We start from the raw sequence: 72089 nt of genomic DNA, 5'->3' as shown, positions 1-72089 counted from the left end.
TCCTTGCGAACGCGAGGCCGTATCGCGATGGCGACCAAAAACCAGGCCCAGACCTACGCAAACGCGATGGATCAGCCGACCCGGCCTAGACCCCCTTTTCTCTACGCGAATGTGGGCCCATGCATGCGAACGCTACCTATCTGGTCCCCACCTCTTGCGAACACGAAGAAGGAAACCAGATCACTGGAAAACTAGAAAAAATTAGTTTTCGCTCTTTCAGCCCGAAATCCTGAGACTTGTCCGGAACCTTCCGGATACAAACCAAATATGCATCTTAGCTATAAAACATGCTACGAACTCACTCGCGCACTCGAAATTCCCAAAAGATGTCATCTTGACCGAGTCAACTCCAAACGCCTTAAAACTAGTTTTCCAACCAAATGACCAAAATTACCCCCGAGTCCCTTTGGAACCGAACCAATTACTCTACCAAGTCATAACGACATCCTGGACCTAATGGAATCGACAAAATTCCCCAAAAGACCCATTTACCCCGATGTTGACTTTGGTCAACCAATCACTTAAGAACTTTCAAAATTTTCATTTTCTCACGCAAGTCCCATCCGAATGCCTCGGAAATAGCGTCAACCATCCCCACAAGTCAAATATATGCTAATGAAGCTAGGGAAAGGGTGAACAGGGGTAAAAATATCAAAATTGCCAAAACGATCTAACGGATCGTTACAGTTCAGAATCAAATTATCCAAAAAAAATTACAATTTGTTTGATGGAAAGACAATAATAACATAAAACTTTGTATTACTAATAGAAAATATGATTTTTAGTCTAGAACTATGTTACTGATAATAATGTAATTCACATTTTATTAATTCAATGTTTGTCGATCTATATATAAATGAGATCCACAAGAAAATGTAATTTTTAACGTAGAAATTCACGGGGAGTGTGCAAAAAATAGTAGTACCGTTTGATTCCATAAAAGGTTTTGTATTACTAAGTAATATCATCTCCGTCTCAATTTACGTAATATTAATTAATGATGCATCGAGGTTAGGTAAAAATGAAAGACTTCTGAAGCTTTTAGTCTCGAACGAGCCTTAAACATTTTGTGTGACTATAAACCATCTCATTAAATATACATAAACAGTTTTAACATTAAATTATTTCTAAATATCGATATATAATATATTTTGTGAATGGACTAAAAAAGAGTGTTTGACACATAATTAGATATAGAAAGAGTACGTGATTTGGCTTTACCTCATGGAGTATGCATTATTGATTTGTTTATGTACTGTTAATCGAATTTAATTATTGGCATAAGGTTCCTCATAAGCAATATTTGTATAAATGTGTAACAATGTTCATCTTATTTTGTGAAATTAAACTATATATACTATTAAATTCCAACAATATTTGTGTTTTACGGACTAACAAGTTTTTCTTATCATCATTCGTCTCTGCAAGCAGTGTATATAGGTCGGTTTACTTCGATTTTTTCAATTACTAAATCAAACTACCTAATATTGATTTTCGAAATCTATAACCAAATCAAACCAATATAAAATAACCCCCTGTCCCCCGTCCCCCGTTCATAACACAAAATATGTAAATTAGTGCTTTCAAAATATATCTTCCATCCTGGTAGGATGCAATAATTATATGACATTTCCCAAGAAGATAACACAAAAAGTAGATATGAGTCATAACATTCTGCTAAATTATAGTGTCACCAACATTTCTGGAAGTGGATGAACTTTTTGTACTTAATAAGGAGCCTGTTTGGATGGGCTTATGCGCTATAAAAATTTTCAGTTATAAGCTAAAAAAAAAATAAGTTAGAGTAGTCTAACTTACTTTTTTTGGCTTATAAGTTGTTTTCGAACATTAAGTTTCTTTTTAGATAAGCTAAGTCAAATGGGCCCAATTATTTTTTTGAGGCTTATTTTAAGCACAAAATGACTTTTAAATTTGGTAAAAATTAAACACTCAAAAAAGCTGAAAACAGCTTATAAGCAACTTATAAGCCAATCCAAACGGGCTCAAGAACTATTATATTATTAATGTTTGATTAAATCGTAGAACCCCAATTACTCTGCAATGCAGAAAGAAGTTGGTGAAACAAAGATAATAAAAACCCATAAATTAAGAACTATTAGTAAGAGATAATGATGAACATAGTTTGATTTGGGCATTGTTTGAGTTACTAGACATCTATAGACTATATAATTCTATAACAAACTTACCATCCACAATTGTTGTAAGCTCAAACCTGAAATAATACGTTAAGAAACATAAACTACGAAAAAGCATAAGAGATACTAACAAATTTCATTATAATAAATACTTTAACTATAAAATATTTTAAAAATTATATATATATATATATATATATATATATATAATATCAGTTTGGTTTAGTTCCAGTTTGAACTTTTTTTCAATACCAAATCAAATCAAATCATTAGTCGTTCTTTATTTCGGTTTAACTCGATTTATTGATTTGGTGTAGTTTTTCGTGAATTTTTTTTTTTGCACACCTATCTGTAAGTTATTAATTTTAATGCTAAGTGATATTTTTCGTGATCCGGTAAAGTACGACTTATTGATTAGGCTAGTAAATAAAATTAAGCTCTTATTTTATATAAGATAGAAGAGAGATTTTTTTTTAAAATAGTCCATTCAAGTAAAAGGAAAAGTTATTTTGGTCCCTAGTATGTAAATGTAGGGGCGGCCCACTATAAGGCCAGTAAAGCAATTGCTTGGGATCCCAATTTTTTGGGGTCCAAATTTATATGTGTGTGTGTATTATTAAAAAAAAATGTGTGTACTGTTAAATTTGAAGAAATTTTCCGGAGGAAAAGCAGAATAACTTTTTACATTTTAATTGGTGATCGTTGCAATAATTGGGAATGGAATAACTTTACGTGGTAATTGGGTTGCTATTTTATTGTCTCATTTATATCGTAAAAACTGATGTGGGCCCACATTATTATTCCTATATTTACCTTTTCCACTCTCCCTTTTACAACTCTGCCCTCCCCAGACCCCACCATGTGAGAATATAGTGGGTATGTTATTGTTTGTTTGTTGTTATTCTCCCTTTTATTATTTTTATTCTCAATATTGAAAAGTCTCTCAAAAGCCAACTTACTGAGGCTTACAAGTTACAAATAAAAAGACTTGATTATTTTAAAATACATCTATTTCTTACAGAATAATATTAATAGTTTCTATAATTGTTGCCTCAACTAAAAGAAGTTTTCCGAAATTAAAATTGATAAAATCTTATTTACATTGAATGAATTAGTTGTATTATCAATTGAAAAGAGTTTGTTAAAACAAATCGATTAAAAACAGTAATTAATGACATTGGATCTACAAAAGCTAGAAATTTAAGCAAAAATATATATGACGATCTTTCCTTTAAAAAAATTAGGTCTCTCCATGAAGTTTGGTTTTAAATCCCTAATCTTGTTGAGACGGCTCTGTGTAAATGGACGTTAACTTGAAAATTTCAATTGCTTTTAGTCCATGGTCATAGAACCTGATAAGCTCAAAACAAAGTGGAAATACAGTACCTTGATCTTACCTTTCTGTAACAATTATTCATTATAACAATTTTTTATCATCAAGGTCAATTTTTTTTTTAAAACTATTTTAAGTTATTATATTTATTACATATGTTCTCAATAACGACATTTCACCGTAACAAGTAAGGAAATTTCTGACAATTGATACCGTTACTGAGAGGTTTCATTGCACTCCTAAACAAAATAAGAAGTGAAATTCTTCTTCTCAAAGACAGAAAGGAATCTTTCGACTAAATGTAAAGGGTAAAAGGCCCAGAGGCGGATTCAGAATTTAAATTCTATGGGTTTAATCTTAAGATTTTTAACATTAGACTAATTATATTTTTAAAATTATGGATTCATTTCTACTATTTATTATAATTTTAATAATTTTTACATATAAATTTATATTCCGCATTGAAAATTAGGGATTCAATTGAACCCCCATTTAACATGGTAGATACGCCTAAAAGGCAGTGTAAAGGATGGATAAAAAGGTAGAAAGTGGTTGCATGTCTGTTTAGCTTTCACACTCTGTCCGTCCCGCTCCCCCTCCCCCCAACCCCACCTTTTTTAAATTGTATTTTGTGTTTCATATATTTTATACATATTCATTTTTCATGTTAAAATAAGTTTGGTGTTTCGCACTCGTGTTTTTTGCATTGTGAAACTAACCAAGAACGAAATGTGGGTTTTGTTGATTCATGAATTTCTCATTCATCTTTTAGGATCTCATATATTTTGTGCGATTTTTTGTTATTGTTTTCCGGTGAAAACGGATTTAATCAGAAAATCAGTTAGAGATTTATTTTTATAGGGTTTGAAAATAAGTGGACCGTATTCAATCCCCAGAGCTCTATTATGAGCCCGGTTTAGAGCAATGGTGTGTACGGGTAAAGCACAATAAAGAACAAAAATACAAGAATTTAAGACAATGATTCAAGAAGTTAAATAAGTAATGAATAGACTCGAGTATATTGCCTTTCAAGAGAAAAAAGGGTAGGGTTACAAGAGCATGAGCAAGATGGATGCCTTTCCATCTCCCTTAAGCTATCCTTATATAAGCCAAAGTTAGACTTTTCAAACCCTAATTAAAGTATGGGTGATATTGTCACGACCCAACCCCGTGGGCCGTGACTGGTGCCCTACTTAGGCACCCAAACAAACTTACGAACCAAAAATGTCACATTAGGACATATCCAGATTTAACAGACATTATTCGTACCGATAATTGAAAGCTGACATCATACAAATGCTATCCTAAGCGGTCGCCCGTGTCAAAACATCACATCAGAGTCAAAGTTGGCGGAATGTACATCGCCCAGACACACTCATGCAAACATGGGGGCCATATCGGCCATAGTAGCATACGGGGCGACAAGAACAAATCGAAATCATATACGGACAAACGAAACCACACACAACCAAACGGACCCACGACCCACAAACATGACTACGGTGCCTCTGCAAATAGAACGGACATACGAACATATGACGGGGACGGGGGCCCGCCGTGCCGAACGATCCTGAAATGTATAGAATATGCATAGCAAACCATATGTATACCAAATGTGGGCTCCAGAGTGAGGGGAGCACTTCAAGGTAGCAGAATGGGTAGCCTAAACCGGGGAATTACCCAACCGGCGCACAGCCTGCCGCGGCGCACGAAACGCGACCCCCCGAAGAAGGGGGTCGGTGCGGGAAAAGTGCGGTATGTAAGCGGGAGGTACGCGAAATCCAAATCATAGCGGGAGTCGGAGGATACGACGGATACGTAACGGATCAAACTTTGTGCGGAATGCGAATGTACGAGGGTGCAAACAAAAATCATGCATAGTGGCTCGAGAACGTGGTCACCCCCGACGCCGGTGCCACGACACATCATACTCCGGGCTTTCAAATCTCCGTACGACTCACGAACAAATCGTAATATCACACACGTCACATCATCAAAACATAACGAGAAGCCATATCACATCATAACACCATAGAACGGTAGCCAAGCCTATGGCGAGGCCTCGGAAACCGTAACACGTCATGCGCCGAACATGTCATAGGGCGCGCGATCACACAAAGCGGCGGTGCCGCGAACGAAATCATAATAGTCGGCACGAGCAGAGTAGTGCAGAAACTATATGCATATCAAAAATAAATCCCAAGACTCGACACATGATCTCATATACAAATATACATTAACATCGGGAGGCTCAAAATGAGTATCGAGCCAATCGGAATTAATATATCAAAATTACGGACTTTTAGTTATCAATTTTCGAAAAACATATCGTAGGTTATTCTCGGAAAATGTAGCGTCATTCATAGATGATGAGCGTTCAAATAACATTATAAGACATTTCAAACGGACCATAGAGTCATAGGCAAACATTTCTTTTCATATCGTACGGAAAGGAGTCAGACAAACCAAATAAGGGAAGCCTCGGGACTTGCGGGCCCACCTCGGATCAAGCCGAGGCGGCGAACACAAATTACAAACATTAGGCTCCATAGAGTTATCTACGAAAGTTTCGGAGCCATTTGGATTCATTTACGAAAGATACGAAGGTTTATGCATTCTTATATTCAAAGGTAAGCATTATGGTTCAATAGCGCTGAATGAATAGTAACCAAAATCGAACTCAGATTTCTAGAAGCAAAATTAGTCCCGAGGTTCCGTTTTCGGCCTAGTAGGTCTAGGACATGCCATATGAAGAACATGTAAGCTTTACATACCTTGCGGATGACTTGCGCTCGCTTAAACTCAAATCCCGTTTCGCCAGAAATCTGCAAATGGTCACTTTTGCCAATTACTATTCGTAAGACTTAGAAATTCTATTCTTGACCAATACTTGTCTATAAAAATTTGGGCAGCACCTCCCTTATAAATACGACACCCCGAGAATTAAACTCGGCTTAAAACAATCAACAACAACACCAACGACAACAACAATCGCTACAAATCGCAATATAACACAATTAGTCTACTTTCCGACATAATGCACCGGTTTCCATTCCGACTTCACATTTTCAAATCAATATCAATATTTCCCTATTCACACACTAATTTGAGATCCTTTAAACACAACCCAAAAGTACTTCAAACCTTACATCCAATATTCAACAATTCCATATTCTATCCAGAATTCTTATTTATGCAACAAAATCATCCCAACACATTTTCTACTCACTAATTCATCACCAACAACAATAATCTATACTTAAACAACTTCGTTATCTTAATATCATAAAATCACATTAATGCGACGTAATTCTCTACATTCCATTTTCATGCCAACTTAACCCATATATGCTTCATTTACATAATAATGATCACAACAACGCGACTAACATGTTAAACAAAATAAATTCCACATGTTTCCACCTACCATATACCACACGGCCATAGGCCAAATTTCCCTTTCATCAAATTTTCATCCATCTTTCCCTTCCAATGCAAATTCTACAATGACCACAATTATAATACAACATAAAATTCAATTCGTTCTAACTATTCCATATTACATGCATTCGGCCACATGCACACATGCACCTCCGCCATGCAAACTTCTATATTTCTATCTATTCTACTCATTCCCATATGCTACAACACAAACCAACCTTCATAACATAATAACAAGAGATTAATTCTTACCTTTTTCTTCTATCTTCTTCACTTGTCCAAAGTGTTGAATCGATAAAACGAACGACTTATCCTTCGAAATAATTTCACCACGTTGTAGAGGACCCTCAACTTAGTAGGAATATCACAAGAAAATAATTTTAGAAGCAAGGTTTCAAGGAGCTAAAATTCCATGGTCATGGCCGAAACTTGGGGTGGTCTTTTTCTTCTTCAAGTTTCTTGATTTTTCCTTTGTTTTCTTGAGATTTCTAATAGATAAGGCCCTTATATATATATATAGCACATGGAAAATATTCATTAAAACCATGGGTTGGGCCAAGTGCTTTGGCCGGCCACCCCCTTCCTTTTTGGGCCCTAATTTTTATTCAATTATTTGGGCCCAATAAATTATAATTCTCGTTTGTAATCCCCGAAACTAATTTCAAAAAAAATTCCAATTTTGCCCTTAGGCTTTCTCCGGTGTTTTCGCATTCAAGCTTCCATAACCGGCGTACACATACTAAGAAAAATTCAAATATGACCTCCTTTCTTATAAGTCAAAATTATTTCGAACTTTCCGATTATACAAAAAGGCGGGATATAACAGATATGACCTCTCTGCAGCTCCAGCTCCAACGTATGCAGGAATTAAAGAGGAAGGTTGATGCCTTGAAAGGATCCATGGAAGGAGTAGTGGACACTGTCACAGAAGTGCAGAAATCTATTGATGCTAAGGTTGCGCAAGCAATGGAGGAGATTAAAAGGTTGTTAGTAGGAACTTTGAACCCTCTAAATGCCCCTATACCTATACCTTATGTGAACTTGGAGGATAATGGAGCACCAGTGGAGGAAGTTGTTAGAGAGCAGGGAAGAGCTGTTAACAATCAGTATGTTCCTCACAATTATCAACTGCAGTTTCCTAGTTTTGATAGTACTGGACTGAAGGATTGGTTGTATACATGTGAACAATACTTTGATGTTGAGGAAGTTTCTGATGATTCAAGGGTCAAACTAGCATCATGTAGGTTGGAGGGTAAGGCATTGCAATGGCACCAAGCCTTTATGAAGCAAAGGATGACCAGAGATTATGTTAGATGCCTCTATTCTAGGTTTGGATCTGAACTGTTTGATGATCCAATGGGGGACTTTAAGGAACTCAGACAGGTAAACTCTGTTCAGGAGTATGTTGATATATTTGATGAACTCCTAACTAGAGTAGAATTATCTGAGGAATATGTGGTGAGTTGCTTTGTGAGGGGATTGAAACCTGAGATTGGTTTGACTGTAAAAATGGTGGGACCCAGAACTCTAGCTAAAGCCATTAGTTTGGCTAGAATCCAGGAGCAGACTATATATGTACAACAACAATTTATTCACCCAAACCCCTATCCTAGCCAATCCCAGAAATATGCCAAAGTACACACCCTCCACTTCACACGGCTATAACCAGCCTTATACTAAAACCAGCATGCTTGCAAAATCCTTTAATTCTCAAGCTGGCAGTTCCAAACTAGCTTACAAAAGTCCTAGACTACTTACACCTGCTGAGATGGAGGAAAGGAGGAGTAAATGACTATGTTATAACTGTGATGAGAAGTACACATTTGGCCACAACTGCAAGAAGAAGAGGCAGTTGTTTTGTTTGGAATTAGAGGAGTGTGAAGAGACACTAGATCTAGAAGAGGATTTAATGGTGGATCCTGGTGAATTATTAGCTATTATGGCACAGGGATTGGAGACTGATGCTAAGGGATCTATTTTAGCTAGAGTGTCCATGCATGCTATAACAGGAGTGCATGATTTCAGGACTGTGAGGGTGACTATCTCAGTCAAAGGCAAAGCTGTACAGGTCCTGATAGACACTGGAAGCACACATAACTTCTTGGATCTCAATACTGCCAAGAAGCTAGGATGCAAACTAACAACAATTGCTCCCTTCTCAGTATCTATTGCTGATGGCAATAAGGTCAAGAGCCACTATATATGTAAGAAGTTAGAATGGAAGATGCAAGGGGTGGATTTTGAATCTGACATTTTGATCTTACCCATTGGCGGGTGAAACATGGTATTGGAAATTCAATGGCTGATCACTCTTGGTGATATAATGTGGAACTTCAGGAAACTGAAGATAGAGTTCAAGATGAGAGGGTAGAAGGTTTCACTTAGAGGTGTCCAACCTCTTGTTGTGAAGCTGATTAGAACTAACAAGATGGATAAACTTTTGGCTCAACCTGCTGAGCTGTGTATGATGTCTATGGGACTGCCCTTAGAGGAGGGCCAAGATGAAGGAGCTAGCCTATTTTCTCTAAAAGGGGATGACAGAGATGAGGTGGAAACATCTGAATTAGAAAAGGTGCTAGATCAGTACACTGATTTGTTTGAGACTCCAACAGCACTTCCACCTTCTAGAGATCATGATCATAGAATAGTTCTCAAGGATGGTACTTCACCTGTGAATATCAGGCCTTACAGATATCCTACTATGCAGAAGAATGAGATTGAGAAAATGGTGGATGAGATGCTAGATTCTAGGGTAATCAGGCCTAGTACCAGCCTATACTCTTCACCCATTATCATGGTGAAGAAGAAGGATGTTTCATGGAGGTTATGTGTAGATTATAGAGAGTGGAACAATAGCATAGTCAAAGATAAATTTCCCATCCCAGTTATTGAAGAACTACTAGATGAATTACATGGTGCAAAGTACTTCTCTAAGCTAGATCTCAGGTCTGGATACCACCAAATTAGAATGTGTGAGGATGATATTCCCAAAACTGCCTTTAGGACTCATCATGGTCACTATGAATTCCTAGTGATGCCATTTGGTCTTACTAATGCCCCTTCTACATTTCACAGTTTGATCAACAAAATCTTTTATCCTCATCTTAGAAAGTTTATACTTGTATTCTTTGATGACATCTTAATATACAGTCCTGGATAGACTAAGCACTTGAGTCATTTAAAGGAAACTCTAAAAATCTTAAAGGATAATGTCTTATTTGTGAAGAGGAGTAAATATGATTTTGGGGTCACTAAGATTGATTACTTGGGACATATGACCACCAATGGAGAAGTGTCAATGGACAAGCTGAAAGTTGATGCAGTTATGAGTTGGCCCCAACCTAAGAATCTCAAGGGGTTAAGATGTTTTCTAGGACTGACAGGGTACTATAGGAGATTCATTAAAGGGTATGGTACCATTGCTAAACCTTTAACTGATCTGCTTAAGAAGGATAACTATCATTGGAATCAAGAATCTGTCGCTTTTGACAACCCTAGTTAACCCTTTTGAGCCTTTAGCCTTTTCTTTGATAGCAGTTAATTAGCCTTTACCCCTTCGTTCTATAAAACTTGATTTTTGATCCAAATACTCTATGAGCACTTTAATCATTTACATGTATAATGGGAGTTGGGATGTGAAATAAAAAAGGGGAAATGGTTGTTAATTGTAATCTAGGAAGACAATGGGAGCACCGAATGAAAAGAACTAATTCACTTGTTAGTTGGGAATTGAAAGAAAAAAAAAAAAAAAGAAATTTGAAAAAAAAAATATGTAGCGAAAAAGTTTTCCTTCTAACTTGTGTGACTTTTAAAGAGTGGTGCTTAAACAAAGAAAATGGGTGAATTGGGAGAAATTTAAAGGTTGGTTGGTGTTGAATAAGGGCTAATGAAGAAATTGTGCAAGAATGATAAAAGTGTACGTATTAAAGTGCTTAGGGAGGTTAGTCACTATTATCCAAATAATTTCTACCCGTCCCTTATCCTACATTACAACCCTCGAAGTCCTACTTGATTCTAGGCTCGGCTTACTTGTATTAGTGGAGTGGCTACACTACGGGCAAGCCTATGGTATGTCGTATTTTACATGTGATATTCTTTGTGAGAGTAAGCGTACTTATTGATTTTAAGTCCATTGATTTAAATGTATGTGGTTCTTGAGAGATATGGACTACTTTATTTTGGTGAGGGCACATAATTAGCAATAGAGTGGTGAAGTGCTGATTTCTTGATCATAAGGTTGCTTACATGCTTTAAAGTGGTGTTGTTGGGTCAATTGGTTTTAAAATTGAAGTGTTTTTTAGGAAGGTGGTCTTTGGTGCTGAAAATGAGGTTTTAAATCTTTGGCATGGCTTTCGCAACTTGGCTTATTGTTTTGGTTTTGAAAATTTTCTTTTGAGATAGTCATACTAGCCGAATCCCGTTGCAGTCCTGTTTGAATGAGTTGAGCTAGAAGTGTAGTTTGGTGTTGGTTTGTGTTTGCTCGAGGGCAAGCAAGGTCTAAGTGGGGGGTGGTGATATTTGGCAAAAATATCATGTTTTGTGTAATTTTACATCCTACTCTTATGACTTTTATCGCTTAATTCATGATGAAATCGTCGTATCTGAACTTATGTCGTTATATTTCATGTGTACAGGTACGATGAAGACAAACAATGGAAAACCGGGCTAAAAGTGATTGATTTTGGAGCATATGATGATTACACCAGGTGACGAGTCGAAAACCACAAGTGATGAACTAAAAGGAAAAAAAATTGAACTGAAGGTCTCGCTTTTCATCCGCATAGCGGAACCAGGCTTGCGATGCGGAAGGAAAGCGGGAGGCCTCAGGACATTGCGCTTTTCATCCGCATCGCGGAAGGAAAGCGGGGTTCTGCGCAGCTTTCCCGGTTCGACTAGGATTTGGTTTCCTTATTTTTTGTTTTTACCCTAGACTATATATAGATGTTTTATTAGCTGAAAACGGTGTGCTGGGATTATTCTAAGACTTGTAAGCCACCGTTCTCTTTTCTCTCTCTAGGTTTCTTTTATTTTTCATCTTTTTCAACCCTAGGTTATTCATGAATTCTTTTGTCTATGATCGAATCATGAGTAGCTAAACTTCTTAATTCTAGGGTTGTGGCGACAAAAATTATCTATTGATTTTTCATATTTTGGGTTGCTTATTTATTCTTGATCTTAATTATTTGATTATACGGCCAATAGTTAGACACTATCGCAGGTGCGCGAATTGGACTTGAGAAAGGGAATTCACGTACGTAATAAGAATAAATAGAGTTTGTTCGATTTGATCGTTTCGCTAATGAGGATAGAGATATACCCTTTAGACCTACTTAGTTGAATACGGAGAAATAAATGCGTTCTTGTTACCTCTGACGACCATAGAGATATAGGCGTTATAGTAACATCTACAGGCTTGTGAGTAGTTCGAGAGAATATCACAAAGTACAATTAACCCGTCAACTAGTAACCCAGGAAATAAAATAGGTGGAATTGTCGAAGATCAACCGGATTGTCGAAAGCCATGACCACTAGATCTTTTCTCATCTGATAATTCTTACAATCTTTGTCAAGATATTCCCAGTCACAAAAACACCCATCACAAATTGTTTACTTTTCAGTTTTAGTTTAGTACAATAAACATCTTGATTTTCACTTTCTTGAATAGTTTCATCCGAATTTGAATTAGCTTAACAGTAGAATCTAAGTCTCTGTGGGATCGATATCTGGACTTAACAGTCTATATTACTTGTACGACCACGTATACTTGCGTGTGCGTTTGGGAGCAACATGCTTAGAGGGCTACTTGAGATGCATGACTTTTGACAAACCTAAGGACTGGCCTAGCTGGTTGGGCCTAGCTGAATGGTGGTATAACACCTCTTTCCATTCCTCTATCTAGATGTCACCTTATGAGGTGGTGTATGGTCAGAAACCACCACCTTTACTCCCATACCTTCCTTTTGACTCTCAACTGGACTTGGTAGATAGAAGCTTGCAGGCTAGAGAGGTAACCTTGAGGAAGTTGATGTTTTATTTGGGTCAGGCTCAAAATAGGATAAAGGTACGAGTTGACAAACACTTGACTAAGAGATCCTATGTTGTTAGTGATTGGGTTTTTGTCAAGTTACAGCCATATAGGCAATTGTCACTTAAGGATCATTCCTTTCAAAAGCTTTCTACTAAGTTCTTTGGTCCATTCAAAATCATTCCTAGAGTGGGATCTGTGGCCTACACCTTAGACCTGCCTACTGGCACTAAAGTCCACCCTACATTTCATATCTCTCAGCTCAAGAAGAAGCTTGGTCCTCATAGTGCTTCTGTTACCTTGCCTGTTGTTCACTTAGAGTCTGGTCATATTCTTTTGACCTCTGAAGCTATTGTGGATAGGAGATTGGCAAAGAAGAATGGTCGAGCTATTACTGAGGTCTTGGTTAAATAGTTGAATGCTGCCCCTGAGGACAGTTCATGGGAGGAACTGTATGCTTTCAGTCAGAGATTTCCCCATTTTGACACCAGTGCTTCTCCTTGATCCTTGTGGACAAGGATCATTCTGAAGGGTGGGGTATTGATATGATCCAGATTTAGCTTCAATTTTACTCTTTCCTATTTTTATGTATTAGTTAAATTCAGCTGTGATTAGTAGTTAAGCAAATTCTAGCATCATTAGTCAAGTTAGTTGGGCTATTAGTTACTGCACATGACTAGCACGTGTTTCCCAGATTTTGTTAGGATTTGAATAGTTGGCATAACCAACTTTCCCGCCCATTTGATTAGCATATAATCTGCATTTCATTTCAGTTGTAATAATTCAATTCAAGTAGTGGAATTCCAATATTAATTCTTCTCTCTCAAACTCTCACTATCTCCACAGCTTATCGAGCTTGAGTGCATCTGTTCAGGATTGATTCTTCTCATGCAATCCTTAGGAACACTCGATTACTTTCTATAATTGGTCCTCAATCTCTTAGCTCGTATCATAATCATACCAAATAGATTGACTGGTGATTATTGAATTTCTCTGGATTTTAGGCAACTGCGTCAAGAAAATATAGGAGCATAAAGACGTTGGTTTTTACCGATGAGTTTCAAAGTTAATTGTTGAGCTTTATAGATTGTTCAGAATAATTTATCCTTATATCAAGGCAAAAAGTCATACATCAGGAATAGAATGAAATACCATTGAAGGAACTATTTTTTTTTTTGTTTTTTCGCCTCCTTGATCCGTAGTACAATGTAGAATAAAATAACGTTTATTAGCAACACTCGTATAACAGCTCCTAAGCTAAGACTTAGGGGTTGTTTGGTTGGTGGTTAGGATGTGAATTATTCATGTATTAATACTATCACAGTTGTACTATGTTTGGTAACTTTTTAGTTGTTTAGTATTGTTTGGTTTTCATTCCAATCAACAATAACAATAACCAACTCAGTGTAATCCCACAAGTGGAGTTTGGGGAGGATAGAGTGTACCTAGACCTTACCCCTATCTTTGGAGGTAAGGAGGTTGTTTCCGATAGACCCAGACATGTACTATAAGATAAGTTATGAGTCATTCTATGTCTAATTTTACGCAAGGTAAAAGATGAAACAATGAATGCATAAATATCTAAACCCTGCATAATTAGTCTCTGCATTACTAATATCTGCATAGCCTAACCAGCAACCAAACGACCCTTACAGTTTACGAACTACGAGTACTTGTGGAAGTTTTTCCATCTAATCCTGTGAGCTTAATTTTCACTTTTCTCTTCTCCGAGGGCCGCTCAATAAAACTGGTGGCCTAAAGTCAAATCTTAACAATGCCGTCATGTATATTCAATAAAACTAGCTCACACATGTACACGTGCATCTCGTGTACCGCACGTGCATCCCATGAAATAAACTTAATTGGAATATGGCTAGTATGATTTCTCGTGCGGGAAATGTGCACATTGTTGTTTTTACCAACCGGTATTTGGATAGCACTAATAGTTATTTTTCATTTGCTTCGAATTGTACAGATCTATTTTAAAGTTTCTTTTATTTTTTAATTAAAAAATTATACTTTTTACTTTAAAATACTCATCTTGTTTCAAAAACTAATTTTTTTAAAAAGAAAAAATTCATCCATCTAGGTTTTTTATTTATTAATAATCAAAAGCAATTTCAACATAGTCCAAAAAAGGAAATAAAAGAAAAGAAAAAAGAGAAAAAATATAACATTTGAACAGATATCTCTTGATGCGCTAATATTTCGCATTGTTGTTCCTCTCTCTTTAGCTGCGCCTCTCTCTACTCCGACCTTGCAAAAATGATGAAATGACCAGAAATTGGTGCCCAAAATCGCCTCTTCGTCGGTGGAATTCTGATTTGCAACTCGGATTAGTGAAGAAATCATCATTTTTGGCTCCAAAGAACCTTAGGTAACTCCTCTTCATCATCCTTGCATATTCGTCTTCGATATGCGCACCATACGCTGTTTGTTACTATGTTGTTGCCTTGCATGGACTGAATCGACCTTTATGGAGCTTGAATCCCTTCATTGTTCTCCTTTTCCACCACCTTGACAGCGCTTATGATGCTGGGCCTTTGAATCTATGCTTGAAGATGGGTTTCGCCTCTTCCGACCAGGGTAAATTATGTGTTGCTTGTTGTTTGCCTCTTGCGTGTTGTTTGACTACCCTTGCTTCATCAATGTTGAACTCTGATTCTTAGATAATAGTTTATAAACCTATAATAGTGAAAAATGGGGCCCTAAAATTTTTTGGGCCTAAGGCTTTTTCTTTATCAGCTTCACCGTAAAGCCAGCACTGACTGCACTGGATCATATGAATGTTACCCGAAACCGCTACTAAACCTCGGATACGAGCCATTTGCTATAATAATATGGTTGGAAAGTATAGTTATAGCGATGGTCTTATAGTTATATATCAGTTTTGCATTTGGGTTTCTGGCCGAAAGTGTGACGATTAGTTTTGTAGTGAGGAGGCTGGTGTCGTTTGCGGTGGTAGTGAGGTTGAAATCCGAGACTTTAACCACGAAGGCTAAAAAATAGGAGCGTTGAAGTCAATAAATTAGGTACAAAGCAATGGCTGCCAGGAGGAGAAAACAAGGACGGACCACATGCAGCACCAACAAAAACATCGCCGACAGCTGCAACGGTGGCAGTTACGTCGGTGGTAGACAATTGGTGTCCGACATGGGTTGATGATTTTTACAGGGGCGGCTGCGGGGGCAGCAGTGGTAATGGTGGAGGCGGTGGGGGAGACACTATGGGCCATGTTTGGATTTACGACCGGCGCTGAATTAACGTCAAGCACCTGAGATACCTGGGAAAGAGTGGACTGGAGCATAGTAATGTTACTTGGACCGCTAGTAAACCCTGGAAATGAGCTATTCGCTGTAACAATATGGTTGGACGGTACAGTTATAGCGATTGTCTTATAGTTGTTTACCAGTTTTATATTTGGAATTCTGGCCAAGAGTGTGACGATTAGTTTTGTAGTGAGGAAGGTGGTGTCGTCTACAGTGGTAGTGAGGTTAAATTCAGACACTTTTACCGCGAAGACTAAGAAACGCGAGCGTTGAGGTTGGTAAATAAGGTACAAGGACGGATCAAATGCAACACCGACAGAAACATCGCCAGCAGCTGCAACAGTGGCGTTTGTCGGTGGTAGACAGTTGGTGTCCGACGTTGGTTGATGGTAGAGGGGGAGGGGGAGGCAGTACGGGTGGCGGCTTACCGGTTTACGGCGGAAGCTGGCCAATTTAAAGAAGGTAGTAATGGTACTTTTTTTAAATGAAGACATTTTTGTGGCAATGGGTGTGAGGTAGGTGGCAGTGACAGAGTGACAGTGTGAGTAGATAAAGAAGACACTGTGTGTAAAAATGGTGACAGGAGGAGAAGAAGTTAAGAGAGGCGCAGACGGATAATTTTTGTTAACTGAGATTCAGCAGAGACAGATATACACATACGCTTGAACAACGGCGGCTCAATAAAATTGGTAGCATAAAGCCAAATCTTAACAAGAAGTCTCAAGTATATTCAATAAAACTAGCTCATGCACGCGCATTGCATCCCATGAAATAAACTTAATTGGAATATGATCAGTACAATTTCTTGTGCATGAAATGTACACATCGTTGTTTTTACCAACCGGTTGTTGGATAGCACTAGTAATATTTTTTATATGCTTCGAATTTTTTAAATCTATTTTAAATTTTCTTTTATTTTTGAATTAAAAAATTATACTTGTTACTTTAAAATACTCATTTTGTTTCAAAAACTAGTTTATAAACCTATAATAGTGAAAATTAGGGCCCTAAAAATTTTGGGACCTAAAATCTTTATTTTATTAGCTTCATCCTAAAGCAGACACTGCTCCTCTTTCCCTTCCCTGATCCCTGTGTAATAGAATAATTAAATAAACAAAAAGCTGAGCAACTTATTGAGACGAAACAAAGGAACAAAAATTTGACGCTCACTTTGACGCTACGTGCCCATCGATATCATTTAAAAGGACGCATAGAGGAGCTCCCATACCTTATGATAGTGTAACTATCATATTACCTAAAGTAAAGTTCTTAATTTTTAGTTCATCTTTTAAAATTAAAGCATGTACTGACAAGTTTACTGGAGTAATTACTAGAAAATTATTTCTTGACTTTAGTATATCACAAATACATGCGTAGTAATCCGCCAAGTCCCACCCCACGCATTAACAAGCCAAAACTCGTACAAGTACACTAATCAACGAAGCTAATTCTTAATTTCTCTATCACAAACATCGATTATTTGTCACATACAATTCTGTTATTAGAATCTCACTGTTCATGAACCAAAAACGACTCTTTAACACAACCATAAGCACAACAACTTTCATTCCTCGAGAAAATTAGAAACAATTGATGGAATGAAATAAATCCGAACAACTAATGAAAATATTTGACTGAATGCTTCTTAATTAGATCGCTCTAATTTCATTTGTTAGCAAAAATACTGTCAACATAACGTTATACCGACCCAACCAATGTGAATAACTTGCGCTATGTTTTTTTGATCAATTAAATGTATTTTCATTCATAAACTTGAGCTATGTTAAGTGGAGGCTATTTTGGTAATATCCATATTCACATTTTTTAGGAGGGATGTCATACGACAATTTTTACAATTATCTGCATTTTAAGACATGGAATAAAAGCACTAAAACAACTTTCAGCTAATGTAACATCAGAAAAATTACATGGTACAGATCCTTTATTTTATTTTTTTATTTTTTTGGTTGCATCAATTAGTATTCCCTTTGCTTTGCAAAGGATATGGTCAGTATACCATTATGACAATAGATTGCCATTCTGATCAACAGCCCCATATACCTTTGTCCAAGTAAAACAAAGTAATTACACCCTTCCTATATTGAATGAACAAATGCAAAGAAGACTAACACAGTTAGCAATTAAATTAAAAGTGCGTCAAGGTTCCGCTTCCCTTCTGGCCCTTTCGTGTACCATGATGAGACATAGTCACCATAAATCACCGGGCGATATTTAGGCGGATGGAAGGCTGGAGAGGTTTGCCTTGTTTTTGCAGGGTCATGGAAAGTGGCAACTGAAAGCCGGGCTCTGCCAGCATTCGTCACTGCTCGATGCTGAGCACTTCTGTACTCGCCATTAGTTATGACCTTCAAGAAAAGAGCACTAGGAAGTTTAGATCATAGCATTCAATAAAAGGTACTGACACGAAAATACAACTTCTATTAAGATCTAAAATACTGAACACCCCCTCACTGACTAAAGACTATAGCTTTATCAGCATAACCTCACAAAAGAAGATGCTAGTCAGTTACTGCCCTTGATCAACAGTTGGAGTCACTTGTCACAAAAACCAATATCTCAAACTCCGTTTACATAAATGATTCTAAGAAATATTTGTACGTAAACAAAAAATGTTTAGAAGTAAAATAACACATTTAATTTGAAAAGGAAGAAACAAACTGTCATGACAATTTCATAGAACCCCTAGGTTAAGATCCTTCGATGTCCTGCTTTAAAATGAGAAGCACAACTGACTAGCATCTTCTTTTGTATTTTGTATATTTTTAGGTGTTTAGTTATTTATAATCAGCCCCCATCTCTTTTAATCAGTGTTTAAAGGCGATATTTTGTGTAAAAGAAAAAAGATAAATAGGCCAGTCAATTTGTTCCCCTCCCCCCCCCCCCCTCCCCCCCAACCCAACCCTTTTTTTTTTTTTTTAATTCGGAACTCACGAAGTTAGAGAAAAGTGTGGAGGTCGAGGATTAGGATAGGAGGTTAGTGGTAGCCGAGTATTCTCCTTATTAGCTAGTAATTGCGTAGATTCTTTTCTTCGACGTGTACTACTATCTGTTTCTTCTTTTGCTCTTATCTTGCTACTTTGTTGCCATATTTTTCTTGATATCATGCTTTAAATCCTTTTTCCTCTCGAGCCGAGGGTTTATTAGAAAAAGCCTCCCTACCCCAAAAAGATAGGAGTAAGATCTGCGTACATCCTACCCTCCCCAAACCTCACTTGTGGGAATACACTGGGTATGTTGTTGTTGTACTCGCGAAGTCTTTTCCCCTCAATCTGCTCTAGAAACTTAAGAAGTCCTAAAATTTTCAGGTGAAACAAACAAAATGCATCCACAACGCCCCCCCACCCCAAAACCAAAAAAAGCCCCACAGAAATTAAAACGACCAAAAATATGCTAGCTCAAGTAATAAAAAAGAAAGCAGACTGAGGAATTGTAAATTTTCTAGCTTTTTTCCAAGGCCAAATTCAGCAAATATGACCCCTTGGGATTAGGAAAACATTAGCACAGCTACTAAATGGCATTGGCCTTTATTAGAGGCCTTTTAAGCATCAGATACCCATCCCTTTCCTCAGGAATTTGGTCCAGGACCATGAATTTCTCAATAGAAAAGTCAACTGGAACAGGTTAACAGTTACAACAGACACTTAAAAGAGTATTAGACTACATTGTCCAACAAATGGCATTTTCCTTTATCCTTTAAGCATCAGGTACCCATACGTTTCCTCTGTATTCTTGTCCAGGACCAAGAATTTCTCAATTTGAAAATCAACTGGATTAGGGTTAACCCCACAACCAGCCTGTCACATGCTTGGGGTGGGGCAGGTGGGAGTGGCGGAAACAGAAGCCAAGGTCACAAACAACAATAGCACATGCATTGACAAATTCACTTATACCCGATTGTTTTTTAAAATAATTTCAGCTTCATATGTACAGCTTTTCTTCATTGATCAATAACTTATTCGGATTTTTTCTAGCACGTTACTGAAAAAATGCGCGCTCTCTCTCTCTCATATATATTTGTACATATACACACATATCTTACAGGATATTAGTAGCGCTAATATCAAGGTCCTGCTTAAGAACTTAATAAAAGAGACAATTTCAAGACAAATAATAGAATTGTTTGGTCCAAGACTTTATTACGTGGGATAGCTCGATGGAAAAGTTTATAAGAACTGTTTTCTTGTGAACAAAATTGTCTTCATGTCCAAACAACTCCTTTTCCAAAAGCAAATACTCCATCCGTCACAATTTATGTTATACTCTTTTCTTTTTAGTTTGTCCCAAAAAGAATAATACCTTTCTATACTTGCATCAGGGTAGGCCATCTACATCAAACTCCTTAGGGTGCGGCTCTTTCCTGAACCCTGCTAACGCGGGATGCTTTGTGCACGGGGTTGCCTTTATATTTAGAAACTAACTTTTAACTTCTCATTTTACCCATAATGAGATCATTTAAAGCCTCACAAATATCTATAACTTGTTTTAGATCACAAGTTTCAAAAGTTTTTATTTCATTCTTAAACTACATACCCAGTCAAACAACATCACATAAATTGGAGATCATAACAGTATGATAGTATATTTTTTATGATTGGTGTCCAGGTCAGTTTGTCTGTTGGAAACAAGCACTCTACCCCACAAAGGTAGGGGTAAGGTCTGCATACATCCTACCCTCCCCAGACCCCACTTGTGGGATTACACGGGGCATGTTGTTGTTGCAGTGTCCGGGTCGGTTTGCGTGCGCCTCAACTATTCTTCCGGGTACCTGCTACCTCTCACCAACACTTTTACCAGGTAACTCTACCCGCTAATGTTTAGGCAGATGGAAAGAAATCACCTAGTGTTTTATTGCTTCCGTTGAGATTTGAAGTTTAGACCCCACGGTTCCGTATGATAGTATTATTTTGAATATTTTAAGCAAAACATGGCAAAAATAGTGCAAGAGCAAAAGCATGAATAAATCAGTAACCATAGCGAGAAACAGTACCTCAGTTTGGTCTGCTAAGATCACACAGATAGCATTTGACATTGGATTTACAGTAACCCATTCTCCATTATTGAAAACCTCAAGACCTTCTACATCATCTTGGATGAGAAGAGTAATGGCACCCATGTCAGAATGTGATTGCAGTCCAAGAGTAAGCTCCGGTTGAGGGCAGGGTGGATAGTAACTAATAGTGATATTTTGGTAAAACTCCCCAACAACATTTTCTATGCACTGACATGTCAAGCCTAGACTCTCAGAGATAAAACCAAGAAGTTCCTGTGCAAGGGCTTTCATGTGATCGCTATATTCTGCCACAATTTTTCTGCAACAAATTGACATTGTCAGTGATTAACTTTAGGTGATAATTGGAAAAAAGATGAGTTAGATAATCCATGAACAGATGGACACTCAATGCCGAAGTTTACAAGTACATATCCGATACGCGTGTGTAAATATCCGCTTTAGATATGTGCAGTTTTTCTTTTACTAATTTTTAGTGAATTTCGGAGAATCCATAAAACATACTTTTACCAAAGTCACACCCTTTCAACACAGGTATATCAAGCCAAATGAAAGATCCATGTAAGGGTGACAAGGCAAAAGAGGATTCGATTGCTTTGCCTCTATTTCTTTTCCTTTTGCCGTTTCAATTTTGTTTTCTTCTCTCATTTAGAACTCTCAATTGATGTGCTGTAACTCTGGCTCAAGTACTAACTGCAGCAAGTACCTTCTTAGGAGCCATTTATTACAAATTTCAGCTTAATATTGCTCTACTATGAACACACACACACACATTACATTATATATATATATATATATATATGTTAGCACCCTCCCCATTTGTCTTTTCCTTAAATGCCCTCAACAACACATTAAAATATAAAAACTAGAGGGACAGTTTTGTCTTTTTAACTCAAAGAAAAAATTTGAACCCAGTTCAGATCTCTTCGTTCCTTTCATTTCACCCCCCCCCCCCCCCCCAAACCCCTTGGACAAAAATACTTAGCAACCCTTCTTATTTTTTCTGAATTGAAAAAAATTCACGGGTTAAAAAAAACTGCCCAGAAAGGCCTTCATTTCAATAAAAGACCAGAACTACCCAATTGGGTACTATTTTTTTTTTTTTTTTTTTGAAACTGGTAACTTCGTATTCCTCAGCATTAAGAGTATGCTGGCCACGTCCAAAAATTTATACTTTACTGAAGAGAAATACATACAGTAATCCTAAAAAGTCCACTAACCGAACTTCCTCTTCTACATATTGTTCTTTACACCAAAAAACTTAATGAAGTAATGACCTTCCATTGGGTACTATTATAGTGTTATGTTAGAATTACGACAAGTAAGCTTCTAATTAAGGATGTTTCTGGCAACTAAAATAATCCAACAACCTACGGAAAGCATTATGAATAGGGGCTTGATAAAAGAATACAGAATCTTCAGTACACACTTCCTCACTGAACATCTTTAAGACTTCTCCTTTTCTTATTGTCAACAACCTCTCCATATTCAAAAACCACACCTTATACAGCTTTCCCGGTTCTTACCCTTGTAAAGATGACCCGGAAAATCCACCATAACACTTTCAAAGAGAATATTGAGGAGGTTGAGGCCTTGAAGACTTGGGTTTCGATGGAGTTGAATCTGGGAGAGAAATGACAAAATGTAAAGGCGAGAAGGAAGTTTGGGTGAAAGACAAAACTGGGCTTCCATTTAGGGTCTGTTTGGAAAGCCACCTGGTAATTGGAATTGGTGTAATTGCTAGGGTAGTAATTACACAGCTTCGTAATGACACGGAACTGCCTTCCGATATATCAATGACACCAGTTAATACTACAGATAATGATGACGAAGACAGTAATTGTTTAGCAGGAGAGTCTCAGTCCTTACATCATATCGAAGATATTGAAGAAATTTCAAAGTCAGCTGGAAGAATCTTCCACCTCAAAAAAAACAAGGGGAAAGAAAAAGAATAAGGGACCCAGCAGCATTATATCAACTACTGCTGAAAAATAATGGACGAGCTTTAATAATGAAGGAATCAACTTTAATAAAGTTTTTTGTTTGTTTTCCAAAAGGCATTGCATTATTTTGCCTTTAATAAAGTTTTTGTTTGTTTTTCAAAAGGCATTGTATTATTTTGCCTTTCCTTTTTTCTTTGTCGGCCAATTCTGAAAAAATTGTCGGCCATTTTACTGTTTGTTGTATCGATCCTCTAAATAAAGGATCATTAGATTATTAAGAGAGGCAGGTTTAGAACCATCTTCTCTCTCTTTGTAAAATACTCCTATTATAATAAAAGTTTGCGGTTTACATTATCACGACTTCTTACAGCACAACCTACAAGTTTAATATCTCGACTTCTTCGGAGCACAACCTAAAACTTTAAGCTAATTTTCTTTTACTTTGTTTTAAATTTTAATTTTAGTATTTATATTTAGCCTAAACACCTTGTGTTGAACTATATCATTCTATATTACTAAGTATTATGGCAAAAATGCTTTGATTAATTAAGATTCACATAAGATGGTACTGAGGTCAAGCAGAGAATAACCCAGCGGGGAATGTTTGACAAGGAACACATTCCTCATCAGAATCCGAAGAACTATAACTTTCTGAGATCTTCATCTAAAGTCGAATTTTTTGATGTATTTGAATCAAAACCTGAATCCTCTGGTTCTGAATTCAATAACAATTTGGACATGTATCCTTCAATTCTTCATCACTGTTAAGGCTTTTAATGTTTTCCTTAACTTTACCGTCTTTATAATAATGACCTGTTCTACCGCATTTCCAGCAAGATCTTGGATTTGATAAAATCCTTCCTTTTTTCGTCTTGCTTTCTTTTCCAAACGTTTTTCTTCCCTTCTTATTCTTTTTATGCCTATAAGGCTCTTTGGTTTTGGGAATTTCCATACCGAATTGTCCACAGAATTCCCGTAATTGGTGTCTTTCATTTAGACGATGTCTCTTAAACTGTTGATTCAGCTTAATCTCATTGCATAAGGATAAACCTTCTTGAATACAATGGTTTCCCCTTTTCTAAGAGCTTTCCTAAATCTTTCTGCAAAAAGACTAGGTAGTCCGTCTATAAACTTGGACTTCCAATGGGAGTTGTTACACTCAGGTAACTCCATAACCCTACTAAGGAATACATCATTGTACCATCTAAATGAGGTAAGGTTTTGCACCTCAAATTCTGAAGCATAGTCCTAATGTTTTCACTGTTCGATTATATTAATAACCAAAGAATAGACAACATTTTGTCCTTGGGTAGTTCCTGCTGTGCCCGGTTCATCTTTGATAGCATTTAAAATCCGATTACGATGGTCTTGGGTTAAATAATTATCCCACTATTCTTTCAATTGGCCAGTAAAACCAGCAATAATCATCTCAGCAATAGTCCTATCGCCGTTAGTATTTGCTTTGCAAATTGTACTGTACATAAGCATTCTATGTACAAACATATAAATCTGTCTTTCAGTACAACCATTAATATTCCACTCATAAATATGTTTACCACTATAACTGTTATTAACAATATACTTCTGTTCTTCAAATAACATATCTTGAGGAGCGGGACGAGGATAGTAAAACATCATTTGAGTAGGCTTACTAGCATACTTTTCTAACTTATTAACTTCATCAGACACTTTCTGTTTGTAATCATCATCAGAAAGGTCAAAATCATACGCATCTTCTCCTTCCACAGTTAACGGACTAATTTTCAAACCTTTAAATTTCTCATCAAGCAATTTTTCCATTTCTGAAAATGCTTTTGATTTAAAGTCTTTGATTTCAGGAGGAGGCTGCACACTAGGAATGGCAATGGTTTCCTGCGTTTTCTCATCAAAGCTAGCAGAATGATATAGTTTTCCGATTTCGGAAATCAATTTTTCAATTCTATCATGTAATAAAATAATTTGTTCGCCCAAATATTGGTGTAATTTTGTTGTTTTAGCATAATATTAATATGCTTGGCAGTGATTTGTAAAGTATCATTTTCAAATAATTTTGAAAAAGCTACAAAATGAAGAACCTTATCGTCTTTCTCAATTTGAAAAGATTGTTTTGGAGGAAAAATAGTATTAATAATTTCTCCATTAGTCAACCTATATTCTCTTTCTAAAACAGAAATATAATTTCCGACATATTTGGCCATAAACCAAGGAACAAAAGATATAATCTTGTTAACTTGTGAAAGGTCTTTGTAAAATTCCTCTTGAAAAAATGTTCTTCTTCAGTATCAAAATTTTCAAAAAAAAAAAAAAACAATTTTTTAATTGGTTCCCATCTGGGTTTGAAAAATTCTCCACTGATCTTTTTTCTTGCAGGTGATCCCCGACTAAAATTAATATATTAATTTTTTAGTATTTATCCATTAAATACTTGGGAATTCCATTTCTGACTCGGTTAATTCCGGGTCTTGAATACCACTGACAATATTATCCCTGTCAATTATAATACTATCAATTCTATTATTATCCGTTTCTCTGATCTGAGAAGTAGAAGCTTTAGACGGAGATTTGACAATATGATCCACGAGCGAAATATAAGAACGATATGAAGAATTTGATCTAGTCAATCTAGATTTTGTGTCGATATTATTACGTTCAACTTTGCCTATCAAGGATTTTGGTTCTGCAAACCTTAGCTTCATAGTCTCATATGGGTTCTGCTCAATTTCAGTAATATATGTATTCTGTGGAGGGGCAGCTCCCTCTATGACCCATTCTTTGAGAAAATCAATTTCATCCCATTTAATAGGTCTGCGAGTAGTAACTTTGGATTTGCCAAAAAATCCAAAGTTAGTTTCTACTAAAATAGTTTCATTTTTGAAATCCATAATTTTGCACGTAGGATTCATAGTATACAATGACTTAAAATATATCCTATAGCAAATACATATAACTTCAGTTCCAGGCATATAATCATAGCCATGTAACTTGACACTTAATATTAAAGCGTTTAAAGAATTTTCATCCTGCAAGTTAGGATAAGCATTAAAATATACAGAGTACCATTTGCTAAACCGGTTTAGACTGTCCCTATTAGGGATTTTTTCCAGTTTTGGTTCCTGCCATCTCTTAAAACTGCTATAAAGCTTTCAGGCAAGCCTCTTAATGTAAGTGGCTCAAATGCAACCTGTACTAACCCAATATGCATAAATCTATGGGTTTCCCTATAAGGGGATAAATCACTTTCAGATAATAATCTAAAAGTAGCATGATCACTATCAACTGTATAGTTTCTTCAGTGGTTTTTACCACTTGTTTGAGACCTAATTTCTCAAAGGTTCCCATTTGATATATTAATCTAGGCTGAATTTTAGGGATAGTCCACCTATTAAGCAGATCTAATTATTGAGGCATATCATATTCCTCTTCTTTACTGTTTTTAACAATATCCTTTCTTTTAGTTATATTCATTTTGAAAGTGTGTGTTGAACTTATATTACCTATTACTACGTCTGTACCATGGCTCTGATACCATATAACAGCACGGATCGCACGGTAAGATAGTACTATAGAGGGACGTTTACTAGGTCAATAACCCTAGCATGAAGGTTGTCTAACTCAGAACAGATCCAAAACAGCCCTAACACCACCTCGGCTCAGCGGGCAAACAAACAGGACCATCAACCTGAGTTTGAACATTTCCCGCCTGGGTTATTCTCTGCCTGACCACAGTACCATCTTATGTGAATCTTAATCAATCAAAGCATTTTTGTCATAATATTTAGTAGTATAGAATGATATAGTTCAAACACAAGGTGTTTCTATCATTTAGGCTAAATATAAATACTAAATTAAAATTTAAAACAAAATAAAAGAAAAATGACCTTAAACTTGTAGGTTGTGCTCAGAAGAAGTCGAGATACTGTAAACTGCAAACTTTTATTATAATAGGAGTATTTTACAAAGAAAGAGAAGATAGTTCTAAAACCTGCCTCTCTTAATAATCTAATGATCCTTTATATAGAGGATCGATACAACAAACATCCAAAACAGTAAACTGGCCGACAATTTTTTCATAATTGGCCAACAAAGGAAAAAGGAAAGGCAAAATAATACAATGCCTATTGAAAAACAAACAAAAAACTTTATTAAAGGCAAAATAATGCAATGCCTTTTGGAAAACAAACAAAAAACTTTATTAAAGTTAATTGCTTCATTCTTAAAGGTCGTCCATTATTTTTCAGCAAGAGTTGATATAATGCTGCTGGGTCCCTTATTCTTTTTCTTTCCCCTTGTTTTTTGTTGAGGTGGAAGATTCTTCCAGCTGGCTTTGAAATTTCTTCAAATATTCTTCAATATCTTCAATATGATCTAAGGACTGAGATTCTCCTGCTAAACAGTTACTGTCTTTGTCATCATTATCTGTAGTATTCACTGAAGCCATTGATATATCGGAACGCAGTTCTATGTCCAGATTTTGCATTAAATCTTTCTTAACTTCTTCCATGTAAGAAGCTAAGCTATAATCTCTGATTTGGACATTAGTCCTTTGTTCATCTGAATCTGTTTTGCAATATGCTTGAACGGGCTATGAGCTTCCTTCTGCTGCTTTGTTTGTATTAATTCCTTATAATGGACTATAGTAGCACTAATTTGATCAATTAGTTCTTGACCATGGATATTACCTTTGTCTGACTTTTGGGTGAGCTTCTTCCAAAATTTTGTATAAAAATTTCTATGAAGACAAGGAATATTTCGAGAGGTATAACCCACTTCCACAAACCATTTCATAATCCAAGGAATTGAAAATTCGATGAAGAAATACATATTAGCAATTCTCTGAATAAATGTATTATCATTCTCCAAGTCTATTAATTTAAGAGAAACCTCAACCCACTCAGTATATAAACTTTTGAATGGTTCTGGTAAAATTTTTATTGATGGATCATAATTTATCCACCATTGACAAAACCAATTTGGTATGCTTTGTTTATAAACATTAGCACATATTCTAATGAACCAAGAATGCTTTTATTAGCATTTTCATATAATAAAGCTTTATGAAAGCTCTCAGCGTAGTCCCAGTAATTGAATTTAAACGGGATTTTTTGCTCAGGGTGGAGATATTCTCTTTCTTTGAGCGTACTTACTCCTCATTCTTCTGGAGAAAAGATCTTTTTAATTATAATGTTTGAAAAGTTATAAACTTTTCTGGTATTTGCAGGATAAAAATGTTGAAATTCTCCCGATCCTGTGGAAGAGAGAATCATTTCATAATTCATCCTGCATTTATAAGTATGAACAGCGTATGACGTTGTGTCCAAATACCTTTGCATTATTTGCCAAGGTTCATCCTTCCATTGAAGGTCTTTAGCTTCAAGGAGTAGTATTACCTCTCTATTATCACTTTGCTCAAATGAAGTTGTGTCCTCATGATCATCTTCAGTAAGGACATTAGAGTATGAAGGTGGAATATTATCATACATATATTTCAAATTAGTAATATTTTACTTTATTAATTATTAAAATTAAAAGTACACATTTTGTAAGAACATCATGGAATGGTTGTTTGACAAAAAACATTAAAAATTCAATTTGACAAAAAAAATAACCTATCAATTGTATTCAAGATACATATTATTTATTGAAAATATAAAATTAAACCATTATAAATCTGTAACTAATATTGTAAAAAAAATTGATACATATTTCAAATAATTAAAACTTTAATTGAATCAATTAATAAAAAAATTCTAACTAAACGTAAATTTGCAACATCATCACGTATACTTACAATATGTTTGACAAAAAAAATTAATATTTACAATCATAATTTCATAATATTATTCAAATGTTTAATATGAAGTAATCTATCAATCCCAACATCACTCACTATAAGTTAAGTTTGTCTATAACCTCATTCAACAACGAAATTCAAATTTAATGACATCTCCCGTATAAGTCAAGTTTGTGGATGACTCATTATTTCTAAGATTAGGAGGTATAGTTATTTTTTAAAATTAGAATGAAATATAGCTAAGTGAATTAACAAAATAGATAAGAAAGGAACAAAAGTGAGAGATTATGGAGAGGCTGGTGAAGTGAACGTCGCAAAATGAGAAATTAAATAAATAATTTAAAAAGAATAATATTTGATAAATAAAAAAATTAAAAAGTTAAAATTAAAAATTAAAAATTAAAAAGAAAAAAGAATAGAAATAAAGAATAAATTTAAAATAATAGAATTAAAATAAACAAAAAAAAATAAAAAGAAAAAAGAATAAATTTAAAATAATAGAAATTAAAATAAACAAAAAAAATTAAAAAGAAAAAAAGAATAAATTTAAAATAATAGAAATTAAAATAAACAAAAAAAATAAAAAATAACCTTGTAATTACCTGCAATTCTCAGCCCCACCCTGAGAATTGGAGAGTGTAACTACACCCCCTCAATTACATCCAATTACATGCTGACCAAGTAATTACACCAAGTAATTACTTGGTTAGAAAAACATGTCAATTACACCCAAATCCAATTACAGGGCGGCTTTCCAAACAGGCACTTAATGTATTTGCACTGTGTTGGTTGGGATATTTTTGAGAATTAAAAAATGGGGAGGATGCTAACCTACTACCTTCATGTAGTAGGTTAACAAAACCATATATATGGACATGCTTAACAAAGCACCAGGAGCATACGTGCACATTTAGACAGAGCAACATCCCTCATATCAATAAGAAGAGTTCAGTATGATGTACATTAAGTCAACTATATAACAAACTTAAAACAATTTCAGTAGCACATAGAAGAGCTTGAGGCTTCCCACTCCAAGCCTTTCATGAAGTAAAAAGAGCAGAATCCTCACTCATATTTAGTTTGGTGTGAAAAAAAAGTAGGAACATAAGTACACTGTACACCAAAGCAGCTTGATGATGGTGACTTGGGACAAAGTCAGCTTTAGGCTCAAAATAATGCAGATCAGGGTCCAAAGGGGTAGGAAAGGAAAAAAATTGATATTCCTATCCTGAACAACTTCCAATTACTATTACTTCAACTAGTTTCTCATAAAAGAATATATTAACACTTCTACAAAGATATCTTAGCACTGCCGGAATACAAAGAAATTATCAATTACCTTTCGATTCCTTGCAATGGAGTTTATATATAATGTTATCTTTATTAAAAGAAAGAATATCCTAGAAAAGCAATCTTAAAAACATAAATGACCATAAAAGACATTTAACAGAGACGCTGAGGAGGCAGTAAAAGGACTCAAGTTTCCCCTTTCCCCCTGCTAATCAAATAAGAAAACTTGAAACCTCCAAAATTTGCAAAATCTACACTATCATTTCCTTAGCATTCTATGCTAAATCGTAAGGCTTACAGAAAGTAAAATCCATCACGAACTACTTGATGAAGTAAAGCCATTATCAACTAAAACATACAAAGTATTCCTTTTTTAACAACAGTGTTGGGGCCAGCTTGCTACCTCCCACCAACTCAAGTAGCACATAACTCTGTCTACCAAGTCATAGGTAGATGGGATTTGAATCCTGGTCTCCCAGGTTTTCACCGACTCCATTGATCACCAGGCCACAATATTGGGTTGCAACAAAGTACTTTTTCAGTAGGAAGAAAACAATTATTTTTCCCTGGGTCTAATTCTGTTCGCAGTCAGCTAGATGAGAGACAATAATGTAGCCAATTCCCACGCACCAACCATGGAAACTTAGCTCCCGTTTGGCCATAGATTTTGGAATTTTTTTTTTTCCAAAAAAAATGAAAACATTGTTTGCTGATTGAATTTGATCAGTTTTTGAAAAATAAAAATTGAGGAAAAATTTTCAAGTCCAGTTTTTGGGTGAAACTTTTCTTCCACTCACAAAACTTTTAATTATTTCCAGGTAAAATGCATGTCCAAACACAACTTCAAGCTCCACAAACTATTTTTCAACACAAATTCAAAAACTCCTTTTTTAAGTTTCACAAAATCTATGGTCAAACGCTAGCCTTAGCTATCCTTCATTGGTTCAGAATCTATCAATCAAATGAGCTTCAATCCAAATTAGTTAGTCATTTATATGAATCACATATACATCCATTTGCTCTATGCAGTAATTTCATTCCAAATCTAGCAAGGATGGAATATATCGAGAGTTCATTACAAAAAGTCAGAAAATTTGCTACTTGTATTAGGAGAAGCAGCCAGCAAAACCTGTAATCGGCAGGAGAGTCGGGCCAATGAGAAGGATCGCGACGAGATAATGGCAAGGTATGGTGATCGAAATAATCTCTCCAGTCCAAAACTGTGTCATTTGATGCTACGAGCATGCGACTGCCATATCCTTCAGAAGCAGGAGAAGCAGAATCGCAAGCATACCTGTTGGTTTTTTAAAAGATGGTGTAGCAAAAAAGGTTGTAAGTATTGATTGAAAATGTCCCTCAATATTTTTATTAAGCATAGAGGGCTTTAAATAGCCAACTTAACAACAAAAAATCTGCAGAATAATTTCAAAAGCCTAAAATATCTCAACAACCTAATCTTTGTTTAAAATTTAAATTCAAATAAAGTAGACTCATCCAACAACTAATCTAATTACTCCCTCCATCCATTACTTGTCCTGTATCGACTTGGCACACCGTTAAGGAGCCATAAATAGAATGACAATTTTACTATATCACCCCTAATTATTACTAAGTCATCTAATGATTGTAATCAATCAAACAAACTTTAACAATTATGTAACCACTAACAATTCCTTGAAGTTTCCAACCCAATAATTAATGGAGTAATTAATAATAAGGGTTTCATTTTCATATCGCTTTGAATTTCTTGGCCTTATCTGACCTCTTTTTATGCTTTCTATTGAGCCGACGGTCTTTCGGAAACAGCCGTCCTATCTTAGTAGGAGTAAGGTCTGCGTACACTCTACCCTCCCCAAACCTCACATTGTGGGATTTCACTGGGTTGTTGTTGTTGTAATTAATAATAAGGGTAAAATAGGTATGAAATGATAAATTATCTCTTGGTTTTTCAAACTGAATAAGTAAAAATGGATGGAGGGAGTACTAAAATGTCCTTTGAATCTCGTGGTATTAAATTTACCATGTAGGACGTTTCAACAATTACCTAAGTTTATCTTCCATGGTACGCTCTTCAAAGAAAGTGCGACCAACGCGCCTCATATCATCCAACAAACCAATCGGTACCTTATGATTTATCACTTGAAATGCTCCCCATTCTTTACACGCATTCTTCAGTTCATCTAGAAGGTTCGAACTTCGTGAACCGAGATCGATTAACGGTATTGCTGCCTTAATGTTAGGGTTAGAATTTTGTATTTGGGGTCTGTTTTGTGGTGGTTGTATGTATTGAGATGGTACTGAGGTTTCAGTTTTTTCAGCTAATAATTGTACTCTTAGAGCCTCCATGATTTTTAGGTAGAATTTTATAAAAGGGAGGGATGATCGGAATATATTGAAATTAAGAGGTTGATGGGCGGTGCTTGAGGAGAAACTGTCGAGGGAGGATTGTGATTGAATGATTGATAAACGCTTTGTTCGGATGATTGTGACATATAGTTTCGTAATGTATATATTATACTAGTTGCCGGAGGCCGGACTCAAACTCAAGATATAATAATAATATATAACTTTAAGAGGTTTAAAATAGGGAGAGAAAAATATGACATGAGATGCATGTTTAAATGTAAAATAAGACTTAATAAATGCTTCTATTGAAAATAAAATTGGGTTCCAAAGCTACCTAAATTTTACCGGTCTAAGGAAAAGTTAATAACGTAAAAGGTACTTAATGTCTTAATCTGATTTAAATTATATGGTGTTTTTAACTTGGGCACACCCTTAAATAAATTACTCACCCCGAAAAGTAAAAAGTTTTTTTCTCTAAATTATCTATAATTAAATACTATCAATCTAATATGATTTCTTGATTATGTAAAAATTATATAAATAAGGGTAAATCTTGAAAAAAGAATCTTGCTTGATTATATAAAAGAATATTTATTTCAAACTAAATATAAAAACTAAAACCATCATATATTATGGATCAAATGATTAATCTAATAAGCGGCAAGAAGAGATTTTAAAAAAAAAAGTTACACAACGCAACCAATTATAAAACCAAGATGGTGAGCACTATTATGTATAAATATTTTCCTTGTCGTAAGATCTTTAAATTTTACTCAAGTGAATAGAGTTTATAAAAAATACAACTTATTTTATAAGGTAAATCTCATAGTTATTTCTTTGAATAAATGAGTTTGGACTTATGAATTTCTTTTAAAAAGTGGGCTTAAGATGTAAAGTTCCTCAGCCTAATAGAGATAAAGAAAATTTTAATGACAAAGTAAACAAAGCATAAAATTATTTATAAAAGTTAATATATTTATTGTATATATAATTATAAAAATTGTGTATATTGTTTTATCGGGTTGACTTGATTTTTTCTTCGATTTGTTTTTAATAAAATGAAACCAAACCAAATATTATCGATTTTTTAAAATTTAAAATCAAATCAAAACCTAAACAACTATCTATTTATTTAATCGGTTTGATTCAATTTACGATTTGGATCGATTTTTAACCAAATCGATTTTTAATCAAACCGTGAACACCCCTATCGACTTATAGTTTATCCCGCATTTTTAACCTCCAAATATCACGTGCAATTTCCTTCTTGGAAGAAGCTTTAGGCTTTTTTTATTAAGCTGTTTATTGTAGAACTTTGCTTCATATGTTGGGGAAAAAAAATCCCTTAGAGCTGTTAAAGTTTTACTAATATTATTTTTATAAAAACATAAACAAAGAAGAAAAGACCATGAAATGAAAGAGATGGCGGATAATGGTTTGGCCGTCCACGTAGCTTATGTTTGGACTATGTCGTGTTAAGCAACTATTTGCGTCTAATTTTTTAAAGTTACACAGGACACCAATTATATATAAAAGCCCATGTGGAAGTATCAGAAATGAATTAGGACAAAAATGAAAAAATGCAAGGAAATGTAAGCAGCCACGTGTAACACCCTTATTCGATGCTATGAGAATATGATGACGACAAAAACCGCACATCCTCACTTATATATAATAGTAATAATATTGTACAGTAAAGGTCCAATAATGCCCTTGCACTATCCAAAAGGTTTAAAAATAGGGAAAATTATATTGTATGTTAATTGGGGTAACAATGCTGTTAAAATTGACCCATTTTTTTAATTCTTACAAAAAATGACCCAAACTTTTCTTCTCTCACTCTCTCTCGCTCTCTGTCTCTGCCTACTTATATGTTTGTAAATGTTGGTATATGTTGTTATAAGTGTCTGGATATGTGTGTATATGTCTGTATATGCTTGTATATTATGGGATATTTTTTGTAATGTAAGTTTTGGGCTTTCTTTTTTTTGCAATGTAAGTGATCAACTTGTATAGTTCTGAAATTTTCCCTAAAAAATACCTTTCATCCATCTATTTTGGCTCAGGCAATTCGCAGGAATGCCTTTATTTTGGGGTGGTCTTTAATTTTTGCCCATTAAATTGGTAGTTTTTGATTTTTTCCCTTTGTTAGAACCCTTTGGTTTAGGGTTCGAACCCCTGTTCAATCAAAAAAATTAAAAAAAAAAAAAAAATCTCTGCCTTAGGCAGAATTTTGCTACCTTCAGGTTGAGTTTGAAACTGTACCTTAAGGTAGAGTTTTGACGCAAACTCTACCTTAAGGTAGAATTTTGACGCAAACTCTACCTTAAGGTAGAATTTTGCCTTCAGGCATGCCAAAACTCTGCCTTAAGGCCTAACTTTGCTACAAAACTCTGTCTTGCGATTTTATTTTTATTTTTTTACTGAGCCGGGGTTAAAACCCCAAACCTCATGGTATGAGGCGAAAGGGACAAAATTAAAGACCACCAATTTGGGGGCAAAAATTAAAGACCAAAGGCATTTGAAGGGCACTCTGCACAAAAAAAATGTTTTGGCTCACTTATACCCTTAAACTCAACAGCTACTCCTTTTTTTTTTTTTTATTATTATTTATTATGTGGAGCCTCCTTATTGGTCGAAAATAAAAGGGGAAGTTTCATAAATATACAATTTGGTCACTTACATTGCAAAAAAAAGCCCAAAACTTACATTGCAAAGCTTTAACCTATATACACTCATATAGAATATTATAACTCATATACCCATATACAATATTAGAACCCATATATACACCCATATATCCATATACCCTCATATACAATATTATACAATATTATAACCCATATAACCATATATAGTATTATAACACATATATATCCATATACAATATTATACCCATATACACCTGCGACCAGTCATCAGACCGGAGCAACACCAACCACCATATTTATACACCTATATACATAAACACCATATACCTCCATATACACCCATACACCACCATATACACCCATATACACCAAAAGGGCACTCGCCGGTGTTCATGGAGGTTGCCGGAAAAATGTGAATCTAATCAGATCTGTAACAATACAATTAACATTTAAACAAAAACAAAAAGTCACCAAAGTGACAATAAAAAAGAGAATCCTACGTATCCGTAGAATAATATAAATCTAACCGGAGATGGCTTGCTTCGCCGGAGTTAGACCGGAACAATAAGATCTGACTGGAGACGGCTTGCTTCGCCAGAGTTAGACTAGTGACGGCGTTAAAAAGCTAATCCAGTCAGATCGTTAGGCGTAGTTTGGCCGGAGATGGCTTGCTTCACCGGAGTTAGATAGGTGGAGTAGTGAAGGTGATGGAGGTGAGAGTAAGTGCAGAGAGGGGAGGAGCAGGAGGAGGGAGTGGGTCATTTTATTTGTAAGATTTTAAAAAATGGGTCAATTTTGGTAAAGATTGCTACCCTAATTGACATGGGGTGTAATTTTCTCAAAATAATACCCCACCCGTCCCCACCAGATTTTTTCCTTCTACCCGACCCATCCCATGACACATGACCCATGACCCATGTAAATTCAGTTTTGTTGGCCGATTTCATTGTTTCCTATTATTGTGAGGAAAACACTGACATAAGTTTATGATTTTCCAGAATGAATTGCTCTTCTCAGAAATAGAGCTCATGCAAAAGACGATAACCACTGATTCATGTGCTTTAGTACTTTCTTGTTTCTTTTGTTGGTAATTGCCGTAAAGGGATGAGAAGGAGAATATTGATTATATGGAGAGATTAAATGTCTTAATTCTTCTTTTCCTCATCTTCAAAGAATTCCATTCTCCTTGTTAATATCGGTGCCAAATGGCAATTTGTGCTGAATTTAAGCATGTCAAATGGATGCGATGTGCATATGTTTTTTTTTTTAAGGGGAATTGGGTCGTGGGTCATAGGTCATGGGTCATAGGTCGTGTAGAAGGAAAAGATCAGGCGGGAAGGGTGGGTTTTTTTTTTTCCAGACCAATAAGGAGGCGCCACGTAATAAATAATAATAATAAAGGAGTGTGCTGTTAAGTTTAATGGTATAAGTGAGTCAAAATATATGGATGAAGGGTATTTTTAGCTCAATAGATGGATGAAGGATATTTTTAAACCTTTTGGGATAGTCCAAGGACATTTTTGCACCTTTTCTGTAGATTGTATAGTTTCCTGCCTTTACATATGTCACTTAGCAATTTGGAGGATAAGAAGGTTGGATGCAAAGTAAAAAAAACACGATAAGGAATAAAATAGAATTATTAGATAATAAGTAAAGATAAAATGAAAAAAATTAAGCTAGTGACACTATTCCACCATTTAGTCGTTACATAAAATGAGATTTTATGTCGTTATATAAGGACTAATTAAACGATATGATATAATTAAATTTAAATAACAATCAAAACAAATACTATTATACAGTATAAATTAATAACACAATACAAGATAATATAACAGGTAACAATAGAAGTGTACAAAGAAAATCGAAAATTCACACTAAATTAATTATCTGAGTCAAACTGAGAAAAAAACCCAAGAATTACTTTAATTTGATTTGGTATTGCAAAAAAAAAAAAAAAGATAATTGGTTTGGTTTTAACAAAATACATCAAACAGAACCAAACCAAACCAAATCATTAATGGTCGTGTGACTGAGCAAAGACGGTCACCAGAAATGGCCGTGTGCAGGATTGGATTGAGATTGAATGATTGATAAATGTGACGGTAATAGAACTGAGAAAATGAAATCAATCGTGGGAAATTTTTTGATATAGACGCCTAACAGTTGAAGTTTTGATACGAAATGGTAATTACTGAAACTATAGGTGTAACGACCCGTTTGGTCGTTATAGTGTCTTTGACCCATTTACCCTTGTTGATCCTTCCCCGGGACCCTTTAGTATGATTTATGACTTAGTGAAGTCATTGGTTTGGTTCCCGAAAAGTTTGAGAGTGATTTGAGTCATTGGTAGAGGAATTAGTTAAGTTAACGAGTTAGAGTTGACCACGGTCAACATCAGGTTAAGGTGGCCGTGTCAATATTTTGAAAGTTCCAACAAGTTTGTATGATGATTTAGGACTTGTCCACAAGTTTTGGTGAGATTCCGAAGAGTTTCAAATGGATTTGGGTTGTGTCGCACTTGTATTCGATGTTTTCACCGTAGTTCCTTGGGGATAAAGGGCTCCAGATTGATCAAACGACCTTTGTTTTGTGTTTCGATTGAACCATTAGATCCGTATCATAATTACAAAGCTATAGCAAAGAGAATCATCGCATTTCGCCTCCGTATGAGGAAGTTATGGTCATTTTCGTAGAGGAAATTACCGAGTGGTTCGTCGCAAAAAACTCGTGACCGCCGAAGCGGCCGGCCCTCGGTGGGGGGGCAAACCTATTTTTATATTGAAATTTCGAAGTCATTACCCTCAAAACCCCAAACACAGTTTTCAAGAGAGAAAGAGGCGAATTTTATTCCATTCATTGGTGAAAGCATCTTGGAGGGTAAGTCCCCATCTTTATTTGTTCCTTTACGTTTCTTCTTCAAGTTCCATCAATGGTGGGTGAAAATCCTAGAACCCTAGAATTGGTAAACCCTTAAATAATTAATGGATTGTTGATTTTGTTGTTGCTTAAACATCTAAGAGTGCAGGCTATCACTTTCTAGGATGGGAATTTCATTATTAATTATGAGAATTGCATATTGAGACTAAAGGTTCTAATAAAAACAGGAACTTTGGCCAAAAATCTGTTTGAAAGGGGTTAAATTGAATAGAAAACCTATGAATTGGAATAGTATGATTGTAGAGATAGAAGTTATGATAAATTCACCATTAAAAGATGGTTTCATCCAATCGAAAAGTAAGTAAATAATTGGGTCTTTTTCCGCAATTGTTGTTCTTGTTTTATTAGAAGGTTTATCGCTTAGTTAGCATTGTATTGCTAGACTTTGACCGTTCTAAGGCGTTTCGAAAACAGAAGGCTTGTGTGGAGTAGTTCGTGGCTCATGTTCTGCATTCAAGATAGGTTACGGCTTACTTTAGTTAGACTTTAATTAGCGAAACGTATATTGTGTAGAATTGACGGGAGAAAGCATGATTAAGTCTTCGGACATGGTGTTTGGTTGGATATTAGCTAGGTTGGTATGACTTCTGATTATGTGGGCTTGTCGCAATTATTTACGCATTGTGAAGGTGTAGTTGTATTCATATCGTGGCGGTTCGGGATGGAATTCTATTAGTTTGGTTGTTGTTTCGTGGCTTGCCCCCGTTATCGTGATTAGACTTACTACCGTACGGTGTGTTGTGATACATGTTATACCCAATTCTCTTTTATAGTGACACATATCATCGGTGAAAGGAAGGATAATGAGTTTAGACTTGAATTGTGATATAAACTTATCATAATACGCAGATGAAAACTTGGCATATGGATTACGGTTGATGGTGATATTATACTTGGCGTGCATTCTCATTCCATATGTATATTGATATTGAATTATGACTTGATATTGATGATGATATATGAGAAAATTGAGCACCTTGGTGATACGAGACTTAGTTGTGAGGTGTACTCGTTATATTTGGAAGTAAAGAGGGACATAGACTCTTTATGTTGACTGAGATGGTTTGTATGATTCATTCCATAGTTGAATCGATTTATCTAAGTCTTGATATGATTTATGGCATTATGACTTCTTGTACTTCATTGTTATTTTAGTGCATTGGCTTACCATATTTACACCCATTTCTGCATTCATACATTATGGAAATGGTTTGGAATTGTTGAAAGGAATGTGTTCATATTTACCCCTCACTGATTGATTGAGATAGCTGTATAATTAGGCTATGGTTGAGCAGAGTTATTGGTGAGTCTTGTTATGACTTGTGTTACTATGACTGTACTTCATTGTTTCTGGTCTTGATATGTGTTCTTGAGTCATTCCTTGTGGTTAGATCATGAGGCATTGTTGATGAGATTTTGAGATGGAACATATAATCTATTAAGACACATTTGACAGGGGGTGACGATGTGGCCTACTTGTGAGCTCATGGTCCGAGGTTCGTTCCAAAACGAGTGGTACATGGATACCATGGGTCCCCTGCAGGTCATGACTATTTGGGGAAAACATCACCATTTAGCATGTGTGTACAGGTTTGGAGTATTTGGCCAGTGCATTGCATTGCACATCATTATATTTTGTATCGCACTTCATTACATTTTATTCGCATTATTATATGGCTCGTTTAGTTCGATTTTGGTATGGTTTGTTGAAACTACTGTCAGTGGTATGTAGATATGATTATTGACGAGTAAAATTGTGGATTAGTGACTCTACCTAGGGTCGAACTTGGACTTGTGATTATCGGGTGAGATTATTGAGATCGGATGTACTTGTGGTTTAAAGCTTCATCTTAGGCGTGATTTGGTTATGGGATATTCTGTGACTTGGATTTGAGTATTATGTGCATATTTGTTTATCTTGTTGATTTTATGCTTATCCTATGATGCTTACTGGTACATAGTGTTTGTACTGATACTACCTTGCTACACCCTTTTTGAGTGCAGATTGTATTCTAGAGAATTCACCCAGACCACATCTCTAGCTTGAAGCTATTTGCTTGATCAGATCCGAGGGTGAGCTTCTATCCATGCCATGCCGCCTGGAGGTCTTTCTTTCCAAATATATACTTTCATTACAAACATTATTTATTATTATATTTGACAAATATTTCATTTTTTAGACATTGTTGGTTAGAGTCCTTGTACGATGACTTTCAGGTTTTGGGAATTTAATAGTTAGACTTCCGCACTTATATTATTTATCATTTATGACTTGGTTAGACTATTTATTTATTCACTTACTTATTGATTGTTAGAGTATAAATAATTAAAGAAGTTGAAATTGGCTAGTGATTAATGGGTTACTGGGTAAAGATTCGCCTACTAGTGATAATAAGGTAGGTGCTCGCACGATCAGTAATTAGGATCGTGACAATAGGTGCGGTTGGTAATTAGCTACTAAACAATAGTGATTTTTGAAGTTTTCTCTAATTTAATTCACATTGGATTAACACTTGGACCAATCATACAATGCCACGTGGTTTTTTTATAAAGCCATCTAATCAACCGTTAATTTTGAGGATAATTTTAAATTAAAGAATAATGTTGAGGACATTTTAATTCAATAGTTGGAACAACAATCTTTTTAAGTCAAATTCAATAGATTAAGTGTCATTTTTAGCCCTTTTTCTTGAAAAATATACTCTAGTGAAAAATCATAACCAACTCATTTGATATTGAAGCATGGTTGTATAGTTGTACTAAGTGAAATAGGCAATCCCTTTGCAAGGTCTTTTCTTATCCCAATAATCCATTTCTTATCACCCATTGGTCATACATAGTCTTCACCCCACCCGCCCACCGTTCCTAAATCCAATTTAGACACTAGCCCAATCTTCCCAATTTTTTTCTAACAACCATCACAATGCTTCCTTCAATTCTCTCTTCTCCTTCATCCTCTACTTTCCCACTCAAATATTCAATTCCTTCTTCATCCTTCACCACTTCTTCACCATTACTTCCACCACTTACCATTAGATACAAATCAAGTAAAAGACCAAAATACCACTACTCGTTAAAAGTTCAAGCCTCGTCTTCATCATCACGGATGATTGAGAGGGAAACACCCGAAACTGAACGCCCACACACATTTCTACGAGAATCCGATGAAGGTTTGTTAGGATTTGGTATTTTAATTATATGTCTAGTTAGGATTTATAGTCAAATTTATATAGGAATAAGTTTTCCTGTTCTGAGTTAAAAAACAAGTCTCGTACTACTCCCCCGTCCCAAAAAGAACGTCACCTTTGTATATTTTTTTAAAAACAATTTAACTCTATGAGATACTTCCTCCGTTCCATAATAAGTGGTTCTTTAGGATTTCAAGAAGACTTTGACAGATTCTTTTAAGATTATTCTTATGTAAAAAGTCAAGATTCATCAATTACCTTTTCTTTTTCTAGAAATTACTCCCTCCGTTCACTTTTACTTGTCTAGTATTCTATAAAAATAGATTTTCACTTTTACTTATCACTTTTAGCATATCAAGAGAAGGCAATTTATTCCTGTTTTACCTATAGTATTAATTACTCAGTTCAAATCATTTTCCAAATCCAATAAAAATATGCATCAATTAATATGAGTACATTGGTAAATTATGTACTCCATTTATTATTTCTTAAACAGCGTGAAAAGTTCAAAGTGGACAAGTTAAAAGTGAATGGAGGGAGTAGTAAAACTTGATTAGGGGTAAGTTTCGTAAAAATACTCCTAATTTTCTAGGAGTGAGCAATTTCTTTAGGGGTGTGTATGAGCCTAAAAAACCACTTATTATGGAATGGAGGGAGTAATTTACGGCCACATAAATATCTAAGGCTTGTTTTGGGGCACAGATTTCAAAAGTCTTCCTAACTTTCTGAAACTCTGTGCCTGGTCAAATAGTGCCAACTGAGGGAGTACTATAAATAGGGTTTATAGTCATGTTTATATAGGAATAGGTTTTCCTGTTTTGAGTTAAGGTAGGTTTCGTGCTATGTTATAAATAGGGGTGCTGCTAGCCCACACACATTTCTAAGAGAATTTGATGAAGGTTTGTTGGAAAAAAATAATTCAAAGTTGGTTAGGATTTGGTATTTTAATTTATGTGCGTTCATAGTCAAATCTATGTAGGAATAGGCTTTCCTATTTTGAGTTAAAGTAGTTTTCGTACTACTCCCATTTTTACTCGTCCAGTTTGGAAAACCAAGAGATAATTTACCAATTCATACCTATTTTACCGTTATTGCTAATTATTGCGTTGGAAACTTCAAGGAATTGTTAGTGGTTGCACACCTTTTCAAGCATGTTTGATTGATTTCAATTATTGAGATAATTTATACTAATTAGGGGTGATATAGTAGAATTAGCATTTTATTTATTGCTCCTTTTGGGGTGTGCCAAGTCAAACATGGACAAGTAAAAATGGATGGAGGGAGTAGGATTTATAGTCAAATTTATATAGGAATAGGTTTTCCAGTTTTGAGTTAAAGTAGGTTTTGTGCTTATTATAAATAGGGGTGCTGCTAGCTATGTTAATAGAGTGGAGAGTTGTAGAGAGAATTCAAAGATTTATGAAATTCTAAATAAATATTTTTTCTTTCAAGGTTCTTCAGGGGATGATTCATCAAAGTCGAATTCGGTTAGAGCGCGTTTCGAGAAGATGATTCGAGAAGTACAGGACAGTGTTTGTTCTGCTTTGGAAGCTGTGGATGGAGGGGCTAAATTCAAGGAAGATGTTTGGTCGAGACCTGGTGGTGGTGGTGGCATTAGTAGGGTATTGCAGGATGGAGTTGTTTTTGAGAAGGCTGGTGTTAATGTCTCTGTTGTTTATGGTACTATGCCTCCTGAAGCTTATCGAGCTGCTAGGCCAGTTGACAATGGAAATGCTAAACCTGGTCCTATCCCCTTTTTCGCTGCTGGGGTTAGCTCGGTAATTTTCTCACATTTCTTACTTTGGCTTAGTCGCAATCGGATTCTGGTGATTCAGAGGGATTCAAGTATATTGCATTCACTTAAAAAAGTATATTACATTCAGTAGTTTTGAGTTTGTTTTCTTTCTGTTTCCACTTGCATATTTAAACTCTATCCATATGAAGTACCAGTCTTTATGATGAATGAATCCCATAATAATGGATACCCTAATAGAGTGGAACAGTGTTGTCAAAGGCGCCCTTAAAGCGCGCTTAAGCCCTGAAGCGAGGCTCAAAACATTTTGAGCGCTTCGCCTCGCTTTATTTGCACTTCAGTGCATCAACAAGGCTCTAAGACATAGTTTTCCTTGACAATGAGCTTCTCTTGAAGAGGTGACACTACATAATTGATATTTCACTTTATCGCAATGTTTTTACAATTTCTTTGTCCATATATTTGTTGTTCATGCTTATTATTATTCGTCTTGGACTAAACATATATATTTGTGTTTTTTCACCATTGCGCCTTTCTTCATTAAGCCCACACTTTATTTGCGCTTTGCGCTTAAAGCCCAAGCTGACCTTAGAGCTTTTTTGCGCTTTTCGCTTTTAATAACACTGGAGTGGAATATATAAAGGGATCCAAATTGCCTATGCCAACTAGGTTTGAATTGAGTCTTAGTATATCAATTGCACTTGCCTGGTTAAGAACCAAAGGTTATGCAAAGAGATTCTAATTGATTTTGGAATGCCTTTCTGAAAAATTATGGCATTCTACAAGTATATTGCATTCATTAGTTTCTTTTTATAACCGTGGTGTCCGAGCCAACTTGCACGTACCTCGACTAATTCCACAGGGTACTTGCTACCCCACCACCATAGGTACTGGGTAACTCTGTCCACCAAGGCTTGGACAGATGGTTGCATTCATTAATTGTTAATTTGTTTTCTTTTTGTTGTCACCTGCTTAGTTAAACTCCACCTATGTGACTGTGAGCTTAGAAGGTTGCTGTAGGCCAATGATGTAAAATTCTGTTTTTTATGGTTATCAGCATTTAATTTTTGGGAGTAATGTTTTTAGAGTCACTATATCATATACGAATAGATAGTTTTAAGAGGTAAGTAAGTTTTCCCTTAAAAGAGTTACTGTTATGATTTATCACGCTCTAATATACACCAAAAGCTTAAAAATCTCAGTAATAATGACTGCCTGATTAGATTGGAACATATAGGGGTTTCAATCTCTGGGATCAGCTAGTTTGGGATTGAGGGTAGTTGATTGATTACACTTGCTTAGTTAAGAATAAGCATGGACTAGAGTAATTGACTTCTTTTAATATTATTCTCTGGGCAAATCTTGGTCCCTTCTACTTGAATGTGTCCCTGAAAGCATGAGCCAAACATTATTATCACTAATAAGGTTTTATTTCTTTTACCAGGTTCTGCATCCAAAGAACCCCTTTGCACCAACTGTACATTTTAATTATCGCTACTTTGAGACTGATGCTCCTAAAGGTATTGCCCTTCTTAATTATGGTTGTTATTCTGTGATGCTGATCTGCTTTTGATTGAGATGGAATAGAAACTATGAGTTTATGAGAAAAGAAGAGATTGTGCAGGACTAGTGAATCTTAATGATACCTATTGTGCTTTTCTTTGAGATTTTTCAAGAAAATAATAATAGAAAAGATATTGCAGTTATAGACATATGACTAGAGAGTGAAATCCACTTGTCCTGGTTTGCACAGGAACTAGTAATGTTTAAGAATGCAAAGCACATGTGTACCTTTTGCAGTTTTCCCTTTTTAACAGTCAGAGTAATTCTTATTGGACTGGATATCAAAATTAATGCAGCTCCAAGGTGGAGCGTAATTTCCTTTGCTACTTCCTATTTCCTGTTGGGCCACAATGAACTGGAAGGTCATTTTCTGGGATTGTTGTTTATTTAAAATGGAAGAATATGCCATGCTAATTCCGTCCTTCTTTTGGGTACAACAAGATAAGAACATTATTTTCAAAATAAAAGCACCTTTTGCACAATTTAATCTTTCTAGTGTAAAAGTAAATTTTGTGAATATTTATTTATATACAACTTAATCTCCATCCGTCATTAGAATATCCTCAAATGACAAAGAAAAAAGTAAGAGAAGGAGCAGCAACTAGAAGAAGAAGATAAATTGCGAAAGTAAAACCATAGCAATGTAGCAACAACCTGGGGGTGTGGGGGGGGGGGGGTGCATGAGGGTTGAGTGGGAACGATACATTAATGGTTGGGGATGGGGAAGAGTCGAAGAGAGTAGATTTCTGCAGCTAGGGAGTGATAAGAAAATAGGTCACTTGAGGAATGCAGAGGCATCAAGGGGGAGGTGGGCATGGGGTTGAGTGTATAGGAGGGCAGAAGGATAGGTTTCTGCCTGGTATAGGAATGAGAATAGATTGCGATCTAGGGAGGGAGAAGAGAATAGAACGGTGGTGGGTGGTGCACATTTGGAATTGTGGATGGGGGAGGAGATAGGTACTGCTTTTTTGAGATGCGCAAAAGAGTGGTACCAAATGAATGCGGTGGCACAAGTGACAGAAGTTTGGCATTGGGGGAAATTAAAGGATGAAAAAGAAAGACTGATAAGGAATAGGAATGAGTCGTGGGTTTGCCCAACTTCTATTTATACATGAAGGGTGCTGAATTGTGTGACTACCTCAATCTAAAAGCTTAAATCGATAAAGACATGTTACACATATTTACTTATTGGGTCTATTAGTCTGTAACACATTACCTCACGTCCAACCCTGATCCTTTTTGTTTGGCCAAACATCTTAAAATTATTTTGTAATAATAAGTGGTGCTGAGACTCGAAGGACCTCTACGTGCTCTAATACCAACTTGAATTATGTGACCACCTGATCTAACAGATAAAGTTGTTAGAGAGGCAAGAAGGTTATTTACATATAATATGTTCCCATGAGGTGTGATCTTTAGCTAATCAGCTAGTTTATGACCCTCAAATTATTTTTTTGCTCATTGGATAATATAATTGGTCATTGGCGAAAAGATCTAATCATATATATTGTTTATGATGCAACCAAACTCGGTGTAAATTATATTCCGATTAACCAAACATTACCTATTAGCTTGGCTCGACTTGTGTTCGAGCTTGATTCAACCGCCATTTAGGAAGCTGAGTGTAACAGTCAAGTTCACCAGTGCTATTCCCTGCATTGGATCTGAGCATACATAGCTTATGAACGCGGCACTAGACCTTAAGGCTTTCTTCCTTATATATCCAACAACTTTATCGTGTTTTGCCGATGTAGGATTTCCTTAGGGACTCAGCGTCATCACTGAGATTGCTCCACCAACATACAAGAATACACGAGGGATGGCTCTGACACCTATTTTTACATTCTAGTACACAATTGCCTGCATGGCTTTAGAATGCGTTACTGTGATCAAATGCTTGCTTCCTCATATACTCAACATCTCTCCATGTGTTATGCTGATGTAAAATTTGCCTAGGGTGTTCATAGCTTGAGCCAATCAATAGCAGCTTCAAGCTTGCTTTTATACTAGATAAGCTCATAAGTGATGATGTGAAGGAGGCTGCCCGGCATGACGCATGCAGCACCATCGAAAGGGCAATATGAAGGATTATTGTGCACACAGGGAGATACACGAGGGTGGCTGCACCTGTAGAGAGGCTATGGTAGTAGGCAGTCATGGTGGAGAGCACTGCATCAGTACGCAGCACACCATGGAGATAGAAAACACAGCTATGTGGTGGAGGAAGCTTTGACATGAGACCACAACGACTGGAGAAGAGCTTAAAGTTGGAATATTATTGCAGAAGTGCTAATTCTTGAAAGAGTTACTTCAAAAATTTGTTACCTTTTTAAGATAGAAAATATGCCAAATCACTAACTAAGAAATTTTGTTTGGGATTTTGTGTTCTTGCTCCAATTCTCTTATGTGCTTCTTGCATTTTATGAATCTGTTCGCTGGTAAAGTTTAGTAATGCATGATATGGGTCTGCATCAGAAATGAGACTAGCAGTAAATTAGTCGTTAGCTAGGATTGCCAAAGTATACCTTTGGTAAGTCCATAACTGTGATTATCCGCATCTTGATTAATTTAAACTGAACTATATTAATTATCCGTTACTTGTGATCAATTTTAATGCAGATGCTCCAGGAGCACCTAGGCAATGGTGGTTTGGAGGTGGTACTGATCTGACACCTGCTTACATTTTCGAGGAGGATGTGAAGCACTTCCATTCGGTATAAGCATGCAAAAAAATTATACCTTGTAGATCTTTGTTTCATTAGTTCACAATTTCTAATTCTAATTTTGAAAATTATAACATGGAGAAAAGCATTGAGATTTTTTTTTCATGAACGAGCTGCTTTATTCACGCAAAAGTGACAGAAAAGTCCCATGTCTTTCCTGGTTGGCAACAAATCTAAATTCTGGAAGTGCTTCCTTCATTGGGGTATGTCCTTCCCCGCTATCTGACCTGACCTTATTTCTTCTACCATCTAAGAATCTATATCTTTTGCAAAGTCTTCCCAGCCTGTCCTGGTGTTTCCACACAGTTTCTCCATACGAAGTAGTTACTGCTCTTTGAGCATCACTATCCAACATCAACACCATGCTTGGCCAGAATGAAAGATCTTCTTATTCTATCACAGAATTTTCTCTTGGATGTTTAAAACTTGATTGCGACCCTATGTCTGCATTGCATGAAGTAGGTTCATTGTTTTGCAGGTGCAAAAAGGTGCTTGTGACAAATTTGATGCTAGTTTCTACCCTCGTTTCAAGAAGTGGTGTGATGATTATTTCTATATAAAGGTATTAGAGCTTCATTTTACTAGCAGATAGAAATTGTTTTCCATATGAACTTTCTATTCCCAGAATCTGCTGGAGAACTGGAATAATAGGGTAATTTCTCTAGGGTCTATTAAAGAATCTGGAGTGAAGATTTACCCACTAAACATGAAAATGCTGTAATAGAGCCATCATTATCGAACTTTAAACAATTTAACATTTCCAACCACCTCAGAGCCATTGTTATGTGTCTAACATGTAACAGCATCTAAGTTGTGGGATTTGGATTGGAAAAATTATAGAAATCATTTCAATCCAACCACATCAGAGCCATTGTTATGTGTCTAACATGTATCAGCATCTAAGTTGTGGCATTTGGATTGGAAAAAATATAGAAATCATTTCAAAAGCTTATGTTTGATTTGATAACTAAACTTTATTTGAAACATTACAAAAATTTCCTTGAAGAACCAAAACAGAAAACAACAACTTTTTCCAAAAAAGAAAAAGAACACCAAAAGTCTAACCAGACACCAAGGACAATAGTGTCAAGTTACACAAAACCCTCTAAGCATCTCCCCTGATTAAGGTGTACCTTAGTGCTCTTTGGTTTTTGTGTTTGCCTCGATCAGTTTTTATTTCTCCATATTCAATTCCTGAAACTGCAATTCAAGCTTTGGTTTCCCTTGAAGCGTGCTGCCAGGGGTAATGTCAATTAAGGATCAAATTTATAAATTAATTGCAGTCTTGCTTAAGTACCTAATAGGAGTCTCACATGTGAATTTGACCTCCCTTTGCTGAAGTTGCTATTTTCCTTGTGAGAAGATAGACCAGGCATTCAGAGGGTTTCAGGAAAACCTTTACAAAACATTGGAGATTTCTAAGCAAATTGATCCTTTAATGGAACTGTATGCCTAGATAATAGCAGACTTACTTTGTGTCGTTGTCTTTTTCTGAGGTTAACTTGTGTGAGTTTGATCCATGCGTGAGTTGAATTTTTCTGTTTCCTAGGAGCTTTTGATCCTTTGTTTGGATGTAGTTATGCATTCCTTTATATCTCTAGTAACAAGACGGGAAGCAATATCGTAGAAACAATCAGTATTTAGTCTTGCCTTTTTCATATTCCATGTCTGGAATTTCTGTTGAGGGCAGCAGTCTTTGTGAAGAATCGTGAAGCTGCATTCCGGTTATGAAGGGATAAAGTACTAGAACGTTTTAATGGGGTTACTCTTCCATGGTTGCCTATTCATTTTTTTTTTGTCCTATTAAAGTTATGTCACGATCAAGTTTGCACTGAGCTCATTGTCTTGCAGCACCGTGGTGAGAGGCGGGGTCTTGGAGGAATATTTTTTGACGATTTAAACGACTATGATCAGGAGATGCTTCTCTCCTTTTCTACAGGTAAATGGTGTGAAAAGACCTTATGTGTATTTAGAAAATATTCCATAATAAGGAGGAAACAAAGCAAGTAATCATAGAGAAGCTTCCTTTTATGTGCAAAAGGCAAACTCACTCCTTTTTTTTTTTTTTTTTTCTTTTTTTCTGCGAAGCTCGTTTCTAGCAGAAGTTATATCGTGTTTGCGCACCTGTCATCTCTTAGACGCATATGCTAGATGGGAAATACATTTTGGTCCAAAGATTTTAAGAACTGCTAAAATGAGTTACTGTTCACTCTTTCAGTTCTCCATTAGTTGACTGGTCTTTCGCCAAGTAGGAAAAATTACTTGAAGCTTAAATAGCTAGAAACTAGATTCGCTCCGATCCTTTTTCTGATAATTTGAAACTTCAAACTGTTTGCTTAATCTGCTGATGGAAGTTAATTCAAGCACAATAAACTTTTCTATTGGTGGAATGGATTAAAATACCCTCTCCTGATGAATCAGTTGTTGAGTGCAGAGTGTGCTAACTCCGTCATTCCAGCATATATTCCTATCGTAGAGAAGAGGAAGGATACCCCATTCAATGATGAACACAAGGCATGGCAACAACTGCGGAGGGGACGCTATGTTGAATTCAACTTGGTAGAATACTCCGTTCCCTAAGGTCTTATTTGGCTAAGAAAATAAAAGAAATAACTGATTTGACTTGGTTCTCTTTTGCTTCGTAATTGAAGGTTTATGACCGTGGAACTACATTTGGTCTCAAGACAGGCGGTAGAATTGAAAGTATTCTTGTTTCTCTTCCATTAACTGCACGTTGGGAGTACGACCATGTAAGTTCCTTTTCTGCTTTGGTAATCCTTTCTGTTGATATCTTTCTTAAGAAGGACATGAACAAATAAATGAAGTTAATAAATGAAATGATTGTTACTCTATGCAGCAACCAGTAGAGGGGTCTGAAGAATGGAAACTCTTGGATGCTTGTATCAACCCTAAGGAATGGATCTGTTAGTACCAAATCCATGTAAAATTTACTTGTTTTGGTCTTCTATATTTTGTCCTCTTCCCATGTCTTTGATTAGATTTCTTCTTTTTAGTTGGGGGTCGTGTTGAGGGGATTGAGGAAAGGTTTGATGTAGAAATGTGTTAGGATTCATGATATTACTAAAAGTGAGGCTTCTAACCTAAATATGATGTGAGGAAAGTTTGTTATGTGGATGTGTAAGGTGCCTAAATCTACTTCTGTAGCATCTCGTGTATATATCCATCTCGTGTTAAATATCATTCGTAGAAGTGTCTACCATTGATGTAGTAAGCATAAACCACGGATATCTCAATCCTTGAAAGACAGAATATATCTGGACACTCTGATTGAGAACATGTGAAAACAGACCAAAGACATCTTCTCCTCTATTAACTTACAATTTCGACAGGTTTTGATTAATTTTGTAATTCTTAGTGTATTGCTGAATTGATCACTTGTACATGAGTCTTACCATAACCCCAGTCGTGTGTTGTCCTCAACACTGTAGACATTAGACCTACAGAGACAGAATCAGGATTTGAAGTTTATAGTTCCTACAACTACCTCAAGTTAATATACAATTATAACTGTGTTCACGGGATAATATTTATAGATATTTAATTGATCTCTTAACTATATACATGGTCTATGCAAAAGCTACTAGGATACCTTGAACACGCACGGCATGCTCTAGTTCTGCCATTAAGACTTAATGAGTTCTAAAATAAATATCTAACTTTATCTATACTTATTTTTTGCACATAGACACGTAGGCAGTAGCGGAGTCAGAAATTTTGGTAAGGTTGTTCAAATGTTGACGATTATATAATTTTTTTTCGATGAATGAGTGCAACAATTTTTTTTTTAACATCATCAGTGCACACTCGCCTAAAAATTTATGGTCCATTTGATTTCGCAAGTTATTCTTGATAAATTTCATTGCTAGAAAATTCTTACGGTGATTACATTTTCAAATGACAACAACAACAACAAACAACATACCCAGTGTACGTAATCCCACAAGTGGAGAGCAACAAGGGACATTCCAAGAATGTTACAAAGCGAGAGATAATGACTAATTAATATTCTTTGGAAAAAAAAAAAAGAGAATAAAGTTGGATAGTTAAAATGTTCACAGAAGTAATTAAAAAAGAAAAGAGAACAAAATAAGTGGTTGCTAACTTGCTATTAGATCTCGTTGTCTTATTTTTAACAATACGTCTTCTTCTTTTCTAGGAAATAACAAGGAAAGAAGAAAGACTAAAAGAGTTTCAACAAATGAGGCCAACGTAATCCAAACCAACGTAGGAATAAACCAAATGCAAATCATAACTCAAATACAAATAAGTTTAGTCGGAACATGAAAGAAATTAAGTGCAAATACAAATCAACCAAGTAGCTTCAGACATTGTTTGTATGTTTTCTTTATAAGAAAGAAGATGACCAGCGTTTGACGTAAGCTTTAAACCGTGACTTTTAGGTAAAATTGAACACCCTTAAACTCTAAGCTATCTATCTCAATTATTTTAAGGGTGTTCAAAATTTAATTTATATCTAATTAACTATAATATCTAATCCATAGACTAATACCATTTTCTAGCCAAGGGTGTGCAGGTGACCACCCTTGGCCACGAGTGGCTCCGCCACTGCACATAGGTAGACACACATATAGAGTTCGACACTGAAACATCGAGTTATGTCGAACCTAGGGGTGGCAAATGGGTGGGTTTGGTTGGATTTGGTTTGGTTGAAAATGGTTTGAACAAAAATGAATTGGGTGTCAAACCGCCCATATTTTATATGGATAAATATGGGTTGGGTGATAAATGGCTGGGTTGGTTATGGGTTAACCCATATTATACAAGTGTAATATTATTTCAAGTGTATATTTATAATTTTTTTATATAAATTTTAGGGGTGAGGGGTGGGGGTCGTGGAGGGGGTGGGGTAGGGGTAAGAATTTTTTTTTCGTTTTTTATAATTTTTTTTATAAAAGTAAAATGTATGAAATTGATTTTTTTTGGGGGCGGGGTAGGGGGTGGAGGTAGGGGATGGGGTGGGGTGGGGGAACGAAATTCTTTTCCATTATTTATAATTTTTTTTATAGAAGTAATATATAGGAAAATTGAAATTTGGGGGAGAGGGGTCGTGGTGGGGGTGGGGCGGGAATAAGAATTTTTTTTTTCCATTTTTTATAAAACTTTTATAAAAGAAAAATATTTGAAATTGATTTTTTTTGGGGGGGGGGGTTTGGAGAGGGGTGGGGGTGGGGTAGGGGTAAGAATTTTTTTTCCATTTTTTATAAAACTTTTATAAAAGTAAAATATTTCAAAATTGATTTTTTTTGGGGGGGGGGGGGGGGTTGGAGAGGGGTGGGGTGGGAGTAAGAATTTTTTTTTTCCATTTTTTATAAAATTTTATAAAGGTGAAATATATGAAATTGAATTTTGGGGGTGGGGGGGGGGGGGGGGGGAGGGGGTATGGTGGGTGTGGGGGTAGGAATCGGAGTGGGAGGTAAGAAAAAAAAATTCTCTTTTTTTATAAGCTTTTTATAAAAGAAAAATAAAGTATATGAAATAAAAAAAAGTGTGTGGGGGTGGGGGGCATGGCGGCGTGGGTGGTGGGGTAAGGGTTGGGGTGGGAGGTAAGAAAAAAATTTCTCCTTTTTTATAAGCTTTTTATAAAAGAAAAATAAATTATATGAAATAAAAAAAAAGTGTGGGGGTGGGGGCATGGCGGGGTGGGTGGTGGGGTAAGGGTTGGGGTGGGAAGTAAGAAAGAAATTTAAATTTTCAAATGAGTTGTTATTGGCTAGTGTGTTCTTATATGGATACCCATATTTGCGTATTTTTATGGGTTAAAGAGAGATCAAACCCATATTTACCCATTTGAAATATCGAAACACCAACTCACTAACATATGAGTAAAATAGGCTAATTTTCTAAATATAGGCTCAAATTGCCACCTCTAGTCGAACCTATGAATCCATTAATGGATCCTCCAGTTCGTTTACTCTCACCCTGAGTTAAGAAGAAGATGGTTACTATCAACTTTTTCAAAGCAAATGGTATGGTTCATATAAAATTAATGTAGATCTTTTTCATTGATTGTGAACCATGAGAAAATTCTGTCGGAACTTGTGTCAGTCAGGAGGAGCTGGGTAGGGCATTTACTCAGAAAATTGAAAGCATGTTGGGTCTGGACAAATAAATATTAAATACCAATTAAATCGCATTCAGTTTAGCTATCTCTGAATTAAAGATCCTCCCCCTTGTCATGCATCACATTATAATACCAAATATCTTTGGTGGAAAAATGATAAACACCAATAGACTTATCTAATTGCATGACGTATATTGCTTCATGACCATAAAGACATTATTTAAATCGCAATATTATTAAGGGGAAAAAAAAAATACTAATGCACAATATTTATATCAAATTTATGGATTCATAACATATGTTTCTCACTGTGATTTATTACTTAATCATGATAAAACCACGTGATTTGGTGTAATCTTTGCTATGTAATTTGATTTTTTTTCGTGATAACATGGTGTTCAGGTCAGATTGCGCACCTCGACTAATGCCATGAGGTACCTGTTACCTTCGCTAGCCATAAGTATTGGATAACCTTGTCCACCAAGATTTAGTCAGATGCGAAGAAAGCAATTAGTAGTATATTGGCATGGAATTTACTGTCTTTGTTAAAGATGTGGAAAGAAAAAATTCAAGAGAGGGAAAATAATGAGAAGATCAAAGAAATATTTTTTTTAGGAAATGCATGAAGGAGCTAATAAAAATTCACCTCTATGGCAAAATGATTGGTAGGCCATCCACATGTCTCTTCTTATTCAAGTTTACTTTGGTCAAAGTGAACAAGTATGCTTGCTGAATGGACCAACGCAACATGAAGAAAAGCCAAATATATATATGTATTTTCTTATGAGCAAATTGATAATGCACTAAATGATGATAATTTTAATGCCCAGTTGCTTCAATCAAACTTCCCCTTGAAACATCAATTTCAAATATTATTATTATACATAATTGGTCCAACTTGCTTAGCACATAGTTTCTTGCGTGTGGGCAATTGAATTTGGTTTCTATCAGAATTGAGTTGTATTATCTGTTATATTGATTTTTAATTTTTCTGATGTATCCCTTGTTTCCTTTCTGAATAATCTACATATATTATTTTTATTATTCTTACACATGATTTAAATTAAATAGTGTTCATGTAAGTTTTTTGCATTGTCAGTGTATGTCAGTTAAATTCGATACTATTTAAATTCTAAACGCTGCGATTCATTACATGGGTTAGGCCTCCTTCAGGAGTTAATTGGAGCTAGAGTGAAATCTCATTTTGGGATTACCACGCTAATTTGTTGGTTAAAAAGGAAAAAAATAAGCTATATCCTTGGTGTTGATAATTAATTATATGATAAAAAATCCATATGAAAATTATGGTTATTCTGATGAGACAAAATTAAATTAGATAAAATAGAAGTTTCTCTCAAATAGCTGCTACGTGTCATTGATCTTTTATTTAAAAAAGTCTTCCATCCCTCTCACATACTCTGTTCACATATATAGCTGTAGCAGTTTGAGTCACATCAACCATAATCCTTACACGCAACTAGTTGTTGATATTCCTTTTCCCCCCTAAACTTTATCTTATAAAAAAAAAAATTACAAAAGTTTTAGTCTTTATCGCAGAAATATTAGCCACGTCATTAATTACTTGGACTATAATCTGGTCTCAGTTTTATTTCATAGAGTAAGATAATAAATAGTACTTAAGAGGAAAGGAGAAGAACTAAGCTGATCTGCTCAAGTCTGAAAGCTAACTTTTAAAAAATAGGATATAAGATTTTATTTCACAAGTACTTCTTACATGTGTTGGTTGAGGTAAGTGCAAGTTAATTTTTATTAATCCAAGAATATAGTATAGATCAAGAATATTGTGAATCGAGATAAGACGCGTACCTATTAAATCATCTTATTCATTGATGTGAAAACGCTTCGATAGAATACATTTGTGTTGTAGATAAATCTTTCTCTCTATCTCATCTATCGTCACATGACAATTTAAATGGGACGATTACCAAGGTGAGGAGTACTAGAGAGGAGACTTACTAAGTTGAAGCCACATCAATACATGAAGTGATTCAAGTTCAACAAGAAATCAAATAATATAAGTCTCAAATCATGTCCTCTAACTATATAGTATAAGTTTAGCCCGTTTTATAAAATCAAATAATTGAGTAAATAGTTACCAAAAAAATAGTAATTGAGTAAATAATTAGTCCACAGAGAGAAAAATTTACAACCGTATTGGACTAGCAAATTAATCTAGGTATAATCAAGCTATCTATACATAACCCATTTTTTTTTTTTTTTGTTTGTTTTAAAAACTGGTGGACAGTGGTGGAGGGAGGAAGGGCCAAGGGGCTTCATCCGAACCCCCTTCGGCGGAACATTACACTGTTTATATATGGTTAAAATTATTTTATATGTATATATAGTAGACATTGAACCCCCTTTGGCTACTTCATGTGTTTACTTTTTCATATTTTGAACCCTCTTAGTGAAAATCCTGGCTCCGTTACTGCTGGTGGATACATTAATGTAGGGGCCGAAGTACTACATCTAGCTTAATTCTAACAACCAAGCACAATGTAATATGTATCATGTAGCTCTTCAAAATTGAAGTTTGAAGATACTCCTAACCACACCATGTATACCATGGAGAAAAAGAAGTGAGGAATCAAATCAACATATACATCTTATAATAATATTGAAGAACCAATTTGAATAACTTGAAGAATAAAAATAAAAATACACAGACACTGTTGAGATAATATTGTACAAAGTACAAACTAATAAAGGAAAACACTAACAAAAGAATAACAAATCAAGTTTCTGGCTTCTTTCTTATAGCAACCATGCATGAAACATAGAAAAAGAAAAAAAAAAAAAAAAAAGCAACTTTTTTTTTAGACACAAGACACAAATTGAATTATTATATTCATCAAGCCTTTGGTGCTTCTTCCACCTTGGCTGGTGCCACGTCAGCTGCAGCTGCCACGTCACCAGGTGCCACGTCAGCAGATGATGCCACGTCACCAGGTGCCGGGGCCTCTTCTTTCTTAGCTTCTGCTGCTTCAATAACTATATCCTTCTCTTTCACCTCGCCCGTTGTCTCTCCTTCTGCTGCTTTAGCTGTTGTACCTTCCGCTTCAGCTGGGGCCTCGGCTTTTTTCTCGTCTTCTTTCTTATCTTCTGTGACGACTATAAATGTGGATACTTTTTCGAACACAAAGAGAATTGGGCCTGACACATATGAAGGCCCAAAGTTTGAACTTGCTTCACTTACTGCTTTTGATCCCGGGAATTCTTCAGTTATCATAGCAAGTATGTACAAAAGACACCAAAATCTCGTTAGTCCCATAATGTAACTTTCCAATCTACCTGACACTCTTTTTACATATTACATACTATTTCTATATCAATTTAATTTAAAATTTTTCATTGACGAGATGGTTTAACACAATATACATGACATTTGTTCTGAAGATTCGAAATCTTCTCTTCATTCTTAAATTTAGGTATGCAATACGATCAAACATCATCACATAAACTGAGATAAAGAGTGTTACAGTTTAATTTCTGTACACAGATAGCATATCAAATCTTCTACTAAAAAGACAATTACGTCTAACTGCCCAACAATAAGTGGGACGACATGTATCTAGTCTAGAAAATAAAGAAGCTGCAATACTTGTACCACATGTTAAATTGCAAGAATGTTTTTTTTTTTGTCTGTCAATATACATCAATTAAATCCATACTACGGTGTTATTTGAAAATAATATTTTACTGTTCTAATTTATGTGAATCTATTCGATTGAAATCAGAGTTTGAAAAAGAAAGAAAGACTTTTAGAACGTGCAATCTTAAAGATATCATATAACACAAGATTTTATTGGAACTTATAGTCATAAATATGCCATAATATTTGTGTCGCTATAATTTTTTTTTTTTATTAAAAGTAAACTAAGAAGTTTAATTAAATATGTTTCCAAATTTAGAAAGAAGTTGTTACTAAAAAGGAAATATAGTCACATAAATTGAAACAGATGGAGTAGCTAGTAAATAAAATAAATGAAGACTTACCGATCTTGACAAGCTCATCAAGGAATTTCTGGACTCCAGCTGAGTGTTTCTTCAGCCCTGCACCCTTTGGCTTCTTCACCAAAGTCTTCATCATAATAAAGAGATGACAGCAGTAAGTTCTATGTTTACTTGCAATCATACTATATAATAATTCTGCTATTTTCCATCATATTGAAATATAAGTTAATTAAGTAATTACAAACCTTGATCTCAACTTCAGCAGCTTCATAAACTTCAACTACTTTGGGTTGAAGCTCAGTTTTCTTCTCTTCGAACTCTTTGCTGTACTGCTCCTGAAAGTTATTAGAAAATAACTCGTTTAACGTATTTTGTTTGTAAGAACTAGGTAACTAAGCAAGAATTTACCGTGCCCTTGTCCTTTTTTTTGGAATTATGTACCTCTTTGCAACAATTACTTTGGGAAGTCCTAGATAAAAAAGAGTTCAACTTCTATATATATCTGACAGTTTAGTGGCAAATTACGAATATTATCAAAGGTGGTCATGATTTAATTGGCAAATTACGAATATTATCAAAGGTGGTCATGATTTAATGTATATGTATACAAAACAATTTTAATTTATATATACAATATAATATTTTATATAATTTTAACGTAATTTTTTTGGTGAAAGGTGTTTATAAACCACCCTTTACTCTATGTGTCTATGCCACTACTGACAACAATTTTTTTTTTCACACAATCAAGTTACAATCATACATAATAAGTGAGATTAATTACTTGAACATATAAAATAGATTATTTGTTATTACAACAGATTAAAATACACGGTGTTGTAACTTTTTATTTTATTTTTTATATTTACTTTTTATTTTTTACCTTAGCCTCGTCAAAAGTCTTGCATGCCTCTGCAGCAGCAGCCTTCTTGGGATTTTTCTCAAAGATCTGCTTGAACTTTGGAACAACCTTTGCTTGCCAGTATCCCATCTTTGTTTCTTTTAACTCAAATTCACAGAGAAAATATGTATATCTGTAGCCAAAAAAATAAAACATCATGAAAATTCATCATATAAAAGATTAGTAAGCAAATGAAGAGATCTACTACTGAAAAAACAGGAATTAGCTAGGGATGTACAAATTATGTAGCTAAACAACAAATCTGTTGCTAATCATATTTAATGATGGTTTAACGATTAATTATCAATTTTTTTTATTAGCTACAAGCAATTCAATGATAGATTAGCAACAAAACTTATACTAGCTAATTCCAGTATATTTTGGTAGTGAGAAAACAAGAAAGAATAAGTGTTGTCAACTTCACTTACATGAATATGGAGAAAGCAAAACTGAAATCTCTCTTCTTTGCTTGCAATTATATTGGCTCTCTAATTATAAAACAGATAACTGTTGTGCTAGTGTTATATATATAAGTGGACAATTAGCAAAAAACTCTTCCTTTTTTTTGTAGCCAACTGTGCTTCCAAATATAAGACCTGGCAGGCCTTATACCAAGAAAGATTTTTTTTTTCAGACCAAATACCCCCCAGTCTTTCTCATTATTTACATTTGTACCCTATGTCTATCACCAAAATGACCTACCCCACCACGGTCTCTTACACCCCTGTCTTTTTTCGCGGACAGGGACGAATGTAGAATTTGAGCATTGGATGCTTACACATGCACGTTTTTTCCATAAAATTTTATGTTTATACCAAATTCAGCCTTACCGTTTAAAAATAAGACCAATTGTAACAGTTTCTTATATATAATAATTTAAAATTACTACATCTAATCCATTTCTCTTGATAAGACGTCTAACGAACTTATATAATCATGCAAAATTAAGATTCAATTCTAGTAGAGATAACTTTTGTAAGTACTTTTTAATTGCCTAAATGTTAGCTGATATAATCACTAGATATCTATGCTGATAGAAAATAGAGTTTACCAATGAATATTCGAGGTGCATAGAAGCTGGCCTAGGCATTTTATTTATACCAAATTCACCTTTACAGTTTAAAAATAAGATTAATGGTAATAGTTTCTTACATATAATAATTTTAAGATATGTATCTATCTCTTTTCTCTAGATAAGATGTCTAACGAACTTAGATACTAGAGTGCCACCTAAATTAAGGAGTGAAAATCATGCGAAATTAAAATTAAAATTCTAGCGGAGACAAAGTTTTTAAGTACCTTCTTTTTATTTGCCTAAGCGTTAGTTGCAACTTGACATAATCACTAGATATCTATACTAGCGGGAAATAGCGTTACAGTGAGTGAGCTGTGAATATTCAGGCAACATAAAAGCTGGCTTAGGCACCAATGTTATTAAAAGAAAAAAATGTCTCACGAACTTATTAACAAGGCTGTAATCATCATTTAGACTTATAAATTTGCATTTGAGGTGCATAGAAGTTGGCCTAGGCACCAATGTTATGAAGAGATAAAAAAGTCTCATGAACTTATTAACAAGACGATAATTGTCATTTCTACTTAAGAATTTGTATTTGAGGTGCATATAAGCTGACCTAGGCACCAATATTACTACAAGAAACAAAGTCTCACGAACTTATTAACAAGGCTATAGTCGTCATTTCAACTTAAGAATAAGGGATATAATTGACTAAACCAAGCAAATGATGGTGAGGGTATTTATTGAATTAGAGCAAATTATATGGAGGGCAAAATGGGGAAAGAAATTAACAGCTAGCAAATGGGTCAATCATAGGTGGCGTGGGACCCTAGCCCAGCCTGATGGTGATCTGTAACAAAAACGTTTCTTTCTTGAAAATTTTGAGCTGAACAACTTGCTCACGTGGCTTAGCTGGTTCTATAAATCACACCCTTCAAAACCACCCTCCTTCTTCTAACTAAATTACATAAATGGCCATCTGGGTCAAAGGGTTTCAAAAACTTGTACGTCTTTTCCTCTCGGTTATATTGTTTGCACGAATGAGGTAACGTATGTCTTGTACTCTTGTTTATTGCTGCTTGATTAGCACATTTTGTATTTTTTGTTTTTGTTTCTGTTTAAGTTCAATTGCATCAGCGGCGGACAAGACGAGGGAAGCGCGATTGAGATGGTTAGGGCATGTGAAGAGGAGGTGCGAGGATGCGCCAGTAGGGAGGTGTGAGATTGGCTGTAGTAGGGTCTAGGAGAAGTAGAGGTAGGCCGAAGAAGAACCGGAGGGAGGTGATTAGACAGGACATGACACAGCTTCAGCTGATTGAGGACATGACCTTAGATAGGAAGATTTGACGGTCGAGAATTAGGGTAGAATATTCTAGGACATGACATTAATGTTACTGTAGTAGATAGCTGAATAGTGTTACACTTTGTGTGGGAGAGGATGAGGGCTAGCCTACTCCTCTCCTCTTATCCTTTTTAGTAAAACTATTTAATTAGCCTGTAATTTTTTTTTTTTTGTAGTACTATTTAGCTAACGCGTAGTTGTTTATTCTTCAATGTGTATTGCTATCTGTTGCTGTATTTGTTCTGTATCTTGCTATTCTGCCTTTCTTTTATTTTGAGCCGAGGGTCTATCGGAAACAACCTCTCTATCTCACAAAGGTATAGAAATAAGGTTTGCGTACATCCTATCCTCCTCAGATCTCAGATCCCACTTGTGAAATTACACTGGGTACGTTGTTTTTTGTTGTTAATGGTTTAAAATTTTACACCAGTAGGTAGAAGTGCTCAAACAACATCGTAAAATCTAACCAAATCAACATAAAAATGTTGCCTTATTATAATAACGGGTTCATATTTTTCATTCATCAATAATTATTTGCATAAATTTTTCAGGTGTGTCTATGTCTTACTCCTTTTTTCCTTTGAAGTTTTTGTACAGATTATCCTTCAAACGCAGTGGTCTTTAATTTTTGGCCATCATATGTGTGGTTTTTAATTTTTGTCGCTCCTACTAATTTAAAAAATATTCAGACCTGTTTCGCTCGACATAAGCTCTGTAACATTTATCTTTGGAAACTGAACTTTTGCGTCTCTCGACATAAGTTCTGTAGGAAATAAGTTTGCTCGGCATAAGTCCTTTTTTTGTGGAGTTTGAAAGTATCGTTGTGTCTGGCATAATTTGTGTGATATAATCTAAAATATGCCAAGTGAAATCTAAACTTATGTCATGCGAAAAGTGCTGAAGGGCAAAAATTAAAGACCACAAATTTGAGGGACGAAAATTACCACCTCGAAATAGGGGCATTTGTGCGAATGACCCTTTTCCTTTTACTAGCCCACTATCGACTTTAACTTTCCTTAAGATTTTATTTATTACTTGTTTAAGTTTACTAAGTTGCCTATATTAACTATACTTTGGAGATCAAAATTTGACTACTAGTTCTCCAATGAGTTTGGGAAATAGTTACTTAATGATAAAGGTAAAATAAAAAAATATAAGTAACTCTCTCTTGATTTGTTGAAATGGCAAGTAAAAAGGAAAATTTACTTTTAGTATACTAACTAGGGGCATTTAATTATTAGTCTCTCTTTAGTTTTTTATTTTAGTATAGGTGACTCAAGTTTTAATTATTAGGTAGAGGTGATAATTTTATTAGTGATTGAGGGTTTTGAAGTTGTCCAAAAGTTTCTATTTTGAAACTTTAACCCTCAACTTTATTTTTAACACTTTGCACTCAAATTTTATTTTTAACACTTTGACCCACCCTCGCCCAGATCCCGCCCCCGACCCCATGCCCCCACCCCCTCCCCCTGCCCTCGCCCTCGCCCCCACCCCACCCCACCCCACCCCAATTTTTTTTTTTTTTTTTCTTTATTTTTTTTCACCCCCCCTCCTCCTCCCAACCCCCTAACTCCCCACCACCCCCACAAAAAAAAAAAAAATTAAAATTTTTTATTTGTTTTTTCACCCCCCCTCCTCCTCCTTCTCGCAACCCTCCCCCCCCCCCCACCCCTCCGCCTCGCCCCCCCGCCCCCACCCCACCCTAGCCAATTTGTTTTTTATTTTCTTTATTTTTGTTTCGCCCCTCCTCCTCCCACCCGCCTAACCCCCACCCCGCCCCCACCCCCCCAAAATTTTTTTTTTTTTTTTTAATTTTCTTTATTTCTTTTTTCACCCCCCTCCTCCTCCTCCTCGCAACCCTCCCCCCACCCCCACCCCCACCCTCCAAAAAAATTATTTTTTTTTATTTTCTTTATTTATTTTTTCACCCCCTCCTCCTCCTCCTCGCAACTCTCCCCCCCACCCCCCACCACCCCCCAAAAAAAAATTTAAAAAAAAAGTTTTAATTTTTTCTTACCACTCCTCTTCTTCCCTCCCCCCCCCCCCCCCCCCCCCAAAACTATTAAAAAAATTGATATTTTTTTCTTATTTTTTTCACACCGACCCCCCTCCTCCTACCACCCCTCACTACCCCCCCCCCCCCAAAATTGCTTTTTTAAAAAAAGTTTTGAAAAGTTTTTTTTTTTTTTTTTTGCACCACCCCCCTCCACCACTCAAAAAGAATATTGAAAATAAGTTTTGATTTTTTTTTTCGGGTTTAGGAAAAGTTTGGATAAAATTCAGGTTGTTGTTGTAGTGTGTTTGTAGTGAAATAGATGATTTTTCTGTTGTTGTCCTGGTATGGTTCAGGGTTTAGGAAAAGATATCCAATAGATGTTTTTTCTGTTCTTGTCCTGGTATTTATCTGGTTATGTTTATAGAAGATATCCAACAGATTTATAGTTGTTGCAACAAGTTCTACACTTGTGGTAACAAGTAGATAATCTGTTACAACAACTACAAATCATTGGATATAGCTTCGATTATTTAGTTCTGTTTGTAGAAAATATCCAATGCATTTGTAGTTGTTGTCCAAGCCGAAATGCTCCATAGTTGTTAATTGCACTGTGTTATAATAACAGTTATTTGTTGGAACTTTATGACATTTTAATGTTATTCTTTTTTAGAATGTTAATTTATGTTCTTGGTGCTTGTGAACTTGGTTTATATGATATGTTGATCGTGTTCAAATCACAAATGTGTGTGTTGTTAATAAATTCTTTGATCAGGTTTTCGACAATGAATCATTGCAATGACTACTCTGTTAGGACTTGTTGCAACAACTAGTAACTCGTGTTTTATCCAACTCAAGCAAAAGATTTCAAAGAACAAGCAATCAGTTGCAACAATGACAGTTGTGCCTTGCGCAACTAAGTTACATGTTAGGGTTTTTCCAACAAGTGGAGTGACTTGTTACGAAAAGTTAGTAACTTGTTGTGTTTTATCCAACAAGAGTAAGGACTTGTTCAACAACTATGTCTTTTTCTTTATGATACTACAGTTGTTGCAACAGATACTACACTTGTTGCAACAGATATTACAGTTGTTGCAATGGATACTACTTGATTCACCCATATTTAGTGATCAACAAAGGGAATCAATGACATTTAGTGATAAACAAACAAAATCAATGATAAGTAGTGATCAATATATAATACTTAATCAATTTGATGGTAATTTGAGTCGGGAATATACTAAATCCAATGATCATTAGAGTGAATTGATGTGAACTACTTGATTCACCCATATTTAGTGATAAGCAAATGAAATCAACGATATTTAGTGATTAATATATAATACTTAATCAATTTGATAGTATTTTGAGTCAGGAAAGATGATCTACTAAGTCAGTATGCACTAAATCGAGTGATTATTATAGTGAATTGATGTGAACTACTTGATTCACTCATATTTAGTGATAAACAAATGAAATCAACGATATTTAGTAATCAATATATAATACTTAATCAATTTGATAGTATTTTGAGTCAGGAAAGATAATCTACTAAGTCAGTATGCACTAAAACGAGTGATTATTAGAGTGAATTGATGTGAACTACTTGATTCACCCATATCTAGTGTTAAACAAATGAAATCAACGATATTTAGTGATGAAATATATATATATATATATATCTACTAACATCCTTAATGGATTAGATAGTAATTTCATGGATTAAACGGAGTGATCTTGGGAGTGAATTGATATGAACTACTTGATTCACCCATATTTAGTGATAAACAATGGAAATCAACCATATTTATTGATCAATATATATACTTAAGTAATTTGATGGTGTTTTGGGTCGGGATAGATGATCAACTAAGTCCAATACGCACTAAATGGAGTGATCATTGGAGTGAATTGGTGTGAACTACTTGATTCACCCATATTTAGTGATAAACAATGGAAATCAACTATATTTAGTGATCAATATATATATCTACTAAAATCATTAGTAATTTGTTGCAACTTCTTCCACAAGCCGTATGATGTTGCGGCAGATTAGTAACTTGTTTAAACATGATTAGTTACTTGTTGGAACGGATTAGTAACTTGTTGAAGCAGTTAGTAATTTGTTGCAACTTCTTCCACACCGTACTATCTTTGCAACAGATTAATTACTTGTTTAAACAGATTAGTTACTTGTTGGAACGGATTAGTAACTTGTTGAAGCAGTTAGTAATTTGTTGCAACTTCTTCAACAATTGTATGATCTGTTGCAATCATTTAGGCAATTTGTCTAAAGAGATTAGTAACTTATTTAAACAGATTAGCAATATCGTGAATATGTTGCAATAATGGAGGAGTTGTTGCAACATATAAGATACCTAACTGCAACATATGAGTAAGTTGTTGCAACATATGAGATACCTATTATGCAACATATGAGTAAGTTGTTGCAACATATGAGATACCTAACGCGAACATATGAGTAAGTTGTTGCAATAATTCAAACAAGGTGATTAATCTGTTGCAACAATTAGTCAACTTGCTTAAACAATCGATCCATCCGTTGAAGCAGTTAGTAACTTGTTGCAACTTCTTCAACAAGTGTATGATCTGTTGCAACAATTAACTCATCTCTGTTGCGACATATTTTTTTAGTTTTTACAATAATTTAAGCAATTTTTTGATTTTTTTTTCCAACAAGGTGAGTAATTTGTTGTAACAACTAAGCAACTAAGCAACCAAGCAATTCTACTATATGCATCTATTGCAACAATTAGTAAGCAAAATAAATAAGTTCATAAACAAAAATTGTTCAACGGCCCACCTTGGCTCCAAATACCACAACTAATCAAAATAAATAAGTTCATAAACATCATTCACAAATAACATAAAGGACAAAATATTTATAATTATTTATGAAAAACTACTATTATACATATAAATAATTATAAAATTTATGTATATAATTTATTGGTTTGGTTCGGTTATTTATTCGATTATTTTTTAATAGAACCATAACCAAACTAAAATATTATCGGTTTTTAAAATTTAAAACCAAAACAAACCAAACCAAATGTCTGTTTTTTTTATTTGGTTTAGTTAAATTTTCAGTTTGGTTTTGGTTTTAACCAAAACCGTGAACAACCCTAGTTGCAACAACTAAAAATCTGTTGGATATTTTCTACAAACAGAACCAAATAACTGAAGCTATGTCCAACAGATTTGTAGTTGTTGCAACAGATTGTCTACTTGTTGCAACAAGTGTAGAACTTGTTGCAACAACTACAAATCTGTTGGATATCTTCTACAAACGTAACCAAATAATCGGCTATGTCAACGATTTGTAGTTGTTGCAACAGATTGTCTACTTGTTGCCACAAGTGTAGAGCTTGTTGCAACAACTACAAATCTGTTGGATATCTTCTATAGACAGAACCAGATAAATACCAGGACAAGAACAAAAAAAACCATATGTTGGATATCTTTTCCTAAACCCTGAACCATACCAGGACAACAACAGAAAAACTTTCTATTTCACTACAAACACACAACAACAACAACCTGAATTTTATCCAAATTTTTCCTAAACCCAAAACAAAAACAAAAAAAATTCAAAACTTCCTTTCAAGATTTTTTTTTGGAGTGGGGGGGGGGGGGATTTTTTTTTTTAAAAATAAAATTAATTTTTTTCGGATGGGTGGGGGAAGTAAGAAACCAAAAAAATAAAAAAATAAAAATTCAAAACTTCTTTTCAAGAAAAATCATTTATTTTTAGGGAGGGGAGGGTGGTGCAAAAAAAATAAATTTTTTGAAAAACTTCCTTTTTTGGAAGGGTGGGGGGGGTGCAAAAAAACAAAAAGAAAAACTTTTAAATTTTTTTTTTTTTGGGCCGGGGGGGGGGAGGGAGCGGGGGGGGGGGAGGGAGAAAGGGGGGGTGAAAAAATAAATAAAGAAAATCAAAAAACAAAATTTAAAAATTTGGTGGGGGAGGGGTGGGGGCTGGTAAAAAAAATATCAAATTTGTTTTTTTAATTTTTTTTGAGGGGGGGGGGGTGAAAAAACAAATAAAGAAAATTAAAATTAAAAAAAAAAAATTGGGGGGGGGGGGGGGGGGGGGGTGGGGGGGAGGAGGAGTTGGGGGTGAAAAAGCAAATAAAAAAAAATTAAAACTTTTTTTAAAAAAATGTTTTTTTGGGGGAAGGGGCGGGCGAGGGGGGGGGGCAGAAAGAGCAAATAAAAAAAAATAAAACTTTAAAAAAAAAAAAATTTGGGGAGGGGGAGGGGGGGCTAGTGAAAAAGCAAATAAAAAATATCAAAACTTTTTTTTAAAAAAAAAAAATTGGGGGGGGGGGGGGAGGGGTGGGAGGAGGAGGGGGACTGGTGACAAAACAAATAAAAAATATCAAAACTTTTTTTTTTTTAAAAATTGCGAGGGGGGGTGGGGTGTGGGGTTGGGGGGAGGGGTGGGAGGATGAGAAGGGGGGCTAGTGGGTTTTTTGGATTAAGTTGGGATCTTTTTGTATTTTATAAAAGATTAAGAAGTTTTAAAAATACACTTTGAACCTCAATTATCTTAATCCCATATTTAAATGGGTTTTGAGATGAAATGGTCCCCACAAGTCACCTATACTAATTTCATAACTAAAAAGTCACCTTTAATTAATTCTTCCTACTAACTAGTTGTAAGGCCCCGTAATGTCATATAACTAGTTGGGTCCCACTTAAATATCAGAGTGTTTAGAATGTGTTTATAGGTGTACGGTACGATATTGAACTTAGCAGAAGCGACAAGGTGTATTGAAATACTCAAAACCGACAAAATAAAACGTCACAGAACCTGAACAGGGCTTAGTCGCGCAACCATCACATGGACTGAAACAGAATAATTTTCGTGTTGCGGCGTCATGGATGTGAGCCACACAGCACCGGGATAAAATTTCAATTTGGCCGGCACTATGGCTGTGCGTCAAACGACGACATTTGAGAGAAATTTTAGGTTTGTTTGGTGCGGCGCCCATGCGACACACGTGTCTCCATTGCACAAAAAAATGTAAAATTTGAAAAGAATGTCGGAAAAGAGAAGCACTTCATTTCTTCAGTATTTTGGAAAGCCATTGCACAAAAAAATGTAAAATTTAAAAAGAATGTCGGAAAAGAGAAGCACTTCATTTCTTCAGTATTTTGGAAAGCTTTTGAAGAGAAGAACGATCTAGGGCTTCACCAATTCACCTAAGATAAAAATTCAATCATTATTACGCTAATTCTAGTCTCTTAATGCAAGAACCTTCAAAGATTAACCTTCAAGTTTGTTTTTGTTATTCTTAGATGCTCATGATCGGTCTTAGTGGGTACGTGTAATGGATTTTCATTCCTAGTTTTTAAGTATATTCAAGTTTTACTACCAAAATTTCAATTTTATTTTCATGTTCAAACACAATTTCAGCTTCTAAATACTTTTCTTAATTTAATATTGCCTACTATTCCCTCCGGTTCAAAATAAATATCCGCTTAGCCTTTTGTACACCCGTTAAGAAAATATAAACTCATAAAAAAAAGTAATTTGACTAAACTAGCCTTAATTAAATACTACTCCTAATTAATATAGTTTCTTGATTACATAAAATTCACTTATTTTAATAGGGTTAAATTTGGAAGAAAATAATTGATTGCTTTTTAAGTGGATGCTTAATTTGCACCAAAATCTATATATAATATAAAGCTAGGCATAGACAAGATGATGTGGCACCTCTCAATGGCCTTTATTCCTATTTATCTTTTTTCTCCTTTTTTTGACCTTTTTCCCTTCATTTATCTATTTATTTTATTTTTAATAGCCAAAAAAGTCTTTTATTCAATTAATCAACTTTTCACCACCCACTATAAGTGTCTTCTTTATTAGATATCATAATATGTATTTATGTGTTGTTACACCTTTTCCCTTCCCCACGTTGTGAGCAGAAAACGTAAGATTAGCTTCTAGGAAATTAAGGAGTTCAACATTACTTGAGTGGAAAAGATTAAATCAAATGAGGAATGTTGAGAGTGCAGTTTCATTATCAAACACCAGCCTCAAGGTAAATTTCACGTTTGCATGTCAAATCCTACTATATATGATCAAAAACACGTACTCTTTCAACTTTATCTTGAAATAATTTGCATCAACTAAGGATTGGTGATTGTTTAGCAGCAATCTGTATATTAAAACAATTTTTCTTAATTTAGCAAAATCTCCTCTCTCTTTGTCACACATTTCTTTTACAGTTTATAATTTTTGAAACGTTTTTTTTTTAAGTTTGTCGTTCCTTTAATTTGACGCCGGGTTAGTCCTTTTGAAATCATTTTTTATTTATCTTTTTTTTTTTTAAAAATAATTTTTTTGGCTTACAAAATTATTGCTACTTTGAATGTAATTATATTCTATTTACTTTTTGGGTATTCCATTAATGAGTTGTTTTTGCCTAAGTGCTGCTGGGCAGGAAGATATGATGGTATGAAACTTGATTACGTGCGTTGATTGTCCGTTCACTTCAAACACTCACAGTGGATCTTCACAGGGGGTTGATTTGATTACTTAGGTAATCCCAGGCAAAGACCTTATTTTCAAATTCTATTTTTTTTTTTCTCTTCTATTCTCTGAGTTCATGAATGTATTCTTCTTTACCGTGTTATGTTTTTGGAGATTCATTTTGTGATGTTTTGGTTTCAAATTAATGTTGTTCTCTTCTTTTTTGTTTTATTTCTTTGTTCTGAACAAAGATATTTTGTTACACCCCGCACCTTCAGTGTTACACCCCGTACCTCGGAGAAGTACTGGTTAAATTTGAATGTAAGTATGTCGAGCTATGGCTAGGTAAAACAACTTTGGAGTGTGAGGAACGAAACATTATTAAGTATATGGTTTAAGTAAAGGATGAATTATGATCTTGTAAGTCGTAACCGAGAAGGACAGCCTTGGAACCAAAGGACATGACCATTATCAAGTATGATTAGTGATAAATATCATGTAATCAGAGTTTCGAAAGATTTTGGGACCAAGCAAATCAACGAAAATAAGTTTGTCGAAAATTTGAAACAAGTTGGCAGAATTAAGGACAGAATTTTGGGTCAACTTTGGAGGGGTATATCTCCAGGTATATGGGGAGTTTTAAGGTGTTTCAAAAGCTTAAAATGAAGTTCGTCGAGTGTAGTTTCCAATGCAATAAACCGCTCGTCGATACGACACCGGAGTAGAGAATTATGGACGTTACAAATTTAGCTGACAGAGCAGAAACAGCGCTGCTACAGTGCTACAGTGATGCCGACTTTGACACCCTATATAAGGGGCAAAACCCCATTTTTTTCTTCACAAAAATTTCCCAAATGCTCTAGAAAATTCAGCCACATATGAGAGCATATATATAACATAAAAGTGAGGATCTTGAGAGATTTTAAGTTACGGAGTATTAATCGAGGTCCGGACAACGTGTAGTCATGATTATAGTTTTGTCTTGTGTTGGAATTGGCTTGGATTCAAAGTAAATATTGAAGATATTGCTGCTCTAGAAAGAATAAGGTATGAATCTCTCCTTATTAATATTAATTTCAGTTTATTTACGGAGATAAAGTTATTACATAGTCGTATAATAAGTTGGATAGTTGAGAAAATTGGAAAACATCGTGTGAGGTGTTTTATGGAGCCTATTGGTGTTGATAATGTTGTTGTGATGTTGGTATTGTTGTTGTTGTTGTTGGTTATTAGATTGTGATTTCGGGCTAGGCATATAGACGGGGAGATCTTTGCCCGAATTTGACGATTCTAAATGGATTTAAATTAAGGGTTTAAGACGAGCGTATGACGATGAGCCTAACAATAGTATGAATGGTTGTATATGTAGATTACGAGGCTACGAATGATCTTAATTGAATTGCAAGACAGGAAGTAAGTTGGAAGTCGAGAAGTTATCTTCCAGGTATGTTAAGGCTAGTCCCTTTCTTCTAAAGGCATGATTCCTTTCTTATGAATCCAATAGGTGTTTTCCAAATGTCCCATGATCCCTTTATGTGAATCCATAAATGTTTTCCAAGAATATTCTTATTCCCAAAAGCTAGAAATTCATGATTCATAGAGTTTATGATTCAAAGGTATGACTTCTTAATTTCTTGATAATCCATAAATGTTTTCCAAAATGTCCCTATTTTCCGAGTCAAAGATTTATGATTCTATAAGCTTTTATGACAACAACAACGGACGTGTTTTTACAATGTTAATGACGATGCTAAAGATGAGAATGTTTCTATGATGATTACGACGATGATGATGATTTCATATTTAAAAGTCCCAAGCTTATGATTTCAATGTAAATATGAGAATGTTGAGTTATTTTCGTGATTTTCTTGATTTTTATTCATTCTTGTTGATCTCGCCTTAAAATAATTGTTCCTTCAAGGTGAGATAGAACGATGAAGATTATTCCATAATATAATCGGAGGTTACCGACCTTACGTCACTCCGATGTATTTATAGCTCTTATTTGGCTCTCATGCATGCTTTATATATATATATATATATACATACATATGTATGTATTTTCTCACACCCGCTGCGCTATAGTCGGCTGGGCATGGCACGTAGATGTGCACACCCGCTGCCGGTGGGCATGTTATGATATTGCCCGGTCGCGGGAGGCCCGGACGCGGGCTAATGATGATAACACCGAGCCTTAATGGCCGGGCATGATACTATATATATGACACCGAGCCTTAATGGCCGGGCATGATACTATATATGACACCGAGCCTTAATGGCCGGGCATGGTACTATGTATATGTATAAAATATTTTTTTAAAGGCTAAGCATGCATGGCATCCGCCTTACGAGGCATCCAGATGTACAGGTTATCTCTTTTATTCCATGTTACCTTTCATGTCTATATTATGTTGTTATTCATGCCTTACATACTCGGTACATTATTCGTGCCGACATCCATATTCGTGGACGCTGTGCTCATGCTCGCAGGTAGGCAGGGAGACGGATCAGACCGTAGGTCTTCTATCAGCGGATTCTCAGGAGCACTCCACTTTCTTCGGAGCTGCAGTCTATTTGGTATTGTCCTTATGATCATTTGTATTCCATGTAGAGGCTCGTAGACGTGTGTGTACAGTTAGATGTTTTGTATCTCCACCGGTTCATATTATGGTATAATATATTGGTGGCCTTGTCGGCCTTATTTTGAGCTCTTGATACTTTACTGTTAGCCTTGCCGGCTTTATGAAATACATTATGTTGTGGCGACCTTGTCGGTCTGCATATGTACATATGTGCTGAATGAGCGGATAT

General features: G+C 35.3%; 3 protein-coding genes and 1 long non-coding RNA gene across 6 annotated transcripts; 2 read left to right on the top strand and 2 right to left on the bottom strand.

Annotated features, from left to right (window-relative positions):
• Window positions 1-18243: 18243 nt before the first annotated feature.
• LOC132053480 (jasmonate-induced oxygenase 4) lies at window positions 18244-32772 on the bottom strand. The gene is made up of 4 exons (XM_059445524.1): window positions 32322-32772; window positions 31407-31571; window positions 21233-21554; window positions 18244-18590 (listed from the first exon to the last, which is right to left on the bottom strand). Exons 1-4 carry the CDS (start codon window positions 32621-32623, stop codon window positions 18366-18368), a joined length of 1014 nt encoding a protein of 337 aa, XP_059301507.1. The 5' UTR covers window positions 32624-32772; the 3' UTR covers window positions 18244-18365.
• An 8259-nt stretch (window positions 32773-41031) lies between these two features.
• Window positions 41032-50570, top strand: LOC132053478 (oxygen-dependent coproporphyrinogen-III oxidase, chloroplastic-like). Of its 2 annotated transcripts, none has more exons than XM_059445522.1 (9): window positions 41032-41384; window positions 42855-43180; window positions 44600-44675; window positions 47338-47432; window positions 47920-48003; window positions 49293-49380; window positions 49876-50000; window positions 50093-50191; window positions 50299-50570. In XM_059445522.1, the coding sequence occupies exons 1-9, from the start codon at window positions 41138-41140 to the stop codon at window positions 50368-50370; spliced, it is 1212 nt and encodes a 403-aa protein (XP_059301505.1). In that variant the 5' UTR covers window positions 41032-41137; the 3' UTR covers window positions 50371-50570. The 2 variants fall into 2 exon arrangements, with proteins under 2 accessions (XP_059301505.1, XP_059301506.1); XM_059445523.1 differs by having other exon boundaries at window positions 41040-41384; window positions 42864-43180.
• Window positions 50571-56177: 5607 nt separating this feature from the next.
• On the bottom strand, window positions 56178-59006 carry LOC132053476 (plasma membrane-associated cation-binding protein 1). 2 transcript variants are annotated; one of them, XM_059445521.1, is made up of 6 exons: window positions 58849-59006; window positions 58403-58553; window positions 57765-57854; window positions 57562-57646; window positions 56479-56781; window positions 56178-56445 (listed from the first exon to the last, which is right to left on the bottom strand). In XM_059445521.1, the coding sequence occupies exons 2-6, from the start codon at window positions 58508-58510 to the stop codon at window positions 56417-56419; spliced, it is 615 nt and encodes a 204-aa protein (XP_059301504.1). In that variant the 5' UTR covers window positions 58511-58553; window positions 58849-59006; the 3' UTR covers window positions 56178-56416. The 2 variants fall into 2 exon arrangements, with proteins under 2 accessions (XP_059301504.1, XP_059301503.1); XM_059445520.1 differs by having other exon boundaries at window positions 56178-56781.
• Window positions 57861-58375, top strand: LOC132053477 (uncharacterized). Its single transcript, XR_009414125.1, has 3 exons — window positions 57861-58058; window positions 58100-58223; window positions 58295-58375. It is a non-coding gene; the product is annotated as an uncharacterized LOC132053477 (long non-coding RNA).
• Window positions 59007-72089: the final 13083 nt, after the last annotated feature.

Source organism: Lycium ferocissimum, chromosome 4 (assembly GCF_029784015.1).
Source record: "Lycium ferocissimum isolate CSIRO_LF1 chromosome 4, AGI_CSIRO_Lferr_CH_V1, whole genome shotgun sequence".
Taxonomy (NCBI): Eukaryota; Viridiplantae; Streptophyta; class Magnoliopsida; order Solanales; family Solanaceae; genus Lycium; species Lycium ferocissimum.
Note: the sequence above shows the minus strand (reverse complement) of the source record. Positions and strands in the feature narration are given on the sequence as shown.

Coding starts and splice junctions, on each gene's coding strand:
- LOC132053480 (XM_059445524.1), bottom strand. CDS start 32,623: ATGGAGGCTCTAAGAGTACAATTATTAGCTGAAAAAACTGAAACCTCA. Junction 21,555..31,406: donor GACTCTCCTGCCGATTACAG/GTTTTGCTGGCT, acceptor AATTTGTTGCAG/AAAAATTGTGGCAGAATATA. Junction 18,591..21,232: donor TCTTAGCAGACCAAACTGAG/GTACTGTTTCTC, acceptor CTTTTCTTGAAG/GTCATAACTAATGGCGAGTA.
- LOC132053478 (XM_059445522.1), top strand. CDS start 41,138: ATGCTTCCTTCAATTCTCTCTTCTCCTTCATCCTCTACTTTCCCACTC. Junction 43,181..44,599: donor TCGCTGCTGGGGTTAGCTCG/GTAATTTTCTCA, acceptor TTCTTTTACCAG/GTTCTGCATCCAAAGAACCC. Junction 48,004..49,292: donor ATGATTATTTCTATATAAAG/GTATTAGAGCTT, acceptor ATTGTCTTGCAG/CACCGTGGTGAGAGGCGGGG.
- LOC132053476 (XM_059445520.1), bottom strand. CDS start 58,510: ATGGGATACTGGCAAGCAAAGGTTGTTCCAAAGTTCAAGCAGATCTTT. Junction 57,855..58,402: donor AGACTTTTGACGAGGCTAAG/GTAAAAAATAAA, acceptor AATAACTTTCAG/GAGCAGTACAGCAAAGAGTT. Junction 57,647..57,764: donor CTGCTGAAGTTGAGATCAAG/GTTTGTAATTAC, acceptor ATTATGATGAAG/ACTTTGGTGAAGAAGCCAAA.